The sequence below is a fragment of the Osmia lignaria genome, unplaced genomic scaffold (genome assembly GCF_051020975.1).
Source record: "Osmia lignaria lignaria isolate PbOS001 unplaced genomic scaffold, iyOsmLign1 scaffold0006, whole genome shotgun sequence".
Taxonomy (NCBI): domain Eukaryota; kingdom Metazoa; phylum Arthropoda; class Insecta; order Hymenoptera; family Megachilidae; genus Osmia; species Osmia lignaria.
This window is the reverse complement of record NW_027478163.1, coordinates 16,122,573-16,194,661: the sequence shown is the minus strand read 5'-3', so window position 1 is coordinate 16,194,661 and position 72,089 is coordinate 16,122,573.

The following is a 72,089-nucleotide window of genomic DNA, read 5'->3' as shown; positions in this document are numbered from 1 at the left end:
GTAGTTTTCGAGATATATCGAGATATTTAAAAGTTCCGAAGCCGCACCAACATAATAGAGATACAGAAACACCGTGGCCCCTTTCTTTGAGATAACTCTGCACTAGTGCGAGGCGCAAATGCCACTTCCAGCTTAGCTGTGCAGAAGAAGAACAACAAGAAGAAGAAATATCTCGAAATATGTCCGTCAGGCCCCTTCCCTTGAGATAAATCTGCAAATATCTCGGAAACGAAGTGAGCTATGGCAAAATGTTAGGAGACCTTTTTTGTAGAGAATTAAGTTTCCTACTTTTTATGTTCTATGATATTTTTTGATCAGATGCGTAGTTCTCGAGATATATCAAGATATTTAAAAGTTCCGAAGCCGCACCAACATAATAGAGATACAGAAACACCGTGGCCCCTTTCTTTGAGATAACTCTGCACTATTGCGAGCTGCAAATGCCACTTCCAGCTTAGCTGTGCAGAGGAAGAACAACAAGAAGAAGAAATATCTCGAAATATGTCCGTCAGGCCAGTTCCTTTGAGCTGAATCTGCAAATATCTCGGAAACGAAGCGAGCTATGGCAAAATCTTAAGAGACGTTTTTTGTAGAGAATTATGTTTCCTACAATTTATGTTCTATGATATTTTTTGATCAGAAGCGTAGTTTTCGAGATATATCGAGATATTTAAAAGTTCCGAAGCCGCACCAACATAATAGGGATACAGAAACACCGTGGCCCCTTTCTTTGAGATAACTCTGCACTAGTGCGAGCCGCAAATGCCACTTCCAGCTTAGCTGTGCAGAAGAAGAACAACAAGAAGAAGAAATATCTCGAAATATGTCCGTTAGGCCCCTTCCCTTGAGATAAATCTGCAAATATCTCGGAAACGAAGCGAGCTATGGCAAAATGTTAAGAGACCTTTTTTGTAGAGAATTAAGTTTCCTACTTTTTATGTTCTATGATATTTTTTGATCAGATGCGTAGTTCTCGAGATATATCAAGATATTTAAAAGTTCCGAAGCCGCACCAACATAATAGAGATACAGAAACACCGTGGCCCCTTTCTTTGAGATAACTCTGCACTATTGCGAGCTGCAAATGCCACTTCCAGCTTAGCTGTGCAGAGGAAGAACAACAAGAAGAAGAAATATCTCGAAATATGTCCGTCAGGCCAGTTCCTTTGAGCTGAATCTGCAAATATCTCGGAAACGAAGCGAGCTATGGCAAAATGTTAAGAGACGTTTTTTGTAGAGAGTTATGTTTCCTACAAGTTATGTTCTATGATATTTTTTGATCAGAAGCGTAGTTTTCGAGATATATCGAGATATTTAAAAGTTCCGAAGCCGCACCAACATAATAGGGATACAGAAACACCGTGGCCCCTTTCTTTGAGATAACTCTGCACTAGTGCGAGCCGCAAATGCCACTTCCAGCTTAGCTGTGCAGAAGAAGAACAACAAGAAGATGAAATATCTCGAAATATGTCCGTCAGGCCCCTTCCCTTGAGATAAATCTGCAAATATCTCGGAAACGAAGCGAGCTATGGCAAAATGTTAAGAGACCTTTTTTGTAGAGAATTAAGTTTCCTACTTTTTATGTTCTATGATATTTTTTGATCAGATGCGTAGTTCTCGAGATATATCAAGATATTTAAAAGTTCCGAAGCCGCACCAACATAATAGAGATACAGAAACACCGTGGCCCCTTTCTTTGAGATAACTCTGCACTATTGCGAGCCGCAAATGCCACTTCCAGCTTAGCTGTGCAGAAGAAGAACAACAAGAAGAAGAAATATCTCGAAATATGTCCGTCAGGCCCCTTCCCTTGAGATAAATCTGCAAATATCTCGGAAACGAAGCGAGCTATGGCAAAATGTTAAGAGACCTTTTTTGTAGAGAATTATGTTTCCTACAATTTATGTTCTATGATATTTTTTGATCAGAAGCGTAGTTTTCGAGATATATCGAGATATTTAAAAGTTCCAAAGCCGCACCAACATAATAGAGATACAGAAACACCGTGGCCCCTTTCTTTGGGATAACTCTGCACTATTGCGAGCTGTAAATGCCACTTCCAGCTTAGCTGTGCAGAAGAAGAACAACAAGAAGAAGACATATCTCGAAATATGTCCGTCAGGCCCCTTCCCTTGAGATATATCTGCAAATATCTCGGAAACGAAGCGAGCTATGGCAAAATGTTAAGAGACCTTTTTTGTAGAGAATTATGTTTCCTACAATTTATGTTCTATGATATTTTTTGATCAGAAGCGTAGTTTTCGAGATATATCGAGATATTTAAAAGTTCCAAAGCCGCACCAACATAATAGAGATACAGAAACACCGTGGCCCCTTTCTTTGAGATAACTCTGCACTATTGCGAGCTGTAAATGCCACTTCCAGCTTAGCTGTGCAGAAGAAGAACAACAAGAAGAAGAAATATCTCGAAATACGTCCGTCAGGCCCCTTCCCTTGAGATATATCTGCAAATATCTCGGAAACGAAGCGAGCTATGGCAAAATGTTAAGAGACCTTTTTTGTAGAGAATTATGTTTCCTACAATTTATGTTCTATGATATTTTTTGATCAGAAGCGTAGTTTTCGAGATATATCGAGATATTTAAAAGTTCCGAAGCCGCACCAACATAATAGAGATACAGCAACACCGTGGCCCCTTTCGTTGAGATAACTCTGCACTAGTGCGAGCCGCAAATGCCACTTCCAGCTTAGCTGTGCAGAAGAAGAACAACAAGAAGAAGAAATATCTCGAAATATGTCCGTCAGGCCCCTTCCCTTGAGATAAATCTGCAAATATCTCGGAAACGAAGCGAGCTATGGCAAAATGTTAAGAGACGTGTTTTGTAGAGAATTGTGTTTCCTACAATTTATGTTCTATGATATTTTTTGATCAGAAGCGTAGTTTTCGAGATATATCGAGATATTTAAAAGTTCCGAAGCCGCACCAACATAATAGGGATACAGAAACACCGTGGCCCCTTTCTTTGAGATAACTCTGCACTAGTGCGAGCCGCAAATGCCACTTCCAGCTTAGCTGTGCAGAAGAAGAACAACAAGAAGAAGAAATATCTCGAAATATGTCCGTCAGGCCCCTTCCCTTGAGATATATCTGCAAATATCTCGGAAACGAAGCGAGCTATGGCAAAATGTTAAGAGACCTTTTTTGTAGAGAATTAAGTTTCCTACTTTTTATGTTCTATGATATTTTTTGATCAGATGCGTAGTTCTCGAGATATATCAAAATATTTAAAAGTTCCGAAGCCGCACCAACATAATAGAGATACAGAAACACCGTGGCCCCTTTCTTTGAGATAACTCTGCACTATTGCGAGCTGTAAATGCCACTTCCAGCTTAGCTGTGCAGAAGAAGAACAACAAGAAGAAGAAATAACTCGAAATATGTCCGTCAGGCCCCTTCCCTTGAGATATATCTGCAAATATCTCGGAAACGAAGCGAGCTATGGCAAAATGTTAAGAGACCTTTTTTGTAGAGAATTATGTTTCGTACAATTTATGTTCTATGATATTTTTTGGTGAGAAGCGTAGTTTTCGAGATATATCGAGATATTTAAAAGTTCCAAAGCCGCACCAACATAATAGAGATACAGAAACACCGTGGCCCCTTTCTTTGAGATAACTCTGCACTAGTGCGAGCCGCAAATGCCACTTCCAGCTTAGCTGTGCAGAAGAACAACAAGAAGAAGAAATATCTCGAAATATGTCCGTCAGGCCCCTTCCCTTGAGATAAATCTGCAAATATCTCGGAAACGAAGCGAGCTATGGCAAAATGTTGAGAGACCTTTTTTGTAGAGAATTAAGTTTCCTACGTTTTATGTTCTATGATATTTTTTGATCAGATGCGTAGTTCTCGAGATATATCAAGATATTTAAAAGTTCCGAAGCCGCACCAACATAATAGAGATACAGAAACACCGTGGCCCCTTTCTTTGAGATAACTCTGCACTATTGCGAGCTGTAAATGCCACTTCCAGCTTAGCTGTGCAGAAGAAGAACAACAAGAAGAAGAAATATCTCGAAATATGTCCGTCAGGCCCCTTCCCTTGAGATAAATCTGCAAATATCTCGGAAACGAAGAGAGCTATGGCAAAATGTTAAGAGACCTTTTTTGTAGAGAATTAAGTTTCCTACTTTTTATGTTCTATGATATTTTTTGATCTGATGCGTAGTTCTCGAGATATATCAAGATATTTAAAAGTTCCGAAGCCGCACCAACATAATAGAGATACAGAAACACCGTGGCCACTTTCTTTGAGATAACTCTGCACTATTGCGAGCTGTAAATGCCACTTCCAGCTTAGCTGTGCAGAAGAAGAACAACAAGAAGAAGACATATCTCGAAATATGTCCGTCAGGCCCCTTCCCTTGAGATAAATCTGCATTATATCTCGGAAACGAAGCGAGCTATGGCAAAATGTTGAGAGACCTTTTTTGTAGAGAATTAAGTTTCCTACGTTTTATGTTCTATTTTTTGATCAGATGCGTAGTTCTCGAGATATATCAAGATATTTAAAAGTTCCGAAGCCGCACCAACATAATAGAGATACAGAAACACCGTGGCCCCTTCCTTTGAGATAACTCTGCACTATTGCGAGCTGTAAATGCCACTTCCAGCTTAGCTGTGCAGAAGAAGAACAACAAGAAGAAGAAATATCTCGAAATATGTCCGTCAGGCCCCTTCCCTTGAGATATATCTGCAAATATCTCGGAAACGAAGCGAGCTATGGCAAAATGTTAAGAGACCTTTTTTGTAGAGAATTATGTTTCGTACAATTTATGTTCTATGATATTTTTTGGTGAGAAGCGTAGTTTTCGAGATATATCGAGATATTTAAAAGTTCCAAAGCCGCACCAACATAATAGAGATACAGAAACACCGTGGCCCCTTTCTTTGAGATAACTCTGCACTAGTGCGAGCCGCAAATGCCACTTCCAGCTTAGCTGTGCAGAAGAACAACAAGAAGAAGAAATATCTCGAAATATGTCCGTCAGGCCCCTTCCCTTGAGATAAATCTGCAAATATCTCGGAAACGAAGCGAGCTATGGCAAAATGTTGAGAGACCTTTTTTGTAGAGAATTAAGTTTCCTACGTTTTATGTTCTATGATATTTTTTGATCAGATGCGTAGTTCTCGAGATATATCAAGATATTTAAAAGTTCCGAAGCCGCACCAACATAATAGAGATACAGAAACACCGTGGCCCCTTTCTTTGAGATAACTCTGCACTATTGCGAGCTGTAAATGCCACTTCCAGCTTAGCTGTGCAGAAGAAGAACAACAAGAAGAAGAAATATCTCGAAATATGTCCGTCAGGCCCCTTCCCTTGAGATAAATCTGCAAATATCTCGGAAACGAAGAGAGCTATGGCAAAATGTTAAGAGACCTTTTTTGTAGAGAATTAAGTTTCCTACTTTTTATGTTCTATGATATTTTTTGATCTGATGCGTAGTTCTCGAGATATATCAAGATATTTAAAAGTTCCGAAGCCGCACCAACATAATAGAGATACAGAAACACCGTGGCCACTTTCTTTGAGATAACTCTGCACTATTGCGAGCTGTAAATGCCACTTCCAGCTTAGCTGTGCAGAAGAAGAACAACAAGAAGAAGACATATCTCGAAATATGTCCGTCAGGCCCCTTCCCTTGAGATAAATCTGCATTATATCTCGGAAACGAAGCGAGCTATGGCAAAATGTTGAGAGACCTTTTTTGTAGAGAATTAAGTTTCCTACGTTTTATGTTCTATTTTTTGATCAGATGCGTAGTTCTCGAGATATATCAAGATATTTAAAAGTTCCGAAGCCGCACCAACATAATAGAGATACAGAAACACCGTGGCCCCTTCCTTTGAGATAACTCTGCACTATTCCGAGCTGCAAATGCCACTTCCAGCTTAGCTGTGCAGAAGAAGAACATCAAGAAGAAGAAATATCTCGAAATATGTCCGCCAGGCCCCTTCCCTTGAGATAAATCTGCAAATATCTCGGAAACGAAGCGAGCTATGGCAAAATGTTAAGAGACCTTTTTTGTAGAGAATTATGTTTCCTACAATTTATGTTCTATGATATTTTTTGATCAGAAGCGTAGTTTTCGAGATATATCGAGATATTTAAAAGTTCCGAAGCCGCACCAACATAATAGAGATACAGAAACACCGTGGCCCCTCTCTTTGAGATAACTCTGCACTACTGCGAGCTGGAAATGCCACTTCCAGTTTAGCTGTGCAGAAGAAGAACAACAAGAAGAAGAAATATCTCGAAATATGTCCGTTAGGCCCCTTCCCTTGAGATAAATCTGCAAATATCTCGGAAACGAAGCGAGCTATGGCAAAATGTTAAGAGACCTCTTTTGTAGAGAATTAAGCTTCCTACTTTTTATGTTCTACGATATTTTTTGATCAGATGCGTAGTTCTCGAGATATATCAAGATATTTAAAAGTTCCGAAGCCGCACCAACATAATAGAGATACAGAAACACCGTGGCCCCTTTCTTTGAGATAACTCTGCACTATTGCGCGCTGTAAATGCCACTTCCAGCTTAGCTGTGCAGAAGAAGAACAACAAGAAGAAGAAATATCTCGAAATATGTCCGTCAGGCCCCTTCCCTTGAGATATATCTGCAAATATCTCGGAAACGAAGCGAGCTATGACAAAATATTAAGAGACCTTTTTTGTAGAGAATTATGTTTCCTACAATTTATGTTCTATGATATTTTTTGATCAGAAGCGTAGTTTTCGAGATATATCGAGATATTTAAAAGTTCCGAAGCCGCACCAACATAATAGAGATACAGAAACACCGTGGCCCCTTTCTTTGAGATAACTCTGCACTAGTGCGAGCCGCAAATGCCACTTCCAGCTTAGCTGTGCAGAAGAAGAACAACAAGAAGAAGAAATATCTCGAAATATGTCCGTCAGGCCCCTTCCCTTGAGATAAATCTGCAAATATCTCGGAAACGAAGCGAGCTATGGCAAAATGTTAAGAGACCTTTTTTGTAGAGAATTAAGTTTCCTACTTTTTATGTTCTATGATATTTTTTGATCTGATGCGTAGTTCTCGAGATATATCAAGATATTTAAAAGTTCCGAAGCCGCACCAACATAATAGGGATACAGAAACACCGTGGCCCCGTTCTTTGAGATAACTCTGCACTATTGCGAGCTGCAAATGCCACTTTCAGCTTAGCTGTGCAGAAGAAGAACAACAAGAAGAAGAAATATCTCGAAATATGTCCGTCAGGCCCCTTCCCTTGAGATAAATCTGCAAATATCTCGGAAACGAAGAGAGCTATGGCAAAATGCTAAGAGACCTTTTTTGTAGAGAATTAGGTTTCCTACTTTTTATGTTCTATGATATTTTTTGATCAGATGCGTAGTTCTCGAGATATATCAAGATATTTAAAAGTTCCGAAGCCGCACCAACATAATAGAGATACAGAAACACCGTGGCCCCTTTCTTTGAGATAACTCTGCACTATTGCGAGCTGTAAATGCCACTTCCAGTTAAGCTGTGCAGAAGAAGAACAACAAGAAGAAGAAATATCTCGAAATATGTCCGTCAGGCCCCTTCCCTTGAGATATATCTGCAAATATCTCGGAAACGAAGCGAGCTATGGCAAAATGTTAAGAGACCTTTTTTGTAGAGAATTAAGTTTCCTACTTTGTATGTTCTATGATATTTTTTGATCAGACGCGTAGTTCTCGAGATATATCAAGATATTTAAAAGTTCCGAAGCCGCGCCAACATAATAGAGATACAGAAACACCGTGGCCCCTTTCTTTGAGATATCTCTGCACTATTGCGAGCTGCAAATGCCACTTCCAGCTTAGCTGCGCAGAAGAAGAACAACAAGAAGAAGAAATATCTCGAAATATGTCCGTCAGGCCCCTTCCCTTGAGATGTATCTGCAAATATCTCGGAAACGAAGCGAGCTATGGCAAAATGTTAAGAGACCTTTTTTGTAGAGAATTATGTTTCCTACAATTTATGTTCTATGATATTTTTTGATCAGATGCGTAGTTCTCGAGATATACCAAGATATTTAAAAGTTCCGAAGCCGCACCAACATAATAGAGATACAGAAACACCGTGGCCCCTTTCTTTGAGATAACTCTGCACTATTGCGAGCTGCAAATGCCACTTCCAGCTTAGCTGTGCAGAGGAAGAACAACAAGAAGAAGGAATATCTCGAAATATGTCCGTCAGGCCAGTTCCTTTGAGCTGAATCTGCAAATATCTCGGAAACGAAGCGAGCTATGGCAAAATGTTAAGAGACGTTTTTTGTAGAGAATTATGTTTCCTACAATTTAGGTTCTATGATATTTTTTGATCAGAAGCGTAGTTTTCGAGATATATCGAGATATTTAAAAGTTCCGAAACCGCACCAATATAATAGAGATACAGAAACACCGTGGCCCCTTTCTTTGAGATAACTCTGCACTAGTGCGAGCCGCAAATGCCACTTCCAGCTTAGCTGTGCAGAACAAGAACAACAAGAAGAAGAAATATCTCGAAATATGTCCGTCAGGCCTCTTCCCTTGAGATAAATCTGCAAATATCTCGGAAACGAAGCGAGCTATGGCAAAATGTTAAGAGACCTTTTTTGTAGAGAATTAAGTTTCCTACTTTTTATGTTCTATGATATTTTTTGATCAGATGCGTAGTTCTCGAGTTATATCAAGATATTTAAAAGTTCCGAAGCCGCACCAACATAATAGAGATACAGAAACACCGTGGCCCCTTTCTTTGAGATAACTCTGCACTATTGCAAGCTGCAAATGCCACTTCCAGCTTAGCTGTGCAGAAGAAGAACAACAAGAAGAAGAAATATCTCGAAATATGTCCGTCAGACCCCTTCCCTGGAGATAAATCTGCAAATATCTCGGAAACGAAGCGAGCTATGGCAAAATGTTAAGAGACCGTTTTTGTAGAGAATTAAGTTTCCTACTTTTTATGTTCTATGATATTTTTTGATCAGATGCGTAGTTCTCGAGATATATCAAGATATTTAAAAGTTCCGAAGCCGCACCAACATAATAGAGATACAGAAACACCGTGGCCCCTTTCTTTGAGATAACTCTGCACTAGTGCGAGCCGCAAATGCCACTTCCAGCTTAGCTGTGCAGAAGAAGAACAACAAGAAGAAGAAATATCTCGAAATATGTCCGTCAGGCCCCTTCCCTTGAGATAAATCTGCAAATATCTCGGAAACGAAGCGAGCTATGGCAAAATGTTAAGAGACCTTTTTTGTAGAGAATTAAGTTACCTACTTTTTATGTTCTATGATATTTTTTGATCAGATGCGTAGTTCTCGAGATATATCAAGATATTTAAAAGTTCCGAAGCCGCACCAACATAATAGAGATACAGAAACACCGTGGCCCCTTTCTTTGAGATAACTCTGCACTACTGCGAGCTGCAAATGCCACTTCCAGCTTAGCTGTGCAGAAGAAGAACAACAAGAAGAAGAAATATCTCGAAATATGTCCGTCAGGCCGCTTCCCTGGAGATAAATCTGCAAATATCTCGGAAACGAAGAGAGCTATGGCAAAATGTTAAGAGACCTTTTTTGTAGAGAATTAAGTTTCCTACTTTTTATGTTCTGGGGTATTTTTTGATCAGATGCGTAGTTCTCGAGATATATCAAGATATTTAAAAGTTCCGAAGCCGCACCAACATAATAGAGATACAGAAACACCGTGGCCCCTTTCTTTGAGATTACTCTGCACTATTGCGAGCTGCAAATGCCACTTCCAGCTTAGCTGTGCAGAAGAAGAACAACAAGAAGAAGAAATATCTCGAAATATGTCCGTCAGGCCCGTTCCTTTGAGCTGAATCTGCAAATATCTCGGAAACGAAGCGAGCTATGGCAAAATGTTAAGAGACGTTTTTTGTAGAGAATTATGTTTCCTACAATTTATGTTCTATGACATTTTTTGATCAGATGCGTAGTTCTCGAGATATATCAAGATATTTAAAAGTTCCGAAGCCGCACCAACATAATAGAGATACAGAAACACCGTGGCCCCTTTCTTTGAGATAACTCTGCACTAGTGCGAGCCGCAAATGCCACTTCCAGCTTAGCTGTGCAGAAGAAGAACAACAAGAAGAAGAAATATCTCGAAATATGTCCGTCAGGCCCCTTCCCTTGAGATAAATCTGCAAATATCTCGGAAACGAAGCGAGCTATGGCAAAATGTTAAGAGACCTTTTTTGTAGAGAATTATGTTTCCTACAATTTATGTTCTATGATATTTTTTGATCAGAAGCGTAGTTTTCGAGATATATCGAGATATTTAAAAGTTCCGAAGCCGCACCAACATAATAGAGATTCAGAAACACCGTGGCCCCTTTCTTTGAGATAACTCTGCACTAGTGCGAGCCGCAAATGCCACTTCCAGCTTAGCTGTGCAGAAGAAGAGCAACAAGAAGAAGAAATATCTCGAAATATGTCCGTCAGGCCCCTTCTCTTGAGATAAATCTGCAAATATCTCGGAAACGAAGCGAGCTATGGCAAAATGTTAAGAGACCTTTTTTGTAGAGAATTAAGTTTCCTACTTTTTATGTTCTACGATATTTTTTGATCAGATGCGTAGTTCTCGAGATATATCAAGATATTTAAAAGTTCCGAAGCCGCACCAACATAATAGAGATACAGAAACACCGTGGCCCCTTTCTTTGAGATAACTCTGCACTATTGCGAGCTGCAAATGCCACTTCCAGCTTAGCTGTGCAGAAGAAGAACAACAAGAAGAAGAAATATCTCGAAATATGTCCGTCAGGCCCCTTCCCTGGAGATAAATCTGCAAATATCTCGGAAACGAAGCGAGCTATGGCAAAATGTTAAGAGACCTTTTTTGTAGAGAATTAAGTTTCCTACTTTTTATGTTCTATGATATTTTTTGATCACATGCGTAGTTCTCGAGATATATCAAGATATTTAAAAGTTCCGAAGCCGCACCAACATAATAGAGATACAGAAACACCGTGGCCCCTTTCTTTGAGATAACTCTGCACTATTGCGAGCTGCAAATGCCACTTCCAGCTTAGCTGTGCAGAAGAAGAACAACAAGAAGAAGAAATATCTCGAAATATGTCCGTCAGGCCCCTTCCCTGGAGATAAATCTGCAAATATCTCGGAAACGAAGCGAGCTATGGCAAAATGTTAAGAGACCTTTTTTGTAGAGAATTAAGTTTCCTACTTTTTATGTTCTATGATATTTTTTGATCAGATGCGTAGTTCTCGAGATATATCAAGATATTTAAAAGTTCCGAAGCCGCACCAACATAATAGAGATACAGAAACACCGTGGCCCCTTTCTTTGAGATAACTCTGCACTATTGCGAGCTGCAAATGCCACTTCCAGCTTAGCTGTGCAGAAGAAGAACGACAAGAAGAAGAAATATCTCGAAATATGTCCGTCAGGCCCCTTCCCTGGAGATAAATCTGCAAATATCTCGGAAACGAAGCGAGCTATGGCAAAATGTTAAGAGACCTTTTTTGTAGAGAATTAAGTTTCCTACTTTTTATGTTCTATGATATTTTTTGATCAGATGCGTAGTTCTCGAGATATATCAAGATATTTAAAAGTTCCGAAGCCGCACCAACATAATAGAGATACAGAAACACCGTGGCCCCTTTCTTTGAGATAACTCTGCACTATTGCGAGCTGCAAATGCCACTTCCAGCTTAGCTGTGCAGAAGAAGAACAACAAGAAGAAGAAATATCTCGAAATATGTCCGTCAGGCCCCTTCCCTGGAGATAAATCTGCAAATATCTCGGAAACGAAGCGAGCTATGGCAAGATCTTAAGAGACCTTTTTTGTAGAGAATTAAGTTTCCTACTTTTTATGTTCTATGATATTTTTTGATCAGATGCGTAGTTCTCGAGATATATCAAGATATTTAAAAGTTCCGAAGCCGCAGCAACATAATAGAGATACAGAAACACCGTGGCCCCTTTCTTTGAGATAACTCTGCACTATTGCGAGCTGCAAATGCCACTTCCAGCTTAGCTGTGCAGAAGAAGAACAACAAGAAGAAGAAATATCTCGAAATATGTCCGTCAGGCCCCTTCCCTGGAGATAAATCTGCAAATATCTCGGAAACGAAGCGAGCTATGGCAAAATGTTAAGAGACCTTTTTTGTAGAGAATTAAGTTTCCTACTTTCTATGTTCTGGGGTATTTTTTGATCAGATGCGTAGTTCTCGAGATATATCAAGATATTTAAAAGTTCCGAAGCCGCACCAACATAATAGAGATACAGAAACACCGTGGCCCCTTTCTTTGAGATAACTCTGCACTAGTGCGAGCCGCATATGCCACTTCCAGCTTAGCTGTGCAGAAGAAGAACAACAAGAAGAAGAAATATCTCGAAATATGTCCGTCAGGCCCCATCCCTTGAGATAAATCTGCAAATATCTCGGAAACGAAGCGAGCTATGGCAAAATGTTAAGAGACCTTTTTTGTAGAGAATTAAGTTACCTACTTTTTATGTTCTATGATATTTTTTGATCAGATGCGTAGTTCTCGAGATATATCAAGATATTTAAAAGTTCCGAAGCCGCACCAACATAATAGAGATACAGAAACACCGTGGCCCCTTTCTTTGAGATAACTCTGCACTACTGCGAGCTGCAAATGCCACTTCCAGCTTAGCTGTGCAGAAGAAGAACAACAAGAAGAAGAAATATCTCGAAATATGTCCGTCAGGCCGCTTCCCTGGAGATAAATCTGCAAATATCTCGGAAACGAAGAGAGCTATGGCAAAATGTTAAGAGACCTTTTTTGTAGAGAATTAAGTTTCCTACTTTTTATGTTCTGGGGTATTTTTTGATCAGATGCGTAGTTCTCGAGATATATCAAGATATTTAAAAGTTCCGAAGCCGCACCAACATAATAGAGATACAGAAACACCGTGGCCCCTTTCTTTGAGATTACTCTGCACTATTGCGAGCTGCAAATGCCACTTCCAGCTTAGCTGTGCAGAAGAAGAACAACAAGAAGAAGAAATATCTCGAAATATGTCCGTCAGGCCCGTTCCTTTGAGCTGAATCTGCAAATATCTCGGAAACGAAGCGAGCTATGGCAAAATGTTAAGAGACGTTTTTTGTAGAGAATTATGTTTCCTACAATTTATGTTCTATGATATTTTTTGATCAGAAGCGTAGTTTTCGAGATATATCGAGATATTTAAAAGTTCCGAAGCCGCACCAACATAATAGAGATTCAGAAACACCGTGGCCCCTTTCTTTGAGATAACTCTGCACTAGTGCGAGCCGCAAATGCCACTTCCAGCTTAGCTGTGCAGAAGAAGAACAACAAGAAGAAGAAATATCTCGAAATATGTCCGTCAGGCCCCTTCCCTTGAGATAAATCTGCAAATATCTCGGAAACGAAGCGAGCTATGGCAAAATGTTAAGAGACCTTTTTTGTAGAGAATTAAGTTTCCTACTTTTTATGTTCTACGATATTTTTTGATCAGATGCGTAGTTCTCGAGATATATCAAGATATCTAAAAGTTCCGAAGCCGCACCAACATAATAGAGATACAGAAACACCGTGGCCCCTTTCTTTGAGATAACTCTGCACTATTGCGAGCTGCAAATGCCACTTCCAGCTTAGCTGTGCAGAAGAAGAACAACAAGAAGAAGAAATATCTCGAAATATGTCCGTCAGGCCCCTTCCCTGGAGATAAATCTGCAAATATCTCGGAAACGAAGCGAGCTATGGCAAAATGTTAAGAGACCTTTTTTGTAGAGAATTAAGTTTCCTACTTTTTATGTTCTATGATATTTTTTGATCAGATGCGTAGTTCTCGAGATATATCAAGATATTTAAAAGTTCCGAAGCCGCACCAACATAATAGAGATACAGAAACACCGTGGCCCCTTTCTTTGAGATAACTCTGCACTATTGCGAGCTGCAAATGCGACTTCCAGCTTAGCTGTGCAGAAGAAGAACAACAAGAAGAAGAAATATCTCGAAATATGTCCGTCAGGCCCCTTCCCTGGAGATAAATCTGCAAATATCTCGGAAACGAAGCGAGCTATGGCAAAATGTTAAGAGACCTTTTTTGTAGAGAATTAAGTTTCCTACTTTTTATGTTCTATGATATTTTTTGATCAGATGCGTAGTTCTCGAGATATATCAAGATATTTAAAAGTTCCGAAGCCGCACCAACATAATAGAGATACAGAAACACCGTGGCCCCTTTCTTTGAGATAACTCTGCACTATTGCGAGCTGCAAATGCCACTTCCAGCTTAGCTGTGCAGAAGAAGAACGACAAGAAGAAGAAATATCTCGAAATATGTCCGTCAGGCCCCTTCCCTAGAGATAAATCTGCAAATATCTCGGAAACGAAGCGAGCTATGGCAAAATGTTAAGAGACCTTTTTTGTAGAGAATTAAGTTTCCTACCTTTTATGTTCTATGATATTTTTTGATCAGATGCGTAGTTCTCGAGATATATCAAGATATTTAAAAGTTCCGAAGCCGCACCAACATAATAGAGATACAGAAACACCGTGGCCCCTTTCTTTGAGATAACTCTGCACTATTGCGAGCTGCAAATGCCACTTCCAGCTTAGCTGTGCAGAAGAAGAACAACAAGAAGAAGAAATATCTCGAAATATGTCCGTCAGGCCCCTTCCCTGGAGATAAATCTGCAAATATCTCGGAAACGAAGCGAGCTATGGCAAGATGTTAAGAGACCTTTTTTGTAGAGAATTAAGTTTCCTACTTTTTATGTTCTATGATATTTTTTGATCAGATGCGTAGTTCTCGAGATATATCAAGATATTTAAAAGTTCCGAAGCCGCACCAACATAATAGAGATACAGAAACACCGTGGCCCCTTTCTTTGAGATAACTCTGCACTATTGCGAGCTGCAAATGCCACTTCCAGCTTAGCTGTGCAGAAGAAGAACAACAAGAAGAAGAAATATCTCGAAATATGTCCGTCAGGCCCCTTCCCTGGAGATAAATCTGCAAATATCTCGGAAACGAAGCGAGCTATGGCAAAATGTTAAGAGACCTTTTGTGTAGAGAATTAAGTTTCCTACTTTTTATGTTCTATGATATTTTTTGATCAGATGCGTAGTTCTCGAGATATATCAAGATATTTAAAAGTTCCGAAGCCGCAGCAACATAATAGAGATACAGAAACACCGTGGCCCCTTTCTTTGAGATAACTCTGCACTATTGCGAGCTGCAAATGCCACTTCCAGCTTAGCTGTGCAGAAGAAGAACAACAAGAAGAAGAAATATCTCGAAATATGTCCGTCAGGCCCCTTCCCTGGAGATAAATCTGCAAATATCTCGGAAACGAAGCGAGCTATGGCAAAATGTTAAGAGACCTTTTTTGTAGAGAATTAAGTTTCCTACTTTTTATGTTCTATGATATTTTTTGATCAGATGCGTAGTTCTCGAGATATATCAAGATATTTAAAAGTTCCGAAGCCGCACCAACATAATAGAGATACAGAAACACCGTGGCCCCTTTCTTTGAGATAACTCTGCACTACTGCGAGCTGCAAATGCCACTTCCAGCTTAGCTGTGCAGAAGAAGAACAACAAGAAGAAGAAATATCTCGAAATATGTCCGTCAGGCCGCTTCCCTGGAGATAAATCTGCAAATATCTCGGAAACGAAGAGAGCTATGGCAAAATGTTAAGAGACCTTTTTTGTAGAGAATTAAGTTTCCTACTTTTTATGTTCTATGGTATTTTTTGATCAGATGCGTAGTTCTCGAGATATATCAAGATATTTAAAAGTTCCGAAGCCGCACCAACATAATAGAGATACAGAAACACCGTGGCCCCTTTCTTTGAGATTACTCTGCATTATTGCGAGCTGCAAATGCCACTTCCAGCTTAGCTGTGCAGAAGAAGAACAACAAGAAGAAGAAATATCTCGACATATGTCCGTCAGGCCCGTTCCTTTGAGCTGAATCTGCAAATATCTCGGAAACGAAGCGAGCTATGGCAAAATGTTAAGAGACGTTTTTTGTAGAGAATTATGTTTCCTACAATTTATGTTCTATGATACTTTTTGATCAGAAGCGTAGTTTTCGAGATATATCGCGATATTTAAAAGTTCCGAAGCCGCACCAACATAATAGAGATTCAGAAACACCGTGGCCCCTTTCTTTGAGATAACTCTGCACTAGTGCGAGCCGCAAATGCCACTTCCAGCTTAGCTGTGCAGAAGAAGAACAACAAGAAGAAGAAATATCTCGAAATATGTCCGTCAGGCCCCTTCCCTTGAGATAAATCTGCAAATATCTCGGAAACGAAGCGAGCTATGGCAAGATGTTAAGAGACCTTTTTTGTAGAGAATTAAGTTTCCTACTTTTTATGTTCTATGATATTTTTTGATCAGATGCGTAGTTCTCGAGATATATCAAGATATTTAAAAGTTCCGAAGCCGCAGCAACATAATAGAGATACAGAAACACCGTGGCCCCTTTCTTTGAGATAACTCTGCACTATTGCGAGCTGCAAATGCCACTTCCAGCTTAGCTGTGCAGAAGAAGAACAACAAGAAGAAGAAATATCTCGAAATATGTCCGTCAGGCCCCTTCCCTGGAGATAAATCTGCAAATATCTCGGAAACGAAGCGAGCTATGGCAAAATGTTAAGAGACCTTTTTTGTAGAGAATTAAGTTTCCTACTTTTTATGTTCTATGATATTTTTTGATCAGATGCGTAGTTCTCGAGATATATCAAGATATTTAAAAGTTCCGAAGCCGCACCAACATAATAGAGATACAGAAACACCGTGGCCCCTTTCTTTGAGATAACTCTGCACTATTGCGAGCTGCAAATGCCACTTCCAGCTTAGCTGTGCAGAAGAAGAACAACAAGAAGAAGAAATATCTCGAAATATGTCCGTCAGGCCCCTTCCCTGGAGATAAATCTGCAAATATCTCGGAAACGAAGCGAGCTATGGCAAAATGTTAAGAGACCTTTTTTGTAGAGAATTAAGTTTGCTACTTTTTATGTTCTATGATATTTTTTGATCAGATGCGTAGTTTTCGAGATATATCAAGATATTTAAAAGTTCCGAAGCCGCAGCAACATAATAGAGATACAGAAACACCGTGGCCCATTTCTTTGAGGTAACTCTGCACTATTGCGAGCTGCAAATGCCACTTCCAGCTTAGCTGTGCAGAAGAAGAACAACAAGAAGAAGAAATATCTCGAAATATGTCCGTCAGGCCCCTTCCCTGGAGATAAATCTGCAAATATCTCGGAAACGAAGCGAGCTATGGCAAAATGTTAAGAGACCTTTTTTGTAGAGAATTAAGTTTCCTACTTTTTATGTTCTATGATATTTTTTGATCAGATGCGTAGTTCTCGAGATATATCAAGATATTTAAAAGTTCCGAAGCCGCACCAACATAATAGAGATACAGAAACACCGTGGCCCCTTTCTTTGAGATAACTCTGCACTACTGCGAGCTGCAAATGCCACTTCCAGCTTAGCTGTGCAGAAGAAGAACAACAAGAAGAAGAAATATCTCGAAATATGTCCGTCAGGCCGCTTCCCTGGAGATAAATCTGCAAATATCTCGGAAACGAAGAGAGCTATGGCAAAATGTTAAGAGACCTTTTTTGTAGAGAATTAAGTTTCCTACTTTTTATGTTCTATGGTATTTTTTGATCAGATGCGTAGTTCTCGAGATATATCAAGATATTTAAAAGTTCCGAAGCCGCACCAACATAATAGAGATACAGAAACACCGTGGCCCCTTTCTTTGAGATTACTCTGCATTATTGCGAGCTGCAAATGCCACTTCCAGCTTAGCTGTGCAGAAGAAGAACAACAAGAAGAAGAAATATCTCGACATATGTCCGTCAGGCCCGTTCCTTTGAGCTGAATCTGCAAATATCTCGGAAACGAAGCGAGCTATGGCAAAATGTTAAGAGACGTTTTTTGTAGAGAATTATGTTTCCTACAATTTATGTTCTATGATACTTTTTGATCAGAAGCGTAGTTTTCGAGATATATCGCGATATTTAAAAGTTCCGAAGCCGCACCAACATAATAGAGATTCAGAAACACCGTGGCCCCTTTCTTTGAGATAACTCTGCACTAGTGCGAGCCGCAAATGCCACTTCCAGCTTAGCTGTGCAGAAGAAGAACAACAAGAAGAAGAAATATCTCGAAATATGTCCGTCAGGCCCCTTCCCTTGAGATAAATCTGCAAATATCTCGGAAACGAAGCGAGCTATGGCAAAATGTTAAGAGACCTTTTTTGTAGAGAATTAAGTTTCCTACTTTTTATGTTCTATGATATTTTTTGATCAGATGCGTAGTTCTCGAGATATATCAAGATATTTGAAAGTTCCGAAGCCGCACCAACATAATAGAGATACAGAAACACCGTGGCCACTTTCTTTGAGATAACTCTGCACTATTGCGAGCTGCAAATGCCACTTCCAGCTTAGCTGTGCAGAAGAAGAACAACAAGAAGAAGAAATATCTCGAAATATGTCCGTCAGGCCCCTTCCCTGGAGATAAATCTGCAAATATCTCGGAAACGAAGCGAGCTATGGCAAAATGTTAAGAGACCTTTTTTGTAGAGAATTAAGTTTCCTACTTTTTATGTTCTATGATATTTTTTGATCAGATGCGTAGTTCTCGAGATATATCAAGATATTTAAAAGTTCCGAAGCCGCACCAACATAATAGAGATACAGAAACACCGTGGCCCCTTTCATTGAGATAACTCTGCACTACTGCGAGCTGCAAATGCCACTTCCAGCTTAGCTGTGCAGAAGAAGAACAACAAGAAGAAGAAATATCTCGAAATATGTCCGTCAGGCCGCTTCCCTGGAGATAAATCTGCAAATATCTCGGAAACGAAGAGAGCTATGGCAAAATGTTAAGAGACCTTTTTTGTAGAGAATTAAGTTTCCTACTTTTTATGTTCTGAGGTATTTTTTGATCAGATGCGTAGTTCTCGAGATATATCAAGATATTTAAAAGTTCCGAAGCCGCACCAACATAATAGAGATACAGAAACACCGTGGCCCCTTTCTTTGAGATAACTCTGCACTATTGCGAGCTGCAAATGCCACTTCCAGCTTAGCTGTGCAGAAGAAGAACAACAAGAAGAAGAAATATCTCGAAATATGTCCGTCAGGCCCCTTCCCTGGAGATAAATCTGCAAATATCTCGGAAACGAAGCGAGCTATGGCAAAATGTTAAGAGACGTTTTTTGTAGAGAATTCAGTTTCCCACTTTTTATGTTCTATGATATTTTTTGATCAGATGCGTAGTTCTCGAGATATATCAAGATATTTAAAAGTTCCGAAGCCGCACCAACATAATAGAGATACAGAAACACCGTGGCCCCTTTCTTTGAGATAACTCTGCACTACTGCGAGCTGCAAATGCCACTTCCAGCTTAGCTGTGCAGAAGAAGAACAACAAGAAGAAGAAATATCTCGAAATATGTCCGTCAGGCCCCTTCCCTTGAGATATATCTGCAAATATCTCGGAAACGAAGCGAGCTATGGCAAAATGTTAAGAGACCTTTTTTGTAGAGAATTATGTTTCCTACAATTTATGTTCTATGATATTTTTTGATCAGATGCGTAGTTCTCGAGATATATCAAGATATTTAAAAGTTCCGAAGCCGCACCAACATAATAGAGATACAGAAACACCGTGGCCCCTTTCTTTGAGATTACTCTGCACTATTGCGAGCTGCAAATGCCACTTCCAGCTTAGCTGTGCAGAAGAAGAACAACAAGAAGAAGAAATATCTCGAAATATGTCCGTCGGGCCCGTTCCTTTGAGCTGAATCTGCAAATATCTCGGAAACGAAGCGAGCTATGGCAAAATGTTAAGAGACGTTTTTTGTAGAGAATTATGTTTCCTACAATTTATGTTCTATGATATTTTTTGATCAGAAGCGTAGTTTTCGAGATATATCGAGATATTTAAAAGTTCCGAAGCCGCACCAACATAATAGAGATACAGAAACACCGTGGCCCCTTTCTTTGAGCTAACTCTGCACTATTGCGAGCTGTAAATGCCACTTCCAGCTTAGCTGTGCAGAAGAAGAACAACAAGAAGAAGAAATATCTCGAAATATGTCCGTCAGGCCCCTTCCCTTGAGATATATCTGCAAATATCTCGGAAACGAAGCGAGCTATGGCAAAATGTTAAGAGACGTTTTTTGTAGAGAATTATGTTTCCTACAATTTATGTTCTCTGATATTTTTTGATCAGAAGCGTAGTTTTCGAGATATATCGAGATATTTAAAAGTTCCGAAGCCGCACCAACATAATAGAGATACAGAAACACCGTGGCCCCTTTCTTTGAGATAACTCTGCACTAGTGCGAGCCGCAAATGCCACTTCCAGCTTAGCTGTGCAGAAGAAGAACAACAAGAAGAAGAAATATCTCGAAATATGTCCGTCAGGCCCCTTCCCTTGAGATAAATCTGCAAATATCTCGGAAACGAAGCGAGCTATGGCAAAATTTTAAGAGACCTTTTTTGTAGAGAATTAAGTTTCCTACTTTTTATGTTCTATGATATTTTTTGATCAGAAGCGTAGTTCTCGAGATATATCAAGATATTTAAAAGTTCCGAAGCCGCACCAACATAATAAAGATACAGAAACACCGTGGCCCCTTTCTTCGAGATAACTCTGCACTAGTGCGAGCCGCAAATGCCACTTCCAGCTTAGCTGTGCAGAAGAAGAACAACAAGAAGAAGAAATATCTCGAAATATGTCCGTCAGGCCCCTTCCCTTGAGATAAATCTGCAAATATCTCGGAAACGAAGCGAGCTATGGCAAAATGTTAAGAGACCTTTTTTGTAGAGAATTAAGTTTCCTACTTTTTATGTTCTATGGTATTTTTTGATCAGATGCGTAGTTCTCGAGATATATCAAGATATTTAAAAGTTCCGAAGCCGCACCAACATAATAGAGATACAGAAACACCGTGGCCCCTTTCTTTGAGATTACTCTGCACTATTGCGAGCTGCAAATGCCACTTCCAGCTTAGCTGTGCAGAAGAAGAACAACAAGAAGAAGAAATATCTCGAAATATGTCCGTCGGGCCCGTTCCTTTGAGCTGAATCTGCAAATATCTCGGAAACGAAGCGAGCTATGGCAAAATGTTAAGAGACGTTTTTTGTAGAGAATTATGTTTCCTACAATTTATGTTCTATGATATTTTTTGATCAGAAGCGTAGTTTTCGAGATATATCGAGATATTTAAAAGTTCCGAAGCCGCACCAACATAATAGAGATACAGAAACACCGTGGCCCCTTTCTTTGAGATAACTCTGCACTATTGCGAGCTGTAAATGCCACTTCCAGCTTAGCTGTGCAGAAGAAGAACAACAAGAAGAAGAAATATCTCGAAATATGTCCGTCAGGCCCCTTCCCTTGAGATATATCTGCAAATATCTCGGAAACGAAGCGAGCTATGGCAAAATGTTAAGAGACGTTTTTTGTAGAGAATTATGTTTCCTACAATTTATGTTCTCTGATATTTTTTGATCAGAAGCGTAGTTTTCGAGATATATCGAGATATTTAAAAGTTCCGAAGCCGCACCAACATAATAGAGATACAGAAACACCGTGGCCCCTTTCTTTGAGATAACTCTGCACTAGTGCGAGCCGCAAATGCCACTTCCAGCTTAGCTGTGCAGAAGAAGAACAACAAGAAGAAGAAATATCTCGAAATATGTCCGTCAGGCCCCTTCCCTTGAGATAAATCTGCAAATATCTCGGAAACGAAGCGAGCTATGGCAAAATGTTAAGAGACGTTTTTTGTAGAGAATTATGTTTCCTACTTTTTATGTTCTATGATATTTTTTGATCAGAAGCGTAGTTCTCGAGATATATCAAGATATTTAAAAGTTCCGAAGCCGCACCAACATAATAGAGATACAGAAACACCGTGGCCCCTTTCTTTGAGATAACTCTGCACTACTGCGAGCTGCAAATGCCACTTCCAGCTTAGCTGTGCAGAAGAAGAACAACAAGAAGAAGAAATATCTCGAAATATGTCCGTCAGGCCCCTTCCCTTGAGATAAATCTGCAAATATCTCGGAAACGAAGCGAGCTATGGCAAAATGTTAAGAGACCTTTTTTGTAGAGAATTAAGTTTCCTACTTTTTATGTTCTATGATATTTTTTGATCAGAAGCGTAGTTCTCGAAATATATCAAGATATTTAAAAGTTCCGAAGCCGCACCAACATAATAGAGATACAGAAACACCGTGGCCCCTTTCTTCGAGATAACTCTGCACTAGTGCGAGCCGCAAATGCCACTTCCAGCTTAGCTGTGCAGAAGAAGAACAACAAGAAGAAGAAATATCTCGAAATATGTCCGTCAGGCCCCTTCCCTTGAGATAAATCTGCAAATATCTCGGAAACGAAGCGAGCTATGGCAAAATGTTAAGAGACCTTTTTTGTAGAGAATTAAGTTTCCTACTTTTTATGTTTTATGGTATTTTTTGATCAGATGCGTAGTTCTCGAGATATATCAAGATATTTAAAAGTTCCGAAGCCGCACCAACATAATAGAGATACAGAAACACCGTGGCCCCTTTCTTTGAGATTACTCTGCACTATTGCGAGCTGCAAATGCCACTTCCAGCTTAGCTGTGCAGAAGAAGAACAACAAGAAGAAGAAATATCTCGAAATATGTCCGTCGGGCCCGTTTCTTTGAGCTGAATCTGCAAATATCTCGGAAACGAAGCGAGCTATGGCAAAATGTTAAGAGACGTTTTTTGTAGAGAATTATGTTTCCTACAATTTATGTTCTATGATATTTTTTGATCAGAAGCGTAGTTCTCGAGATATATCAAGATATTTAAACGTTCCGAAGCCGAACCAACATAATAGAGATACAGAAACACCGTGGCCCCTTTCTTTGAGATAACTCTGCACTATTGCGAGCTGCAAATGCCACTTCCAGCTTAGCTGTGCAGAAGAAGAACAACAAGAAGAAGAAATATCTCGAAATATGTCCGTTAGGCCCCTTCCCTTGAGATAAATGTGCAAATATCTCGGAAACGAAGCGAGCTATGGCAAAATGTTGAGGGACCTTTTTGTAGAGAATGAAGTTTCCTACTATTTATGTTCTATGATATTTTTTGAGCAGATGCGTAGTTCTCGAGATATATCAAGATATTTAAAAGTTCCGAAGCCGCACCAACATAATAGAGATACAGAAACACCGTGGCCCCCTTCTTTGAGATAACTCTGCACTATTGCGAGCTGCAAATGCCACTTCCAGCTTAGCTGTGCAGAAGAAGAACAACAAGAAGAAGAAATATCTCGAAATATGTCCGTCAGGCCCCTTCCCTTGAGATATATCTGCAAATATCTCGGAAACGAAGCGAGCTATGGCAAAATGTTAAGAGACCTTTTTTGTAGAGAATTAAGTTTCCTACTTTTTATCTTCTATGATATTTTTCGATCAGATGCGTAGTTCTCGAGATATATCAAGATATTTAAAAGTTCCGAAGCCGCACCAACATAATAGAGATACAGAAACACCGTGGCCCCTTTCTTTGAGATTACTCTGCACTATTCCGAGCTGCAAATGCCACTTCCAGCTTAGCTGTGCAGAAGAAGAACAACAAGAAGAAGAAATATCTCGAAATATGTCCGTCAGGCCCGTTCCTTTGAGCTGAATCTGCAAATATCTCGGAAACGAAGCGAGCTATGGCAAAATGTTAAGAGACGTTTTTTGTAGAGAATTATGTTTCCTACAATTTATGTTCTATGATATTTTTTGATCAGATGCGTAGTTCTCGAGATATATCAAGATATTTAAAAGTTCCGAAGCCGCACCAACATAATAGAGATACAGAAACACCGTGGCCCCTTTCTTTGAGATTACTCTGCACTATTGCGAGCTGCAAATGCCACTTCCAGCTTAGCTGTGCAGAAGAAGAACAACAAGAAGAAGAAATATCTCGAAATATGTCCGTCGGGCCCGTTCCTTTGAGCTGAATCTGCAAATATCTCGGAAACGAAGCGAGCTATGGCAAAATGTTAAGAGACGTTTTTTGTAGAGAATTATGTTTCCTACAATTTATGTTCTATGATATTTTTTGATCAGATGCGTAGTTCTCGAGATATATCAAGATATTTAAAAGGTCCGAAGCCGCACCAACATAATAGAGATACAGAAACACCGTGGCCCCTTTCTTTGAGATAACTCTGCACTATTGCGAGCTGTAAATGCCACTTCCAGCTTAGCTGTGCAGAAGAAGAACAACAAGAAGAAGAAATATCTCGAAATATGTCCGTCAGGCCCCTTCCCTTGAGATATATCTGCAAATATCTCGGAAACGAAGCGAGCTATGGCAAAATGTTAAGCGACGTTTTTTGTAGAGAATTATGTTTCCTACTTTTTATGTTCTATGATATTTTTTGATCAGATGCGTAGTTCTCGAGATATATCAAGATATTTAAAAGTTCCGAAGCCGCACCAACATAATAGAGATACAGAAACACCGTGGCCCCTTTCTTTGAGATAACTCTGCACTACTGCGAGCTGCAAATGCCACTTCCAGCTTAGCTGTGCAGAAGAAGAACAACAAGAAGAAGAAATATCCCGAAATATGTCCGTCAGGCCACTTCCCTGGAGATAAATCTGCAAATATCTCGGAAACGAAGAGAGCTATGGCAAAATGTTAAGAGACCTTTTTTGTAGAGAATTAAGTTTCCTACTTTTTATGTTTTATGATATTTTTTGATCAGATGCGTAGTTCTCGAGATATATCAAGATATTTAAAAGGTCCGAAGCCGCACCAACATAATAGAGATACAGAAACACCGTGGCCCCTTTCTTTGAGATAACTCTGCACTATTGCGAGCTGTAAATGCCACTTCCAGCTTAGCTGTGCAGAAGAAGAACAACAAGAAGAAGAAATATCTCGAAATATGTCCGTCAGGCCCCTTCCCTTGAGATATATCTGCAAATATCTCGGAAACGAAGCGAGCTATGGCAAAATGTTAAGAGACGTTTTTTGTAGAGAATTATGTTTCCTACAATTTATGTTCTCTGATATTTTTTGATCAGAAGCGTAGTTTTCGAGATATATCGAGATATTTAAAAGTTCCGAAGCCGCACCAACATAATAGAGATACAGAAACACCGTGGCCCCTTTCTTTGAGATAACTCTGCACTAGTGCGAGCCGCAAATGCCACTTCCAGCTTAGCTGTGCAGAAGAAGAACAACAAGAAGAAGAAATATCTCGAAATATGTCCGTCAGGCCCCTTCCCTTGAGATAAATCTGCAAATATCTCGGAAACGAAGCGAGCTATGGCAAAATGTTAAGAGACCTTTTTTGTAGAAAATTAAGTTTCCTACTTTTTATGTTCTATGATATTTTTTGATCAGAAGCGTAGTTCTCGAGATATATCAAGATATTTAAAAGTTCCGAAGCCGCACCAACATAATAAAGATACAGAAACACCGTGGCCCCTTTCTTCGAGATAACTCTGCACTAGTGCGAGCCGCAAATGCCACTTCCAGCTTAGCTGTGCAGAAGAAGAACAACAAGAAGAAGAAATATCTCGAAATATGTCCGTCAGGCCCCTTCCCTTGAGATAAATCTGCAAATATCTCGGAAACGAAGCGAGCTATGGCAAAATGTTAAGAGACCTTTTTTGTAGAGAATTAAGTTTCCTACTTTTTATGTTCTATGGTATTTTTTGATCAGATGCGTAGTTCTCGAGATATATCAAGATATTTAAAAGTTCCGAAGCCGCACCAACATAATAGAGATACAGAAACACCGTGGCCCCTTTCTTTGAGATTACTCTGCACTATTGCGAGCTGCAAATGCCACTTCCAGCTTAGCTGTGCAGAAGAAGAACAACAAGAAGAAGAAATATCTCGAAATATGTCCGTCGGGCCCGTTCCTTTGAGCTGAATCTGCAAATATCTCGGAAACGAAGCGAGCTATGGCAAAATGTTAAGAGACGTTTTTTGTAGAGAATTATGTTTCCTACAATTTATGTTCTATGATATCTTTTGATCAGAAGCGTAGTTTTCGAGATATATCGAGATATTTAAAAGTTCCGAAGCCGCACCAACATAATAGAGATACAGAAACACCGTGGCCCCTTTCTTTGAGATAACTCTGCACTATTGCGAGCTGTAAATGCCACTTCCAGCTTAGCTGTGCAGAAGAAGAACAACAAGAAGAAGAAATATCTCGAAATATGTCCGTCAGGCCCCTTCCCTTGAGATATATCTGCAAATATCTCGGAAACGAAGCGAGCTATGGCAAAATGTTAAGAGACGTTTTTTGTAGAGAATTATGTTTCCTACAATTTATGTTCTCTGATATTTTTTAATCAGAAGCGTAGTTTTCGAGATATATCGAGATATTTAAAAGTTCCGAAGCCGCACCAACATAATAGAGATACAGAAACACCGTGGCCCCTTTCTTTGAGATAACTCTGCACTAGTGCGAGCCGCAAATGCCACTTCCAGCTTAGCTGTGCAGAAGAAGAACAACAAGAAGAAGAAATATCTCGAAATATGTCCGTCAGGCCCCTTCCCTTGAGATAAATCTGCAAATATCTCGGAAACGAAGCGAGCTATGGCAAAATGTTAAGAGACCTTTTTTGTAGAGAATTAAGTTTCCTACTTTTTATGTTCTATGGTATTTTTTGATCAGATGCGTAGTTCTCGAGATATATCAAGATATTTAAAAGTTCCGAAGCCGCACCAACATAATAGAGATACAGAAACACCGTGGCCCCTTTCTTTGAGATTACTCTGCACTATTGCGAGCTGCAAATGCCACTTCCAGCTTAGCTGTGCAGAAGAAGAACAACAAGAAGAAGAAATATCTCGAAATATGTCCGTCAGGCCCCTTCCCTTGAGATAACTCTGCAAATATCTCCGAAACGAAGCGAGCTATGGCAAAACGTTAAGAGACCTTTTTTGTAGAGAATTAAGTTTCCTACTTTTTATGTTCTATGATATTTTTTGATCAGATGCGTAGTTCTCGAGATATATCAAGATATTTAAAAGTTCCGAAGCCGCACCAACATAATAGAGATACAGAAACACCGTGGCCCCTTTCTTTGAGATAACTCTGCACTATTGCGAGCTGCAAATGCCACTTCGCGCTTAGCTGTGCAGAAGAAGAACAACAAGAAGAAGAAATATCTCGAAATATGTCCGTCAGACCCCTTCCCTTGAGATAAATCTGCAAATATCTCGGAAACGAAGCGAGCTATGGCAAAATGTTAAGAGACATTTTTTGTAGAGAATTATGTTTCCTACAATTTATGTTCTATGATATTTTTTGATCAGATGCGTAGTTCTCGAGATATATCAAGATATTTAAAAGTTCCGAAGCCGCACCAACATAATAGAGATACAGAAACACCGTGGCCCCTCTCTTTGAGATAACTCTGCACTGTTGCGAGCTGCAAATGCCACTTCCAGCTTAGCTGTGCAGAAGAAGAACAACAAGAAGAAGAAATATCTCGAAATATGTCCGTCAGGCCCCTTCCCTTGAGATAACTCTGCAAATATCTCGGAAACGAAGCGAGCTATGGCAAAACGTTAAGAGACCTTTTTTGTAGAGAATTAAGTTTCCTACTTTTTATGTTCTATGATATTTTTTGATCAGATGCGTAGTTCTCGAGATATATCAAGATATTTAAAAGTTCCGAAGCCGCACCAACATAATAGAGATACAGAAACACCGTGGCCCCTTTCTTTGAGATAACTCTGCACTATTGCGAGCTGCAAATGCCACTTCGCGCTTAGCTGTGCAGAAGAAGAACAACAAGAAGAAGAAATATCTCGAAATATGTCCGTCAGACCCCTTCCCTTGAGATAAATCTGCAAATATCTCGGAAACGAAGCGAGCTATGGCAAAATGTTAAGAGACCTTTTTTGTAGAGAATTATGTTTCCTACAATTTACTTTCTATGATATTTTTTGATCAGAAGCGTAGTTTTCGAGATATATCGAGATATTTAAAGGTTCCGAAGCCGCACCAACATAATAGAGATACAGAAACACCGTGGCCCCTTTCTTTGAGATAACTCTGCACTTTTGCGAGCAGCAAATGCCAGTTCCAGCTTAGCTGTGCAGAAGAAGCACAACAAGATCAAGAAATATCTCGGAATATGTACGTCAGGCCCCTTCCCTTGAGCTAAATCTCCAAATATCTCGCAAACAATCCGAGCTATGGCAAAATGTTAAAAGACCTTTTTTGTGGAGAATTACGTTTCCTACTTTTTAAGTTCTATGATATTTTTTGATCAGAAGCGTAGTTTTCGAGATATATCGAGATATTTAAAGGTTCCGAAGCCGCACCAACATAATAGAGATACAGAAACACCGTGGCCCCTTTCTTTGAGATAACTCTGCACTATTGCGACCTGCAAATGCCACTTCCAGCTTAGCTGTGCAGAAGAAGAACAACAAGAAGAAGAAATATCTCGAAATATGTCCGTCAGGCCCCTTCCCTTGAGATAAATCTGCAAATATCTCGGAAACGAAGCGAGCTATGGCAAAATGTTGAGAGACCTTTTTTGTAGAGAATTATGTTTCCTACAATTTATGTTCTATGATATTTTTTGATCAGAAGCGTAGTTTTCGAGATATATCGAGATATTTAAAGGTTCCGAAGCCGCACCAACATAATAGAGATACAGAAACACCGTGGCCCCTTTCTTTGAGATAACTCTGCACTATTGCGACCTGCAAATGCCACTTCCAGCTTAGCTGTGCAGAAGAAGAACAACAAGAAGAAGAAATATCTCGAAATATGTCCGTCAGGCCCCTTCCCTTGAGATAAATCTGCAAATATCTCGGAAACGAAGCGAGCTATGGCAAAATGTTAAGAGACCTTTTTTGTAGAGAATTAAGTTTCCTACTTTTTATGTTCTCTGATATTTTTTGATTAGATGCGTACTTCTCGAGATATATCAAGATATTTAAAAGTTCCGAAGCCGCACCAACATAATAGAGATACAGAAACACCGTGGCCCCTTTCTTTGAGATAACTCTGCACTATTGCGAGCTGTAAATGCCACTTCCAGCTTAGCTGTGCAGAAGAAGAACAACAAGAAGAAAAAATATCTCGAAATATGTCCGTCAGGCCCCTTCCCTTGAGATAAATCTGCAAATATCTCGGAAACGAAGCGAGCTATGGCAAAATGTTAAGCGACCTTTTTTGTAGAGAATGACGTTTCCTACTTTTTAAGTTCTATGATATATTTTGATCAGAAGCGTAGTTTTCGAGATATATCGAGATATTTAAAGGTTCCGAAGCCGCACCAACATAATAGAGATACAGAAACACCGTGGCCCCTTTCTTTGAGATAACTCTGCACTATTGCGACCTGCAAATGCCACTTCGAGCTTAGCTGTGCAGAAGAAGAACAACAAGAAGAAGAAATATCTCGAAATATGTCCGTCAGACCCCTTCCCTTGAGATAAATCTGCAAATATCTCGGAAACGAAGCGAGCTATGGCAAAATGTTAAGAGACCTTTTTTGTAGAGAATTATGTTTCCTACAATTTACTTTCTATGATATTTTTTGATCAGAAGCGTAGTTTTCGAGATATATCGAGATATTTAAAGGTTCCGAAGCCGCACCAACATAATAGAGATACAGAAACACCGTGGCCCCTTTCTTTGAGATAACTCTGCACTTTTGCGAGCAGCAAATGCCAGTTCCAGCTTAGCTGTGCAGAAGAAGCACAACAAGATCAAGAAATATCTCGGAATATGTACGTCAGGCCCCTTCCCTTGAGCTAAATCTCCAAATATCTCGCAAACAATCCGAGCTATGGCAAAATGTTAAAAGACCTTTTTTGTGGAGAATTACGTTTCCTACCTTTTATGTTCTATGATATTTTTTGATCAGATGCGTAGTTCTCGAGATATATCAAGATATTTAAAAGTTCCGAAGCCGCACCAACATAATAGAGATACAGAAACACCGTGGCCCCTTTCATTGAGATAACTCTGCACTATTGCGACCTGCAAATGCCACTTCCAGCTTAGCTGTGCAGAAGAAGAACAACAAGAAGAAGGAATATCTCGAAATATATCCGTCAGGCCCCTTCCCTTGAGATAAATCTGCAAATATCTCGGAAACGAAGCGAGCTATGGCAAAATGTTAAGAGACCTTTTTTGTAGAGAATTACGTTTCCTACTTTTTAAGTTCTATGATATTTTTTGATCAGAAGCGTAGTTTTCGAGATATATCGAGATATTTAAAGGTTCCGAAGCCGCACCAACATAATAGAGATACAGAAACACCGTGGCCCCCTTCTTTGAGATAACTCTGCACTATTGCGACCTGCAAATGCCACTTCCAGCTTAGCTGTGCAGAAGAAGAACAACAAGAAGAAGAAATATCTCGAAATATGTCCGTCAGGCCCCTTCCCTTGAGATAAATCTGCAAATATCTCGGAAACGAAGCGAGCTATGGCAAAATGTTAAGAGACCTTTTTTGTAGAGAATTATGTTTCCTACAATTTATGTTCTATGATATTTTTTGATCAGATGCGTAGTTCTCGAGATATATCAAGATATTTAAAAGTTCCGAAGCCGCACCAACATAATAGAGATACAGAAACACCGTGGCCCCTTTCTTTGAGATAACTCTGCACTAGTGCGAGCCGCAAATGCCACTTCCAGCTTAGCTGTGCAGAAGAAGAACAACAAGAAGAAGAAATATCTCGAAATATGTCCGTCAGGCCCCTTCCCTCGAGATAAATCTGCAAATATCTCGGAAACGAAGCGAGCTATGGCAAAATGTTAAGAGACTTTATTTGTAGAGAATTAAGTTTCCTACTTTTTATGTTCTATGATATTTTTTGATCAGTAGCGTAGTTTTCAAGATATATCGAGATATTTAAAACTTCCGAAGCCGCACCAACATAATAGAGATACAGAAGCACCGTGGCCCCTTTCTTTGAGATAACTCTGCACTATTGCGAGCTGCAAATGCCACTTCCAGCTTAGCTGTGCAGAAGAAGAACAACAAGAAGAAGAAATATCTCGAAATATGTCCGTCAGACCCCTTCCCTTGAGATAAATCTGCAAATATCTCGGAAACGAAGCGAGCTATGGCAAAATGTTAAGAGACCTTTTTTGTAGAGAATTATGTTTCCTACAATCTACTTTCTATGATATTTTTTGATCAGAAGCGTAGTTTTCGAGATATATCGAGATATTTAAAGGTTCCGAAGCCGCACCAACATAATAGAGATACAGAAACACCGTGGCCCCTTTCTTTGAGATAACTCTGCACTTTTGCGAGCAGCAAATGCCAGTTCCAGCTTAGCTGTGCAGAAGAAGCACAACAAGATCAAGAAATATCTCGGAATATGTACGTCAGGCCCCTTCCCTTGAGCTAAATCTCCAAATATCTCGCAAACAATCCGAGCTATGGCAAAATGTTAAAAGACCTTTTTTGTGGAGAATTACGTTTCCTACCTTTTATGTTCTATGATATTTTTTGATCAGATGCGTAGTTCTCGAGATATATCAAGATATTTAAAAGTTCCGAAGCCGCACCAACATAATAGAGATACAGAAACACCGTGGCCCCTTTCATTGAGATAACTCTGCACTATTGCGAGCTGCAAATGCCACTTCCAGCTTAGCTGTGCAGAAGAAGAACAACAAGAAGAAGGAATATCTCGAAATATATCCGTCAGGCCCCTTCCCTTGAGATAAATCTGCAAATATCTCGGAAACGAAGCGAGCTATGGCAAAATGTTAAGAGACCTTTTTTGTAGAGAATTACGTTTCCTACTTTTTAAGTTCTATGATATTTTTTGATCAGAAGCGTAGTTTTCGAGATATATCGAGATATTTAAAGGTTCCGAAGCCGCACCAACATAATAGAGATACAGAAACACCGTGGCCCCTTTCTTTGAGATAACTCTGCCATATTGCGACCTGCAAATGCCACTTCCAGCTTAGCTGTGCAGAAGTAGAACAACAAGAAGAAGAAATATCTCGAAATATGTCCGTCAGGCCCCTTCCCTTGAGATAAATCTGCAAATATCTCGGAAACGAAGCGAGCTATGGCAAAATGTTAAGAGACCTTTTTTGTGGAGAATTACGTTTCCTACCTTTTATGTTCTATGATATTTTTTGATCAGATGCGTAGTTCTCGAGATATATCAAGATATTTAAAAGTTCCGAAGCCGCACCAACATAATAGAGATACAGAAACACCGTGGCCCCTTTCATTGAGATAACTCTGCACTATTGCGAGCTGCAAATGCCACTTCCAGCTTAGCTGTGCAGAAGAAGAACAACAAGAAGAAGGAATATCTCGAAATATATCCGTCAGGCCCCTTCCCTTGAGATAAATCTGCAAATATCTCGGAAACGAAGCGAGCTATGGCAAAACGTTAAGAGACCTTTTTTGTAGAGAATTAAGTTTCCTACTTTTTATGTTGTATGATATTTTTTGATCAGATGCGTAGTTCTCGAGATATATCAAGATATTTAAAAGTTCCGAAGCCGCACCAACATAATAGAGATACAGAAACACCGTGGCCCCTTTCTTTGAGATAACTCTGCACTAGTGCGAGCCGCAAATGCCACTTCCAGCTTAGCTGTGCAGAAGAAGAACAACAAGAAGAAGAAATATCTCGAAATATGTCCGTCAGGCCCCTTCCCTCGAGATAAATCTGCAAATATCTCGGAAACGAAGCGAGCTATGGCAAAATGTTAAGAGACTTTATTTGTAGAGAATTAAGTTTCCTACTTTTTATGTTCTATGATATTTTTTGATCAGTAGCGTAGTTTTCAAGATATATCGAGATATTTAAAACTTCCGAAGCCGCACCAACATAATAGAGATACAGAAGCACCGTGGCCCCTTTCTTTGAGATAACTCTGCACTATTGCGAGCTGTAAATGCCACTTCCAGCTTAGCTGTGCAGAAGAAGAACAACAAGAAGAAGAAATATCTCGAAATATGTCCGTCAGGCCCCTTCCCTTGAGATAAATCTGCAAATATCTCGGAAACGAAGCGAGCTATGGCAAAATGTTAAGAGACGTTTTTTGTAGAGAATTAAGTTTCCTACTTTTTATGTTCTATGATATTTTTTGATCAGATGCGTAGTTCTCGAGATATATCAAGATATTTGAAAGTTCCGAAGCCGCACCAACATAATAGAGATACAGAAACACCGTGGCCCCTTTCTTTGAGATAACTCTGCACTATTGCGAGCTGCAAATGCCACTTCCAGCTTAGCTGTGCAGAAGAAGAACAACAAGAAGAAGAAATATCTCGAAATATGTCCGTCAGGCCCCTTCCCTTGAGATAAATCTGCAAATATCTCGGAAACGAAGCGAGCTATGGCAAAATGTTAAGAGACCTTTTTTGTAGAGAATTAAGTTTCCTACTTTTTATGTTCTATGATATTTTTTGATTAGATGCGTACTTCTCGAGATATATCAAGATATTTAAAAGTTCCGAAGCCGCACCAACATAATAGAGATACAGAAACACCGTGGCCCCTTTCTTTGAGATAACTCTGCACTATTGCGAGCTGTAAATGCCACTTCCAGCTTAGCTGTGCAGAAGAAGAACAACAAGAAGAAGAAATATCTCGAAATATGTCCGTCAGGCCCCTTCCCTTGAGATAAATCTGCAAATATCTCGGAAACGAAGCGAGCTATGGCAAAATGTTAAGCGACCTTTTTTGTAGAGAATTAAGTTTCCTACTTTTTATCTTATATGATATTTTTTGATCAGATGCGTAGTTCTCGAGATATATCAAGATATTTAAAAGTTCCGAAGCCGCACCAACATAATAGAGATACAGAAACACCGTGGCCCCTTTCTTTGAGATAACTCTGCACTATTGCGAGCTGTAAATGCCACTTCCAGCTTAGCTGTGCAGAAGAAGAACAACAAGAAGAAGAAATATCTCGAAATATGTCCGTCAGGCCCCTTCCCTTGAGATAAATCTGCAAATATCTCGGAAACGAAGCGAGCTATGGCAAAATGTTAAGCGACCTTTTTTGTAGAGAATTAAGTTTCCTACTTTTTATCTTATATGATATTTTTTGATCAGATGCGTAGTTCTCGAGATATATCAAGATATTTAAAAGTTCCGAAGCCGCACCAACATAATAGAGATACAGAAACACCGTGGCCCCTTTCTTTGAGATAACTCTGCACTATTGCGAGCTGCAAATGCCACTTCCAGCTTAGCTGTGCAGAAGAAGAACAACAAGAAGAAAAAATATCTCGAAATATGTCCGTCAGGCCCCTTCCCTTGAGATAAATCTGCAAATATCTCGGAAACGAAGCGAGCTATGGCAAAATGTTAAGCGACCTTTTTTGTAGAGAATGACGTTTCCTACTTTTTAAGTTCTATGATATATTTTGATCAGAAGCGTAGTTTTCGAGATATATCGAGATATTTAAAGGTTCCGAAGCCGCACCAACATAATAGAGATACAGAAACACCGTGGCCCCTTTCTTTGAGATAACTCTGCACTATTGCGACCTGCAAATGCCACTTCGAGCTTAGCTGTGCAGAAGAAGAACAACAAGAAGAAGAAATATCTCGAAATATGTCCGTCAGACCCCTTCCCTTGAGATAAATCTGCAAATATCGCGGAAACGAAGCGAGCTATGGCAAAATGTTAAGAGACCTTTTTTGTAGAGAATTATGTTTCCTACAATTTACTTTCTATGATATTTTTTGATCAGAAGCGTAGTTTTCGAGATATATCGAGATATTTAAAGGTTCCGAAGCCGCACCAACATAATAGAGATACAGAAACACCGTGGCCCCTTTCTTTGAGATAACTCTGCACTTTTGCGAGCAGCAAATGCCAGTTCCAGCTTAGCTGTGCAGAAGAAGCACAACAAGATCAAGAAATATCTCGGAATATGTACGTCAGGCCCCTTCCCTTGAGCTAAATCTCCAAATATCTCGCAAACAATCCGAGCTATGGCAAAATGTTAAAAGACCTTTTTTGTGGAGAATTACGTTTCCTACCTTTTATGTTCTATGATATTTTTTGATCAGATGCGTAGTTCTCGAGATATATCAAGATATTTAAAAGTTCCGAAGCCGCACCAACATAATAGAGATACAGAAACACCGTGGCCCCTTTCATTGAGATAACTCTGCACTATTGCGACCTGCAAATGCCACTTCCAGCTTAGCTGTGCAGAAGAAGAACAACAAGAAGAAGGAATATCTCGAAATATATCCGTCAGGCCCCTTCCCTTGAGATAAATCTGCAAATATCTCGGAAACGAAGCGAGCTATGGCAAAATGTTAAGAGACCTTTTTTGTAGAGAATTACGTTTCCTACTTTTTAAGTTCTATGATATTTTTTGATCAGAAGCGTAGTTTTCGAGATATATCGAGATATTTAAAGGTTCCGAAGCCGCACCAACATAATAGAGATACAGAAACACCGTGGCCCCCTTCTTTGAGATAACTCTGCACTATTGCGACCTGCAAATGCCACTTCCAGCTTAGCTGTGCAGAAGAAGAACAACAAGAAGAAGAAATATCTCGAAATATGTCCGTCAGGCCCCTTCCCTTGAGATAAATCTGCAAATATCTCGGAAACGAAGCGAGCTATGGCAAAATGTGAAGAGACCTTTTTTGTAGAGAATTATGTTTCCTACAATTTATGTTCTATGATATTTTTTGATCAGATGCGTAGTTCTCGAGATATATCATAATATTTAAAAGTTCCGAAGCCGCACCAACATAATAGAGATACAGAAACACCGTGGCCCCTTTCTTTGAGATAACTCTGCACTATTGCGAGCTGGAAATGCCACTTCCAGTTTAGCTGTGCAGAAGAAGAACAACAAGAAGAAGAAATATCTCGAAATATGTCCGCCAGGCCCCTTCCCTTGAGATAAATCTGCAAATATCTCGGAAACGAAGCGAGCTATGGCAAAACGTTAAGAGACCTTTTTTGTAGAGAATTAAGTTTCCTACTTTTTATGTTGTATGATATTTTTTGATCAGATGCGTAGTTCTCGGGATATATCAAGATATTTAAAAGTTCCGAAGCCGCACCAACATAATAGAGATACAGAAACACCGTGGCCCCTTTCTTTGAGATAACTCTGCACTAGTGCGAGCCGCAAATGCTACTTCCAGCTTAGCTGTGCAGAAGAAGAACAACAAGAAGAAGAAATATCTCGAAATATGTCCGTCAGGCCCCTTCCCTCGAGATAAATCTGCAAATATCTCGGAAACGAAGCGAGCTATGGCAAAATGTTAAGAGACTTTATTTGTAGAGAATTAAGTTTCCTACTTTTTATGTTCTATGATATTTTTTGATCAGTAGCGTAGTTTTCAAGATATATCGAGATATTTAAAACTTCCGAAGCCGCACCAACATAATAGAGATACAGAAGCACCGTGGCCCCTTTCTTTGAGATAACTCTGCACTATTGCGAGCTGCAAATGCCACTTCCAGCTTAGCTGTGCAGAAGAAGAACAACAAGAAGAAGAAATATCTCGAAATATGTCCGTCAGACCCCTTCCCTTGAGATAAATCTGCAAATATCTCGGAAACGAAGCGAGCTATGGCAAAATGTTAAGAGACCTTTTTTGTAGAGAATTATGTTTCCTACAATCTACTTTCTATGATATTTTTTGATCAGAAGCGTAGTTTTCGAGATATATCGAGATATTTAAAGGTTCCGAAGCCGCACCAACATAATAGAGATACAGAAACACCGTGGCCCCTTTCTTTGAGATAACTCTGCACTTTTGCGAGCAGCAAATGCCAGTTCCAGCTTAGCTGTGCAGAAGAAGCACAACAAGATCAAGAAATATCTCGGAATATGTACGTCAGGCCCCTTCCCTTGAGCTAAATCTCCAAATATCTCGCAAACAATCCGAGCTATGGCAAAATGTTAAGAGACCTTTTTTGTAGAGAATTACGTTTCCTACCTTTTATGTTCTATGATATTTTTTGATCAGATGCGTAGTTCTCGAGATATATCAAGATATTTAAAAGTTCCGAAGCCGCACCAACATAATAGAGATACAGAAACACCGTGGCCCCTTTCATTGAGATAACTCTGCACTATTGCGACCTGCAAATGCCACTTCCAGCTTAGCTGTGCAGAAGTAGAACAACAAGAAGAAGAAATATCTCGAAATATGTCCGTCAGGCCCCTTCCCTTGAGATAAATCTGCAAATATCTCGGAAACGAAGCGAGCTATGGCAAAACGTTAAGAGACCTTTTTTGTAGAGAATTAAGTTTCCTACTTTTTATGTTGTATGATATTTTTTGATCAGATGCGTAGTTCTCGAGATATATCAAGATATTTAAAAGTTCCGAAGCCGCACCAACATAATAGAGATACAGAAACACCGTGGCCCCTTTCTTTGAGATAACTCTGCACTAGTGCGAGCCGCAAATGCCACTTCCAGCTTAGCTGTGCAGAAGAAGAACAACAAGAAGAAGAAATATCTCGAAATATGTCCGTCAGGCCCCTTCCCTCGAGATAAATCTGCAAATATCTCGGAAACGAAGCGAGCTATGGCAAAATGTTAAGAGACTTTATTTGTAGAGAATTAAGTTTCCTACTTTTTATGTTCTATGATATTTTTTGATCAGTAGCGTAGTTTTCAAGATATATCGAGATATTTAAAACTTCCGAAGCCGCACCAACATAATAGAGATACAGAAGCACCGTGGCCCCTTTCTTTGAGATAACTCTGCACTATTGCGAGCTGTAAATGCCACTTCCAGCTTAGCTGTGCAGAAGAAGAACAACAAGAAGAAGAAATATCTCGAAATATGTCCGTCAGGCCCCTTCCCTTGAGATAAATCTGCAAATATCTCGGAAACGAAGCGAGCTATGGCAAAATGTTAAGAGACGTTTTTTGTAGAGAATTAAGTTTCCTACTTTTTATGTTCTATGATATTTTTTGATCAGATGCGTAGTTCTCGAGATATATCAAGATATTTGAAAGTTCCGAAGCCGCACCAACATAATAGAGATACAGAAACACCGTGGCCCCTTTCTTTGAGATAACTCTGCACTATTGCGAGCTGCAAATGCCACTTCCAGCTTAGCTGTGCAGAAGAAGAGCAACAAGAAGAAGAAATATCTCGAAATATGTCCGTCAGGCCCCTTCCCTTGAGATAAATCTGCAAATATCTCGGAAACGAAGCGAGCTATGGCAAAATGTTAAGAGACCTTTTTTGTAGAGAATTAAGTTTCCTACTTTTTATGTTCTATGATATTTTTTGATTAGATGCGTACTTCTCGAGATATATCAAGATATTTAAAAGTTCCGAAGCCGCACCAACATAATAGAGATACAGAAACACCGTGGCCCCTTTCTTTGAGATAACTCTGCACTATTGCGAGCTGTAAATGCCACTTCCAGCTTAGCTGTGCAGAAGAAGAACAACAAGAAGAAGAAATATCTCGAAATATGTCCGTCAGGCCCCTTCCCTTGAGATAAATCTGCAAATATCTCGGAAACGAAGCGAGCTATGGCAAAATGTTAAGCGACCTTTTTTGTAGAGAATTAAGTTTCCTACTTTTTATGTTCTATGATATTTTTTGATTAGATGCGTACTTCTCGAGATATATCAAGATATTTAAAAGTTCCGAAGCCGCACCAACATAATAGAGATACAGAAACACCGTGGCCCCTTTCTTTGAGATAACTCTGCACTATTGCGAGCTGTAAATGCCACTTCCAGCTTAGCTGTGCAGAAGAAGAACAACAAGAAGAAGAAATATCTCGAAATATGTCCGTCAGGCCCCTTCCCTTGAGATAAATCTGCAAATATCTCGGAAACGAAGCGAGCTATGGCAAAATGTTAAGCGACCTTTTTTGTAGAGAATTAAGTTTCCTACTTTTTATCTTATATGATATTTTTTTATCAGATGCGTAGTTCTCGAGATATATCAAGATATTTAAAAGTTCCGAAGCCGCACCAACATAATAGAGATACAGAAACACCGTGGCCCCTTTCTTTGAGATAACTCTGCACTATTGCGAGCTGCAAATGCCACTTCCAGCTTAGCTGTGCAGAAGAAGAACAACAAGAAGAAGAAATATCTCGAAATATGTCCGTCAGGCCCCTTCCCTTGAGATAAATCTGCAAATATCTCGGAAACGAAGCGAGCTATGGCAAAATGTTAAGAGACGTTTTTTGTAGAGAATTATGTTTCCTACAATTTATGTTCTATGATATTTTTTGATCAGAAGCGTAGTTTTCGAGATATATCGAGATATTTAAAAGTTCCGAAGCCGCACCAACATAATAGAGATACAGAAACACCGTGGCCCCTTTCTTTGAGATAACTCTGCACTAGTGCGAGCCGCAAATGCCACTTCCAGCTTAGCTGTGCAGAAGAAGAACAACAAGAAGAAGAAATATCTCGAAATATGTCCGTCAGGCCCCTTCCCTTGAGATAAATCTGCAAATATCTCGGAAACGAAGCGAGCTATGGCAAAATGTTAAGCGACCTTTTTTGTAGAGAATTAAGTTTCCTACTTTTTATGTTCTATGATATTTTTTGATCAGATGCGTAGTTCTCGAGATATATCAAGATATTTAAAAGTTCCGAAGCCGCACCAACATAATAGAGATACAGAAACACCGTGGCCCCTTTCTTTGAGATAACTCTGCACTATTGCGAGCTGCAAATGCCACTTCCAGCTTAGCTGTGCAGAAGAAGAACAACAAGAAGAAGAAATATCTCGAAATATGTCCGTCAGGCCCCTTCCCTTGAGATAAATCTGCATATATCTCGGAAACGAAGCGAGCTATGGCAAAATGTTAAGATACCTTTTTTGTAGAGAATTAAGTTTCCTACTTTTTATGTTCTATGATATTTTTTGATCAGATGCGTAGTTCTCGAGATATATCAAGATATTTGAAAGTTCCGAAGCCGCACCAACATAATAGAGATACAGAAACACCGTGGCCCCTTTCTTTGAGATAACTCTGCACTATTGCGAGCTGCAAATGCCACTTCCAGCTTAGCTGTGCAGAAGAAGAACAACAAGAAGAAGAAATATCTCGAAATATGTCCGTCAGGCCCCTTCCCTTGAGATAAATCTGCAAATATCTCGGAAACGAAGCGAGGTATGGCAAAATGTTAAGCCACCTTTTTTGTAGAGAATTAAGTTTCCTACTTTTTATCTTCTATGATATTTTTTGATCAGATGCGTAGTTCTCGAGATATATCAAGATATTTAAAAGTTCCGAAGCCGCACCAACATAATAGAGATACAGAAACACCGTGGCCCCTTTCTTTGAGATAACTCTGCACTATTGCGAGCTGCAAATGCCACTTCCAGCTTAGCTGTGCAGAAGTAGAACAACAAGAAGAAGAAATATCTCGAAATATGTCCGTCAGGCCCCTTCCCTTGAGATAAATCTGCAAATATCTCGGAAACGAAGCGAGCTACGGCAAAATGTTAAGAGACCTTTTTTGTAGAGAATTATGTTTCCTACAATTTATGTTCTATGATATTTTTTGATCAGATGCGTAGTTCTCGAGATATATCATAATATTTAAAAGTTCCGAAGCCGCACCAACATAATAGAGATACAGAAACACCGTGGCCCCTTTCTTTGAGATAACTCTGCACTATTGCGAGCTGGAAATGCCACTTCCAGTTTAGCTGTGCAGAAGGAGAACAACAAGAAGAAGAAATATCTCGAAATATGTCCGTCAGGCCCCTTCCCTTGAGATAAATCTGCAAATATCTCGGAAACGAAGCGAGGTATGGCAAAATGTTAAGCGACCTTTTTTGTAGAGAATTAAGTTTCCTACTTTTTATCTTCTATGATATTTTTTGATCAGATGCGTAGTTCTCGAGATATATCAAGATATTTAAAAGTTCCGAAGCCGCACCAACATAATAGAGATACAGAAACACCGTGGCCCCTTTCTTTGAGATAACTCTGCACTATTGCGAGCTGCAAATGCCACTTCCAGCTTAGCTGTGCAGAAGTAGAACAACAAGAAGAAGAAATATCTCGAAATATGTCCGTCAGGCCCCTTCCCTTGAGATAAATCTGCAAATATCTCGGAAACGAAGCGAGCTACGGCAAAATGTTAAGAGACCTTTTTTGTAGAGAATTATGTTTCCTACAATTTATGTTCTATGATATTTTTTGATCAGATGCGTAGTTCTCGAGATATATCATAATATTTAAAAGTTCCGAAGCCGCACCAACATAATAGAGATACAGAAACACCGTGGCCCCTTTCTTTGAGATAACTCTGCACTATTGCGAGCTGGAAATGCCACTTCCAGTTTAGCTGTGCAGAAGGAGAACAACAAGAAGAAGAAATATCTCGAAATATGTCCGCCAGGCCCCTTCCCTTGAGATAAATCTGCAAATATCTCGGAAACGAAGCGAGCTATGGCAAAACGTTAAGAGACCTTTTTTGTAGAGAATTAAGTTTCCTACTTTTTATGTTGTATGATATTTTTTGATCAGATGCGTAGTTCTCGAGATATATCAAGATATTTAAAAGTTCCGAAGCCGCACCAACATAATAGAGATACAGAAACACCGTGGCCCCTTTCTTTGAGATAATTCTGCACTAGTGCGAGCCGCAAATGCCACTTCCAGCTTAGCTGTGCAGAAGAAGAACAACAAGAAGAAGAAATATCTCGAAATATGTCCGTCAGGCCCCTTCCCTCGAGATAAATCTGCAAATATCTCGGAAACGAAGCGAGCTATGGCAAAATGTTAAGAGACTTTATTTGTAGAGAATTAAGTTTCCTACTTTTTATGTTCTATGATATTTTTTGATCAGTAGCGTAGTTTTCAAGATATATCGAGATACTTAAAACTTCCGAAGCCGCACCAACATAATAGAGATACAGAAGCACCGTGGCCCCTTTCTTTGAGATAACTCTGCACTATTGCGAGCTGCAAATGCCACTTCCAGCTTAGCTGTGCAGAAGAAGAACAACAAGAAGAAGAAATATCTCGAAATATGTCCGTCAGGCCCCTTCCCTTGAGATAAATCTGCATATATCTCGGAAACGAAGCGAGCTATGGCAAAATGTTAAGAGACCTTTTTTGTAGAGAATTAAGTTTCCTACTTTTTATGTTCTATGATATTTTTTGATCAGATGCGTAGTTCTCGAGATATATCAAGATATTTGAAAGTTCCGAAGCCGCACCAACATAATAGAGATACAGAAACACCGTGGCCCCTTTCTTTGAGATAACTCTGCACTATTGCGAGCTGCAAATGCCACTTCCAGCTTAGCTGTGCAGGAGAAGAACAACAAGAAGAAGAAATATCTCGAAATATGTCCGTCAGGCCCCTTCCCTTGAGATAAATCTGCAAATTTCTCGGAAACGAAGCGAGCTATGGCAAAATGTTAAGAGACGTTTTTTGTAGAGAATTAAGTTTCCTACTTTTTATGTTCTATGATATTTTTTGATCAGATGCGTAGTTCTCGAGATATATCAAGATATTTGAAAGTTCCGAAGCCGCACCAACATAATAGAGATACAGAAACACCGTGGCCCCTTTCTTTGAGATAACTCTGCACTAGTGCGAGCCGCAAATGCCACTTCCAGCTTAGCTGTGCAGAAGAAGAACAACAAGAAGAAGAAATATCTCGAAATATGTCCGTCAGGCCCCTTCCCTTGAGATAAATCTGCAAATATCTCGGAAACGAAGCGAGCTATGGCAAAATGTTAAGCGACCTTTTATGTAGAGAATTAAGTTTCCTACTTTTTATGTTCTATGATATTTTTTGATCAGATGCGTAGTTCTCGAGATATATCAAGATATTTAAAAGTTCCGAAGCCGCACCAACATAATAGAGATACAGAAACACCGTGGCCCCTTTCTTTGAGATAACTCTGCACTATTGCGAGCTGCAAATGCCACTTCTAGCTTAGCTGTGCAGAAGAAGAACAACAAGAAGAAGAAATATCTCGAAATATGTCCGTCAGGCCCCTTCCCTTGAGATAAATCTGCATATATCTCGGAAACGAAGCGAGCTATGGCAAAATGTTAAGATACCTTTTTTGTAGAGAATTAAGTTTCCTACTTTTTATGTTCTATGATATTTTTTGATCAGATGCGTAGTTCTCGAGATATATCAAGATATTTGAAAGTTCCGAAGCCGCACCAACATAATAGAGATACAGAAACACCGTGGCCCCTTTCTTTGAGATAACTCTGCACTATTGCGAGCTGCAAATGCCACTTCCAGCTTAGCTGTGCAGAAGTAGAACAACAAGAAGAAGAAATATCTCGAAATATGTCCGTCAGGCCCCTTCCCTTGAGATAAATCTGCAAATATCTCGGAAACGAAGCGAGCTATGGCAAAATGTTAAGAGACGTTTTTTGTAGAGAATTATGTTTCGTGCAATTTATGTTCTATGATATTTTTTGATCAGAAGCGTAGTTTTCGAGATATATCGTGATATTTAAAAGTTCCGAAGCCGCACCAACATAATAGAGATACAGAAACACCGTGGCCCCTTTCTTTGAGATAACTCTGCACTAGTGCGAGCCGCAAATGCCACTTCCAGCTTAGCTGTGCAGAAGAAGAACAACAAGAAGAAGAAATATCTCGAAATATGTCCGTCAGGCCCCTTCCCTTGAGATAAATCTGCAAATATCTCGGAAACGAAGCGAGCTATGGCAAAATGTTAAGAGACCTTTTTTGTAGAGAATTAAGTTTCCTACTTTTGATGTTCTATGATATTTTTTGATTAGATGCGTACTTCTCGAGATATATCAAGATATTTAAAAGTTCCGAAGCCGCACCAACATAATAGAGATACAGAAACACCGTGGCCCCTTTCTTTGAGATAACTCTGCACTATTGCGAGCTGCAAATGCCACTTCCAGCTTAGCTGTGCAGAAGAAGAACAACAAGAAGAAGAAATATCTCGAAATATGTCCGTCAGGCCTCTTCCCTTGAGATAAATCTGCAAATATCTCGGAAACGAAGCGAGCTATGGCAAAATGTTAAGAGACGTTTTTTGTAGAGAATTAAGTTTCCTACTTTTTACGTTCTATGATATTTTTTGATCAGATGCGTAGTTCTCGGGATATATCAAGATATTTGAAAGTTCCGAAGCCGCACCAACATAATAGAGATACAGAAACACCGTGGCCCCTTTCTTTGAGATAACTCTGCACTATTGCGAGCTGTAAATGCCACTTCCAGCTTAGCTGTGCAGAAGAAGAACAACAAGAAGAAGAAATATCTCGAAATATGTCCGTCAGGCCCCTTCCCTTGAGATAAATCTGCAAATATCTCGGAAACGAAGCGAGCTATGGCAAAATGTTAAGCGACCTTTTTTGTAGAGAATTAAGTTTCCTACTTTTTATCTTCTATGATATTTTTTGATCAGATGCGTAGTTCTCGAGATATATCAAGATATTTAAAAGTTCCGAAGCCGCACCAACATAATAGAGATACAGAAACACCGTGGCCCCTTTCTTTGAGATAACTCTGCACTATTGCGAGCTGCAAATGCCACTTCCAGCTTAGCTGTGCAGAAGAAGAACAACAAGAAGAAGAAATATCTCGAAATATGTCCGTCAGGCCTCTTCCCTTGAGATAAATCTGCAAATATCTCGCAAACGAAGCGAGCTATGGCAAAATGTTAAGAGACGTTTTTTGTAGAGAATTAAGTTTCCTACTTTTTATGTTCTATGATATTTTTTGATCAGATGCGTAGTTCTCGAGATATATCAAGATATTTGAAAGTTCCGAAGCCGCACCAACATAATAGAGATACAGAAACACCGTGGCCCCTTTCTTTGAGATAACTCTGCACTATTGCGAGCTGCAAATGCCACTTCCAGCTTAGCTGTGCAGAAGAAGAACAACAAGAAGAAGAAATATCTCGAAATATGTCCGTCAGGCCCCTTCCCTTGAGATAAATCTGCAAATATCTCGGAAACGAAGCGAGCTATGGCAAAATGTTTAGAGACCTTTTTTGTAGAGAATTAAGTTTCCTACTTTTGATGTTCTATGATATTTTTTGATTAGATGCGTACTTCTCGAGATATATCAAGATATTTAAAAGTTCCGAAGCCGCACCAACATAATAGAGATACAGAAACACCGTGGCCCCTTTCTTTGAGATAACTCTGCACTATTGCGAGCTGTAAATGCCACTTCCAGCTTAGCTGTGCAGAAGAAGAACAACAAGAAGAAGAAATATCTCGAAATATGTCCGTCAGGCCCCTTCCCTTGAGATAAATCTGCAAATATCTCGGAAACGAAGCGAGCTATGGCAAAATGTTAAGCGACCTTTTTTGTAGAGAATTAAGTTTCCTACTTTTTATCTTCTATGATATTTTTTGATCAGATGCGTAGTTCTCGAGATATATCAAGATATTTAAAAGTTCCGAAGCCGCACCAACATAATAGAGATACAGAAACACCGTGGCCCCTTTCTTTGGGATAACTCTGCACTATTGCGAGCTGCAAATGCCACTTCCAGCTTAGCTGTGCAGAAGAAGAACAACAAGAAGAAGAAATATCTCGAAATATGTCCGTCAGACCCCTTCCCTTGAGATAAATCTGCAAATATCTCGGAAACGAAGCGAGCTATGGCAAAATGTTAAGAGACCTTTTTTGTAGAGAATTAAGTTTCCTACTTTCTATGTTCTATGATATTTTTTGATCAGATGCGTAGTTCTCGAGATATATCAAGATATTTAAAAGTTCCGAAGCCGCACCAACATAATAGAGATACAGAAACACCGTGGCCCCTTTCTTTGAGATAACTCTGCACTATTGCGAGCTGCAAATGCCACTTCCAGCTTAGCTGTGCAGAAGAAGAACAACAAGAAGAAGAAATATCTCGAAATATGTCCGTCAGGCCCCTTCCCTTGAGATATATCTGCAAATATCTCGGAAACGAAACAAGCTATGGCAAAATGTTAAGAGACGTTTTTTGTAGAGAATTATGTTTCCTACAATTTATATTCTATGATATTTTTTGATCAGAAGCGTAGTTTTCGAGATATATCGTGATATTTAAAAGTTCCGAAGCCGCACCAACATAATACAGATACAGAAACACCGTGGCCCCTTTCTTTGAGATAACTCTGCACTAGTGCGAGCCGCAAATGCCACTTCCAGCTTAGCTGTGCAGAAGAAGAACAACAAGAAGAAGAAATATCTCGAAATATGTTCGCAGGCCCCTTCCCTTGAGATAAATCTGCAAATATCTCGGAAACGAAGCGAGCTATGGCAAAATGTTAAGAGACCTTTTTTGTAGAGAATTAAGTTTCCTACTTTCTATGTTCTATGATATTTTTTGATCAGATGCGTAGTTCTCGAGATATATCAAGATATTTAAAAGTTCCGAAGCCGCACCAACATAATAGAGATACAGAAACACCGTGGCCCCTTTCTTTGAGATAACTCTGCACTATTGCGAGCTGCAAATGCCACTTCCAGCTTAGCTGTGCAGAAGAAGAACAACAAGAAGAAGAAATATCTCGAAATATGTCCGTCAGGCCCCTTCCCTTGAGATATATCTGCAAATATCTCGGAAACGAAGCGAGCTATGGCAAAACGTTGAGAGACCTTTTTTGTAGAGAATTATGTTTCCTACAAGTTATGTTCTATGATATTTTTTGATCAGAAGCGTAGTTTTCGAGATATATCGAGATATTTAAAAGTTCCGAAGTCGCACCAACATAATAGAGATACAGAAACACCGTGGCCCCATTCTTCGAGATAACTCTGCACTATTGCGAGCTGCAAATGCCAGTTCCAGCTTAGCTGTGCAGAAGAAGAACAACAAGAAGAAGAAATATCTCGAAATATGTCCGTCAGGCCCCTTCCCTTGAGATAAATCTGCAAATATCTCGGAAACGAAGCGAGCTATGGCAAAATGTTAAGCGACCTTTTTTGTAGAGAATTAAGTTTCCTACTTTTTATCTTCTATGATATTTTTTGATCAGATGCGTAGTTCTCGAGATATATCAAGATATTTAAAAGTTCCGAAGCCGCACCAACATAATAGAGATACAGAAACACCGTGGCCCCTTTCTTTGAGATAACTCTGCACTATTGCGAGCTGCAAATGCCACTTCCAGCTTAGCTGTGCAGAAGAAGAACAACAAGAAGAAGAAATATCTCGAAATATGTCCGTCAGGCCCCTTCCCTTGAGATAAATCTGCAAATATCTCGGAAACGAAGCGAGCTATGGCAAAATGTTAAGAGACGTTTTTTGTAGAGAATTAAGTTTCCTACTTTTTATGTTCTACGATATTTTTTGATCAGATGCGTAGTTCTCGAGATATATCAAGATATTTGAAAGTTCCGAAGCCGCACCAACATAATAGAGATACAGAAACACCGTGGCCCCTTTCTTTGAGATAACTCTGCGCTATTGCGAGCTGGAAACGCCACTTCCAGTTTAGCTGTGCAGAAGAAGAACAACAAGAAGAAGAAATATCTCGAAATATGTCCGTCAGGCCCCTTTCCTTGAGATAAATCTGCAAATATCTCGGAAACGAAGCGAGCTATGGCAAAATGTTAAGAGACCTTTATTGTAGAGAATTAAGTTTCCTACTTTTTATGTTGTATGATATTTTTTGATCAGATGCGTAGTTCTCGAGATATATCAAGATATTTAAAAGTTCCGAAGCCGCACCAACATAATAGAGATACAGAAACACCGTGGCCCCTTTCTTTGGGATAACTCTGCACTATTGCGAGCTGCAAATGCCACTTCCAGCTTAGCTGTGCAGAAGAAGAACAACAAGAAGAAGAAATATCTCGAAATATGTCCGTCAGGCCCCTTCCCTTGAGATATATCTGCAAATATCTCGGAAACGAAGCGAGCTATGGCAAAATGTTAAGAGACCTTTTTTGTAGAGAATTAAGTTTCCTACTTTTTATGTTCTATGATATTTTTTGATTCGATGCGTACTTCTCGAGATATATCAAGATATTTAAAAGTTCCGAAGCCGCACCAACATAATAGAGATACAGAAACACCGTGGCCCCTTTCTTTGAGATAACTCTGCACTAGTGCGAGCCGCAAATGCCACTTCCAGCTTAGCTGTGCAGAAGAAGAACAACAAGAAGAAGAAATATCTCGAAATATGTCCGTCAGGCCCCTTCCCTTGAGATAAATCTGCAAATATCTCGGAAACGAAGCGAGCTATGGCAAAATGTTAAGCGACCTTTTTTGTAGAGAATTAAGTTTCCTACTTTTTATGTTCTATGATATTTTTTGATCAGATGCGTAGTTCTCGAGATATATCAAGATATTTAAAAGTTCCGAAGCCGCACCAACATAATAGAGATACAGAAACACCGTGGCCCCTTTCTTTGAGATAACTCTGCACTATTGCGAGCTGCAAATGCCACTTCCAGCTTAGCTGTGCAGAAGAAGAACAACAAGAAGAAGAAATATCTCGAAATATGTCCGCCAGGCCCCTTCCCTTGAGATAAATCTGCAAATATCTCGGAAACGAAGCGAGCTATGGCAAAACGTTAAGAGACCTTTTTTGTAGAGAATTAAGTTCCCTACTTTTTATGTTGTATGATATTTTTTGATCAGATGCGTAGTTCTCGAGATATATCAAGATATTTAAAAGTTCCGAAGCCGCACCAACATAATAGAGATACAGAAACACCGTGGCCCCTTTCTTTGAGATAACTCTGCACTAGTGCGAGCCGCAAATGCCACTTCCAGCTTAGCTGTGCAGAAGAAGAACAACAAGAAGAAGAAATATCTCGAAATATGTCCGTCAGGCCCCTTCCCTCGAGATAAATCTGCAAATATCTCGGAAACGAAGCGAGCTATGGCAAAATGTTAAGCGACCTTTTTTGTAGAGAATTAAGTTTCCTACTTTTTATGTTCTATGATATTTTTTGATCAGATGCGTAGTTCTCGAGATATATCAAGATATTTAAAAGTTCCGAAGCCGCACCAACATAATAGAGATACAGAAACACCGTGGCCCCTTTCTTTGAGATAACTCTGCACTATTGCGAGCTGCAAATGCCACTTCCAGCTTAGCTGTGCAGAAGAAGAACAACAAGAAGAAGAAATATCTCGAAATATGTCCGTCAGGCCCCTTCCCTTGAGATAAATCTGCATATATCTCGGAAACGAAGCGAGCTATGGCAAAATGTTAAGATACCTTTTTTGTAGAGAATTAAGTTTCCTACTTTTTATGTTCTATGATATTTTTTGATCAGATGCGTAGTTCTCGAGATATATCATAATATTTAAAAGTTCCGAAGCCGCACCAACATAATAGAGATACAGAAACACCGTGGCCCCTTTCTTTGAGATAACTCTGCACTATTGCGAGCTGGAAATGCCACTTCCAGTTTAGCTGTGCAGAAGAAGAACAACAAGAAGAAGAAATATCTCGAAATATGTCCGCCAGGCCCCTTCCCTTGAGATAAATCTGCAAATATCTCGGAAACGAAGCGAGCTATGGCAAAACGTTAAGAGACCTTTTTTGTAGAGAATTAAGTTTCCTACTTTTTATGTTGTATGATATTTTTTGATCAGATGCGTAGTTCTCGAGATATATCAAGATATTTAAAAGTTCCGAAGCCGCACCAACATAATAGAGATACAGAAACACCGTGGCCCCTTTCTTTGAGATAACTCTGCACTAGTGCGAGCCGCAAATGCCACTTCCAGCTTAGCTGTGCAGAAGAAGAACAACAAGAAGAAGAAATATCTCGAAATATGTCCGTCAGGCCCCTTTCCTTGAGATAAATCTGCAAATATCTCGGAAACGAAGCGAGCTATGGCAAAATGTTAAGAGACCTTTATTGTAGAGAATTAAGTTTCCTACTTTTTATGTTGTATGATATTTTTTGATCAGATGCGTAGTTCTCGAGATATATCAAGATATTTAAAAGTTCCGAAGCCGCACCAACATAATAGAGATACAGAAACACCGTGGCCCCTTTCTTTGGGATAACTCTGCACTATTGCGAGCTGCAAATGCCACTTCCAGCTTAGCTGTGCAGAAGAAGAACAACAAGAAGAAGAAATATCTCGAAATATGTCCGTCAGGCCCCTTCCCTTGAGATATATCTGCAAATATCTCGGAAACGAAGCGAGCTATGGCAAAATGTTAAGAGACCTTTTTTGTAGAGAATTAAGTTTCCTACTTTTTATGCTCTATGATATTTTTTGATTCGATGCGTACTTCTCGAGATATATCAAGATATTTAAAAGTTCCGAAGCCGCACCAACATAATAGAGATACAGAAACACCGTGGCCCCTTTCTTTGAGATAACTCTGCACTAGTGCGAGCCGCAAATGCCACTTCCAGCTTAGCTGTGCAGAAGAAGAACAACAAGAAGAAGAAATATCTCGAAATATGTCCGTCAGGCCCCTTCCCTTGAGATAAATCTGCAAATATCTCGGAAACGAAGCGAGCTATGGCAAAATGTTAAGCGACCTTTTTTGTAGAGAATTAAGTTTCCTACTTTTTATGTTCTATGATATTTTTTGATCAGATGCGTAGTTCTCGAGATATATCAAGATATTTAAAAGTTCCGAAGCCGCACCAACATAATAGAGATACAGAAACACCGTGGCCCCTTTCTTTGAGATAACTCTGCACTGTTGCGAGCTGCAAATGCCACTTCCAGCTTAGCTGTGCAGAAGAAGAACAACAAGAAGAAGAAATATCTCGAAATATGTCCGCCAGGCCCCTTCCCTTGAGATAAATCTGCAAATATCTCGGAAACGAAGCGAGCTATGGCAAAACGTTAAGAGACCTTTTTTGTAGAGAATTAAGTTTCCTACTTTTTATGTTGTATGATATTTTTTGATCAGATGCGTAGTTCTCGAGATATATCAAGATATTTAAAAGTTCCGAAGCCGCACCAACATAATAGAGATACAGAAACACCGTGGCCCCTTTCTTTGAGATAACTCTGCACTAGTGCGAGCCGCAAATGCCACTTCCAGCTTAGCTGTGCAGAAGAAGAACAACAAGAAGAAGAAATATCTCGAAATATGTCCGTCAGGCCCCTTCCCTCGAGATAAATCTGCAAATATCTCGGAAACGAAGCGAGCTATGGCAAAATGTTAAGCGACCTTTTTTGTAGAGAATTAAGTTTCCTACTTTTTATGTTCTATGATATTTTTTGATCAGATGCGTAGTTCTCGAGATATATCAAGATATTTAAAAGTTCCGAAGCCGCACCAACATAATAGAGATACAGAAACACCGTGGCCCCTTTCTTTGAGATAACTCTGCACTATTGCGAGCTGCAAATGCCACTTCCAGCTTAGCTGTGCAGAAGAAGAACAACAAGAAGAAGAAATATCTCGAAATATGTCCGTCAGGCCCCTTCCCTTGAGATATATCTGCAAATATCTCGGAAACGAAACAAGCTATGGCAAAATGTTAAGAGACGTTTTTTGTAGAGAATTATGTTTCCTACAATTTATATTCTATGATATTTTTTGATCAGAAGCGTAGTTTTCGAGATATATCGTGATATTTAAAAGTTCCGAAGCCGCACCAACATAATACAGATACAGAAACACCGTGGCCCCTTTCTTTGAGATAACTCTGCACTAGTGCGAGCCGCAAATGCCACTTCCAGCTTAGCTGTGCAGAAGAAGAACAACAAGAAGAAGAAATATCTCGAAATATGTTCGCAGGCCCCTTCCCTTGAGATAAATCTGCAAATATCTCGGAAACGAAGCGAGCTATGGCAAAATGTTAAGAGACCTTTTTTGTAGAGAATTAAGTTTCCTACTTTCTATGTTCTATGATATTTTTTGATCAGATGCGTAGTTCTCGAGATATATCAAGATATTTAAAAGTTCCGAAGCCGCACTAACATAATAGAGATACAGAAACACCGTGGCCCCTTTCTTTGAGATAACTCTGCACTATTGCGAGCTGCAAATGCCACTTCCAGCTTAGCTGTGCAGAAGAAGAACAACAAGAAGAAGAAATATCTCGAAATATGTCCGTCAGGCCCCTTCCCTTGAGATATATCTGCAAATATCTCGGAAACGAAGCGAGCTATGGCAAAACGTTGAGAGACCTTTTTTGTAGAGAATTATGTTTCCTACAAGTTATGTTCTATGATATTTTTTGATCAGAAGCGTAGTTTTCGAGATATATCGAGATATTTAAAAGTTCCGAAGTCGCACCAACATAATAGAGATACAGAAACACCGTGGCCCCATTCTTCGAGATAACTCTGCACTATTGCGAGCTGCAAATGCCACTTCCAGCTTAGCTGTGCAGAAGAAGAACAACAAGAAGAAGAAATATCTCGAAATATGTCCGTCAGGCCCCTTCCCTTGAGATAAATCTGCAAATATCTCGGAAACGAAGCGAGCTATGGCAAAATGTTAAGCGACCTTTTTTGTAGAGAATTAAGTTTCCTACTTTTTATCTTCTATGATATTTTTTGATCAGATGCGTAGTTCTCGAGATATATCAAGATATTTAAAAGTTCCGAAGCCGCACCAACATAATAGAGATACAGAAACACCGTGGCCCCTTTCTTTGAGATAACTCTGCACTATTGCGAGCTGCAAATGCCACTTCCAGCTTAGCTGTGCAGAAGAAGAACAACAAGAAGAAGAAATATCTCGAAATATGTCCGTCAGGCCCCTTCCCTTGAGATAAATCTGCAAATATCTCGGAAACGAAGCGAGCTATGGCAAAATGTTAAGAGACGTTTTTTGTAGAGAATTAAGTTTCCTACTTTTTATGTTCTACGATATTTTTTGATCAGATGCGTAGTTCTCGAGATATATCAAGATATTTGAAAGTTCCGAAGCCGCACCAACATAATAGAGATACAGAAACACCGTGGCCCCTTTCTTTGAGATAACTCTGCGCTATTGCGAGCTGGAAACGCCACTTCCAGTTTAGCTGTGCAGAAGAAGAACAACAAGAAGAAGAAATATCTCGAAATATGTCCGTCAGGCCCCTTTCCTTGAGATAAATCTGCAAATATCTCGGAAACGAAGCGAGCTATGGCAAAATGTTAAGAGACCTTTATTGTAGAGAATTAAGTTTCCTACTTTTTATGTTGTATGATATTTTTTGATCAGATGCGTAGTTCTCGAGATATATCAAGATATTTAAAAGTTCCGAAGCCGCACCAACATAATAGAGATACAGAAACACCGTGGCCCCTTTCTTTGAGATAACTCTGCACTATTGCGAGCTGCAAATGCCACTTCCAGCTTAGCTGTGCAGAAGAAGAACAACAAGAAGAAGAAATATCTCGAAATATGTCCGCCAGGCCCCTTCCCTTGAGATAAATCTGCAAATATCTCGGAAACGAAGCGAGCTATGGCAAAACGTTAAGAGACCTTTTTTGTAGAGAATTAAGTTCCCTACTTTTTATGTTGTATGATATTTTTTGATCAGATGCGTAGTTCTCGAGATATATCAAGATATTTAAAAGTTCCGAAGCCGCACCAACATAATAGAGATACAGAAACACCGTGGCCCCTTTCTTTGAGATAACTCTGCACTAGTGCGAGCCGCAAATGCCACTTCCAGCTTAGCTGTGCAGAAGAAGAACAACAAGAAGAAGAAATATCTCGAAATATGTCCGTCAGGCCCCTTCCCTCGAGATAAATCTGCAAATATCTCGGAAACGAAGCGAGCTATGGCAAAATGTTAAGCGACCTTTTTTGTAGAGAATTAAGTTTCCTACTTTTTATGTTCTATGATATTTTTTGATCAGATGCGTAGTTCTCGAGATATATCAAGATATTTAAAAGTTCCGAAGCCGCACCAACATAATAGAGATACAGAAACACCGTGGCCCCTTTCTTTGAGATAACTCTGCACTATTGCGAGCTGCAAATGCCACTTCCAGCTTAGCTGTGCAGAAGAAGAACAACAAGAAGAAGAAATATCTCGAAATATGTCCGTCAGGCCCCTTCCCTTGAGATAAATCTGCATATATCTCGGAAACGAAGCGAGCTATGGCAAAATGTTAAGATACCTTTTTTGTAGAGAATTAAGTTTCCTACTTTTTATGTTCTATGGTATTTTTTGATCAGATGCGTAGTTCTCGAGATATATCATAATATTTAAAAGTTCCGAAGCCGCACCAACATAATAGAGATACAGAAACACCGTGGCCCCTTTCTTTGAGATAACTCTGCACTATTGCGAGCTGGAAATGCCACTTCCAGTTTAGCTGTGCAGAAGAAGAACAACAAGAAGAAGAAATATCTCGAAATATGTCCGCCAGGCCCCTTCCCTTGAGATAAATCTGCAAATATCTCGGAAACGAAGCGAGCTATGGCAAAACGTTAAGAGACCTTTTTTGTAGAGAATTAAGTTTCCTACTTTTTATGTTGTATGATATTTTTTGATCAGATGCGTAGTTCTCGAGATATATCAAGATATTTAAAAGTTCCGAAGCCGCACCAACATAATAGAGATACAGAAACACCGTGGCCCCTTTCTTTGAGATAACTCTGCACTAGTGCGAGCCGCAAATGCCACTTCCAGCTTAGCTGTGCAGAAGAAGAACAACAAGAAGAAGAAATATCTCGAAATATGTCCGTCAGGCCCCTTTCCTTGAGATAAATCTGCAAATATCTCGGAAACGAAGCGAGCTATGGCAAAATGTTAAGAGACCTTTATTGTAGAGAATTAAGTTTCCTACTTTTTATGTTGTATGATATTTTTTGATCAGATGCGTAGTTCTCGAGATATATCAAGATATTTAAAAGTTCCGAAGCCGCACCAACATAATAGAGATACAGAAACACCGTGGCCCCTTTCTTTGGGATAACTCTGCACTATTGCGAGCTGCAAATGCCACTTCCAGCTTAGCTGTGCAGAAGAAGAACAACAAGAAGAAGAAATATCTCGAAATATGTCCGTCAGGCCCCTTCCCTTGAGATATATCTGCAAATATCTCGGAAACGAAGCGAGCTATGGCAAAATGTTAAGAGACCTTTTTTGTAGAGAATTAAGTTTCCTACTTTTTATGCTCTATGATATTTTTTGATTCGATGCGTACTTCTCGAGATATATCAAGATATTTAAAAGTTCCGAAGCCGCACCAACATAATAGAGATACAGAAACACCGTGGCCCCTTTCTTTGAGATAACTCTGCACTAGTGCGAGCCGCAAATGCCACTTCCAGCTTAGCTGTGCAGAAGAAGAACAACAAGAAGAAGAAATATCTCGAAATATGTCCGTCAGGCCCCTTCCCTTGAGATAAATCTGCAAATATCTCGGAAACGAAGCGAGCTATGGCAAAATGTTAAGCGACCTTTTTTGTAGAGAATTAAGTTTCCTACTTTTTATGTTCTATGATATTTTTTGATCAGATGCGTAGTTCTCGAGATATATCAAGATATTTAAAAGTTCCGAAGCCGCACCAACATAATAGAGATACAGAAACACCGTGGCCCCTTTCTTTGAGATAACTCTGCACTGTTGCGAGCTGCAAATGCCACTTCCAGCTTAGCTGTGCAGAAGAAGAACAACAAGAAGAAGAAATATCTCGAAATATGTCCGCCAGGCCCCTTCCCTTGAGATAAATCTGCAAATATCTCGGAAACGAAGCGAGCTATGGCAAAACGTTAAGAGACCTTTTTTGTAGAGAATTAAGTTTCCTACTTTTTATGTTGTATGATATTTTTTGATCAGATGCGTAGTTCTCGAGATATATCAAGATATTTAAAAGTTCCGAAGCCGCACCAACATAATAGAGATACAGAAACACCGTGGCCCCTTTCTTTGAGATAACTCTGCACTAGTGCGAGCCGCAAATGCCACTTCCAGCTTAGCTGTGCAGAAGAAGAACAACAAGAAGAAGAAATATCTCGAAATATGTCCGTCAGGCCCCTTCCCTCGAGATAAATCTGCAAATATCTCGGAAACGAAGCGAGCTATGGCAAAATGTTAAGCGACCTTTTTTGTAGAGAATTAAGTTTCCTACTTTTTATGTTCTATGATATTTTTTGATCAGATGCGTAGTTCTCGAGATATATCAAGATATTTAAAAGTTCCGAAGCCGCACCAACATAATAGAGATACAGAAACACCGTGGCCCCTTTCTTTGAGATAACTCTGCACTATTGCGAGCTGCAAATGCCACTTCCAGCTTAGCTGTGCAGAAGAAGAACAACAAGAAGAAGAAATATCTCGAAATATGTCCGTCAGGCCCCTTCCCTCGAGATAAATCTGCAAATATCTCGGAAACGAAGCGAGCTATGGCAAAATGTTAAGAGACTTTATTTGTAGAGAATTAAGTTTCCTACTTTTTATGTTCTATGATATTTTTTGATCAGTAGCGTAGTTTTCAAGATATATCGAGATATTTAAAACTTCCGAAGCCGCACCAACATAATAGAGATACAGAAGCACCGTGGCCCCTTTCTTTGAGATAACTCTGCACTATTGCGAGCTGCAAATGCCACTTCCAGCTTAGCTGTGCAGAAGAAGAACAACAAGAAGAAGAAATATCTCGAAATATGTCCGTCAGGCCCCTTCCCTTGAGATAAATCTGCATATATCTCGGAAACGAAGCGAGCTATGGCAAAATGTTAAGAGACCTTTTTTGTAGAGAATTAAGTTTCCTACTTTTTATGTTCTATGATATTTTTTGATCAGATGCGTAGTTCTCGAGATATATCAAGATATTTGAAAGTTCCGAAGCCGCACCAACATAATAGAGATACAGAAACACCGTGGCCTCTTTCTTTGAGATAACTCTGCACTATTGCGAGCTGCAAATGCCACTTCCAGCTTAGCTGTGCAGAAGAAGAACAACAAGAAGAAGAAATATCTCGAAATATGTCCGTCAGGCCCGTTCCTTTGAGCTGAATCTGCAAATATCTCGGAAACGAAGCGAGCTATGGCAAAATGTTAAGAGACGTTTTTTGTAGAGAATTATGTTTCGTACAATTTATGTTCTATGATATTTTTTGATCAGAAGCGTAGTTTTCGAGATATATCGTGATATTTAAAAGTTCCGAAGCCGCACCAACATAATAGAGATACAGAAACACCGTGGCCCCTTTCTTTGAGATAACTCTGCACTAGTGCGAGCCGCAAATGCCACTTCCAGCTTAGCTGTGCAGAAGAAGAACAACAAGAAGAAGAAATATCTCGAAATATGTCCGTCAGGCCCCTTCCCTTGAGATAAATCTGCAAATATCTCGGAAACGAAGCGAGCTATGGCAAAATGTTAAGAGACCTTTTTTGTAGAGAATTAAGTTTCCTACTTTTGATGTTCTATGATATTTTTTGATTAGATGCGTACTTCTCGAGATATATCAAGATATTTAAAAGTTCCGAAGCCGCACCAACATAATAGAGATACAGAAACACCGTGGCCCCTTTCTTTGAGATAACTCTGCACTATTGCGAGCTGTAAATGCCACTTCCAGCTTAGCTGTGCAGAAGAAGAACAACAAGAAGAAGAAATATCTCGAAATATGTCCGTCAGGCCCCTTCCCTTGAGATAAATCTGCAAATATCTCGGAAACGAAGCGAGCTATGGCAAAATGTTAAGCGACCTTTTTTGTAGAGAATTAAGTTTCCTACTTTTTATCTTCTATGATATTTTTTGATCAGATGCGTAGTTCTCGAGATATATCAAGATATTTAAAAGTTCCGAAGCCGCACCAACATAATAGAGATACAGAAACACCGTGGCCCCTTTCTTTGAGATAACTCTGCACTATTGCGAGCTGCAAATGCCACTTCCAGCTTAGCTGTGCAGAAGAAGAACAACAAGAAGAAGAAATATCTCGAAATATGTCCGTCAGGCCCCTTCCCTTGAGATAAATCTGCAAATATCTCGGAAACGAAGCGAGCTATGGCAAAATGTTAGGAGACGTTTTTTGTAGAGAATTAAGTTTCCTATTTTTTATGTTCTATGATATTTTTTGATCAGATGCGTAGTTCTCGAGATATATCAAGATATTTGAAAGTTCCGAAGCCGCACCAACATAATAGAGATACAGAAACACCGTGGCCCCTTTCTTTGAGATAACTCTGCACTATTGCGAGCTGCAAATGCCACTTCCAGCTTAGCTGTGCAGAAGAAGAACAACAAGAAGAAGAAATATCTCGAAATATGTCCGTCAGGCCCCTTCCCTTGAGATAAATCTGCAAATATCTCGGAAACGAAGCGAGCTATGGCAAAATGTTAAGAGACCTTTTTTGTAGAGAATTATGTTTCCTACAATTTATGTTCTATGATATTTTTTGATCAGAAGCGTAGTTTTCGAGATATATCGAGATATTTAAAAGTTCCGAAGCCGCACCAACATAATAGAGATACAGAAACACCGTGGCCCCTTTCTTTGAGATAACTCTGCACTAGTGCGAGCCGCAAATGCCACTTCCAGCTTAGCTGTGCAGAAGAAGAACAACAAGAAGAAGAAATATCTCGAAATATGTCCGTCAGGCCCCTTCCCTCGAGATAAATCTGCAAATATCTCGGAAACGAAGCGAGCTATGGCAAAATGTTAAGAGACTTTATTTGTAGAGAATTAAGTTTCCTACTTTTTATGTTCTATGATATTTTTTGATCAGTAGCGTAGTTTTCAAGATATATCGAGATATTTAAAACTTCCGAAGCCGCACCAACATAATAGAGATACAGAAGCACCGTGGCCCCTTTCTTTGAGATAACTCTGCACTATTGCGAGCTGCAAATGCCACTTCCAGCTTAGCTGTGCAGAAGAAGAACAACAAGAAGAAGAAATATCTCGAAATATGTCCGTCAGGCCCCTTCCCTTGAGATAAATCTGCATATATCTCGGAAACGAAGCGAGCTATGGCAAAATGTTAAGAGACCTTTTTTGTAGAGAATTAAGTTTCCTACTTTTTATGTTCTATGATATTTTTTGATCAGATGCGTAGTTCTCGAGATATATCAAGATATTTGAAAGTTCCGAAGCCGCACCAACATAATAGAGATACAGAAACACCGTGGCCTCTTTCTTTGAGATAACTCTGCACTATTGCGAGCTGCAAATGCCACTTCCAGCTTAGCTGTGCAGAAGAAGAACAACAAGAAGAAGAAATATCTCGAAATATGTCCGTCAGGCCCGTTCCTTTGAGCTGAATCTGCAAATATCTCGGAAACGAAGCGAGCTATGGCAAAATGTTAAGAGACGTTTTTTGTAGAGAATTATGTTTCGTACAATTTATGTTCTATGATATTTTTTGATCAGAAGCGTAGTTTTCGAGATATATCGTGATATTTAAAAGTTCCGAAGCCGCACCAACATAATAGAGATACAGAAACACCGTGGCCCCTTTCTTTGAGATAACTCTGCACTAGTGCGAGCCGCAAATGCCACTTCCAGCTTAGCTGTGCAGAAGAAGAACAACAAGAAGAAGAAATATCTCGAAATATGTCCGTCAGGCCCCTTCCCTTGAGATAAATCTGCAAATATCTCGGAAACGAAGCGAGCTATGGCAAAATGTTAAGAGACCTTTTTTGTAGAGAATTAAGTTTCCTACTTTTGATGTTCTATGATATTTTTTGATTAGATGCGTACTTCTCGAGATATATCAAGATATTTAAAAGTTCCGAAGCCGCACCAACATAATAGAGATACAGAAACACCGTGGCCCCTTTCTTTGAGATAACTCTGCACTATTGCGAGCTGTAAATGCCACTTCCAGCTTAGCTGTGCAGAAGAAGAACAACAAGAAGAAGAAATATCTCGAAATATGTCCGTCAGGCCCCTTCCCTTGAGATAAATCTGCAAATATCTCGGAAACGAAGCGAGCTATGGCAAAATGTTAAGCGACCTTTTTTGTAGAGAATTAAGTTTCCTACTTTTTATCTTCTATGATATTTTTTGATCAGATGCGTAGTTCTCGAGATATATCAAGATATTTAAAAGTTCCGAAGCCGCACCAACATAATAGAGATACAGAAACACCGTGGCCCCTTTCTTTGAGATAACTCTGCACTATTGCGAGCTGCAAATGCCACTTCCAGCTTAGCTGTGCAGAAGAAGAACAACAAGAAGAAGAAATATCTCGAAATATGTCCGTCAGGCCCCTTCCCTTGAGATAAATCTGCAAATATCTCGGAAACGAAGCGAGCTATGGCAAAATGTTAAGAGACGTTTTTTGTAGAGAATTAAGTTTCCTACTTTTTATGTTCTATGATATTTTTTGATCAGATGCGTAGTTCTCGAGATATATCAAGATATTTGAAAGTTCCGAAGCCGCACCAACATAATAGAGATACAGAAACACCGTGGCCCCTTTCTTTGAGATAACTCTGCACTATTGCGAGCTGCAAATGCCACTTCCAGCTTAGCTGTGCAGAAGAAGAACAACAAGAAGAAGAAATATCTCGAAATATGTCCGTCAGGCCCCTTCCCTTGAGATAAATCTGCAAATATCTCGGAAACGAAGCGAGCTATGGCAAAATGTTAAGAGACCTTTTTTGTAGAGAATTATGTTTCCTACAATTTATGTTCTATGATATTTTTTGATCAGAAGCGTAGTTTTCGAGATATATCGAGATATTTAAAAGTTCCGAAGCCGCACCAACATAATAGAGATACAGAAACACCGTGGCCCCTTTCTTTGAGATAACTCTGCACTAGTGCGAGCCGCAAATGCCACTTCCAGCTTAGCTGTGCAGAAGAAGAACAACAAGAAGAAGAAATATCTCGAAATATGTCCGTCAGGCCCCTTCCCTTGAGATAAATCTGCAAATATCTCGGAAACGAAGCGAGCTATGGCAAAATGTTAAGCGACCTTTTTTGTAGAGAATTAAGTTTCCTACTTTTTATGTTCTATGATATTTTTTGATCAGATGCGTAGTTCTCGAGATATATCAAGATATTTGAAAGTTCCGAAGCCGCACCAACATAATAGAGATACAGAAACACCGTGGCCCCTTTCTTTGAGATAACTCTGCACTATTGCGAGCTGCAAATGCCACTTCCAGCTTAGCTGTGCAGAAGAAGAACAACAAGAAGAAGAAATATCTCGAAATATGTCCGTCAGGCCCCTTCCCTTGAGATAAATCTGCAAATATCTCGGAAACGAAGCGAGCTATGGCAAAATGTTAAGAGACGTTTTTTGTAGAGAATTAAGTTTCCTACTTTTTGTGTTCTATGATATTTTTTGATCAGATGCGTAGTTCTCGAGATATATCAAGATATTCGAAAGTTCCGAAGCCGCACCAACATAATAGAGATACAGAAACACCGTGGCCCCTTTCTTTGAGATAACTCTGCACTATTGCGAGCTGCAAATGCCACTTCCAGCTTAGCTGTGCAGAAGAAGAACAACAAGAAGAAGAAATATCTCGAAATATGTCCGTCAGGCCCCTTCCCTTGAGATATATCTGCAAATATCTCGGAAACGAAGCGAGCTATGGCAAAATGTTAAGAGACTTTATTTGTAGAGAATTAAGTCTCCTACTTTTTATGTTCTATGATATTTTTTTATTAGATGCGTAGTTCCCGAGATATATCAAGATATTTAAAAGTTCCGAAGCCGCACCAACATAATAGAGATACAGAAACACCGTGGCCCCTTTCTTTGAGATAACTCTGCGCTATTGCGAGCTGGAAACGCCACTTCCAGTTTAGCTGTGCAGAAGAAGAACAACAAGAAGAAGAAATATCTCGAAATATGTCCGTCAGGCCCCTTTCCTTGAGATAAATCTGCAAATATCTCGGAAACGAAGCGAGCTATGGCAAAATGTTAAGAGACCTTTATTGTAGAGAATTAAGTTTCCTACTTTTTATGTTGTATGATATTTTTTGATCAGATGCGTAGTTCTCGAGATATATCAAGATATTTAAAAGTTCCGAAGCCGCACCAACATAATAGAGATATAGAAACACCGTGGCCCCTTTCTTTGGGATAACTCTGCGCTATTGCGAGCTGGAAACGCCACTTCCAGTTTAGCTGTGCAGAAGAAGAACAACAAGAAGAAGAAATATCTCGAAATATGTCCGTCAGGCCCCTTCCCTTGAGATATATCTGCAAATATCTCGGAAACGAAACAAGCTATGGCAAAATGTTAAGAGACGTTTTTTGTAGAGAATTATGTTTCCTACAATTTATGTTCTATGATATTTTTTGATCAGAAGCGTAGTTTTCGAGATATATCGTGATATTTACAAGTTCCGAAGCCGCACCAACATAATACAGATACAGAAACACCGTGGCCCCTTTCTTTGAGATAACTCTGCACTAGTGCGAGCCGCAAATGCCACTTCCAGCTTAGCTGTGCAGAAGAAGAACAACAAGAAGAAGAAATATCTCGAAATATGTCCGTCAGGCCCCTTCCCTTGAGATAAATCTGCAAATATCTCGGAAACGAAGCGAGCTATGGCAAAATGTTAAGAGACCTTTTTTGTAGAGAATTAAGTTTCCTACTTTCTATATTCTATGATATTTTTTGATCAGATGCGTAGTTCTCGAGATATATCAAGATATTTAAAAGTTCCGAAGCCGCACCAACATAATAGAGATACAGAAACACCGTGGCCCCTTTCTTTGAGATAACTCTGCACTATTGCGAGCTGCAAATGCCACTTCCAGCTTAGCTGTGCAGAAGAAGAACAACAAGAAGAAGAAATATCTCGAAATATGTCCGTCAGGCCCCTTCCCTTGAGATAAATCTGCAAATATCTCGGAAACGAGGCGAGCTATGGCAAAATGTTAAGAGACCTTTTTTGTAGAGAATTAAGTTTCCTACTTTTTGTGTTCTATGATATTTTTTGATCAGATGCGTAGTTCTCGAGATATATCAAGATATTCGAAAGTTCCGAAGCCGCACCAACATAATAGAGATACAGAAACACCGTGGCCCCTTTCTTTGAGATAACTCTGCACTATTGCGAGCTGCAAATGCCACTTCCAGCTTAGCTGTGCAGAAGAAGAACAACAAGAAGAAGAAATATCTCGAAATATGTCCGTCAGGCCCCTTCCCTTGAGATATATCTGCAAATATCTCGGAAACGAAGCGAGCTATGGCAAAATGTTAAGAGACTTTATTTGTAGAGAATTAAGTCTCCTACTTTTTATGTTCTATGATATTTTTTTATCAGATGCGTAGTTCCCGAGATATATCAAGATATTTAAAAGTTCCGAAGCCGCACCAACATAATAGAGATACAGAAACACCGTGGCCCCTTTCTTTGAGATAACTCTGCGCTATTGCGAGCTGGAAACGCCACTTCCAGTTTAGCTGTGCAGAAGAAGAACAACAAGAAGAAGAAATATCTCGAAATATGTCCGTCAGGCCCCTTTCCTTGAGATAAATCTGCAAATATCTCGGAAACGAAGCGAGCTATGGCAAAATGTTAAGAGACCTTTATTGTAGAGAATTAAGTTTCCTACTTTTTATGTTGTATGATATTTTTTGATCAGATGCGTAGTTCTCGAGATATATCAAGATATTTAAAAGTTCCGAAGCCGCACCAACATAATAGAGATACAGAAACACCGTGGCCCCTTTCTTTGGGATAACTCTGCGCTATTGCGAGCTGGAAACGCCACTTCCAGTTTAGCTGTGCAGAAGAAGAACAACAAGAAGAAGAAATATCTCGAAATATGTCCGTCAGGCCCCTTCCCTTGAGATATATCTGCAAATATCTCGGAAACGAAACAAGCTATGGCAAAATGTTAAGAGACGTTTTTTGTAGAGAATTATGTTTCCTACAATTTATGTTCTATGATATTTTTTGATCAGAAGCGTAGTTTTCGAGATATATCGTGATATTTACAAGTTCCGAAGCCGCACCAACATAATACAGATACAGAAACACCGTGGCCCCTTTCTTTGAGATAACTCTGCACTAGTGCGAGCCGCAAATGCCACTTCCAGCTTAGCTGTGCAGAAGAAGAACAACAAGAAGAAGAAATATCTCGAAATATGTCCGTCAGGCCCCTTCCCTTGAGATAAATCTGCAAATATCTCGGAAACGAAGCGAGCTATGGCAAAATGTTAAGAGACCTTTTTTGTAGAGAATTAAGTTTCCTACTTTCTATATTCTATGATATTTTTTGATCAGATGCGTAGTTCTCGAGATATATCAAGATATTTAAAAGTTCCGAAGCCGCACCAACATAATAGAGATACAGAAACACCGTGGCCCCTTTCTTTGAGATAACTCTGCACTATTGCGAGCTGCAAATGCCACTTCCAGCTTAGCTGTGCAGAAGAAGAACAACAAGAAGAAGAAATATCTCGAAATATGTCCGTCAGGCCCCTTCCCTTGAGATAAATCTGCAAATATCTCGGAAACGAGGCGAGCTATGGCAAAATGTTAAGAGACCTTTTTTGTAGAGAATTAAGTTTCCTACTTTTTATGTTCTATGATATTTTTTGATTAGATGCGTACTTCTCGAGATATATCAAGATATTTAAAAGTTCCGAAGCCGCACCAACATAATAGAGATACAGAAACACCGTGGCCCCTTTCTTTGAGATAACTCTGCACTATTGCGAGCTGTAAATGCCACTTCCAGCTTAGCTGTGCAGAAGAAGAACAACAAGAAGAAGAAATATCTCGAAATATGTCCGTCAGGCCCCTTTCCTTGAGATAAATCTGCAAATATCTCGGAAACGAAGCGAGCTATGGCAAAATGTTAAGAGACTTTATTTGTAGAGAATTAAGTCTCCTACTTTTTATGTTCTATGATATTTTTTTATCAGATGCGTAGTTCCCGAGATATATCAAGATATTTAAAAGTTCCGAAGCCGCACCAACATAATAGAGATACAGAAACACCGTGGCCCCTTTCTTTGAGATAACTCTGCGCTATTGCGAGCTGGAAACGCCACTTCCAGTTTAGCTGTGCAGAAGAAGAACAACAAGAAGAAGAAATATCTCGAAATATATCCGTCAGGCCCCTTCCCTTGAGATATATCTGCAAATATCTCGGAAACGAAACAAGCTATGGCAAAATGTTAAGAGACGTTTTTTGTAGAGAATTATGTTTCCTACAATTTATGTACTATGATATTTTTTGATCAGAAGCGTAGTTTTCGAGATATATCGTGATATTTAAAAGTTCCGAAGCCGCACCAACATAATAGAGATACAGAAACACCGTGGCCCCTTTCTTTGAGATAACTCTGCACTAGTGCGAGCCGCAAATGCCACTTCCAGCTTAGCTGTGCACAAGAAGAACAATAAGAAGAAGAAATATCTCGAAATATGTCCGTCAGGCCCCTTCCCTTGAGATAAATCTGCAAATATCTCGGAAACGAAGCGAGCTATGGCAAAATGTTAAGAGACCATTTTTGTAGAGAATTAAGTTTCCTACTTTTTATGTTCTATGATATTTTTTGATCAGATGCGTAGTTCTCGAGATATATCAAGATATTTAAAAGTTCCGAAGCCGCACCAACATAATAGAGATACAGAAACACCGTGGCCCCTTTCTTTCAGATAACTCTGCACTATTGCGAGCTAGAAATGCCACTTCCAGTTTAGCTGTGCAGAAGAAGAACAACAAGAAGAAGAAATATCTCGAAATATGTCCGTCAGGCCCCTTCCCTTGAGATAAATCTGCAAATATCTCGGAAACGAAGCGAGCTATGGCAAAATGTTAAGAGACCTTTTTTGTAGAGAATTAAGTTTCCTACTTTTTATGTTCTATGATATTTTTTGATCAGAAGCGTAGTTTTGCGAGATATATCGAGATATTTAAAAGTTCCGAAGCCGCACCAACATAATAGAGATACAGAAACACCGTGGCCCCTTTCTTTCAGATAACTCTGCACTATTGCGAGCTGCAAATCCCACTTCCAGCTTAGCTGTGCAGAAGAAGAACAACAAGAAGAAGAAATATCTCGAAATATGTCCGTCAGGCCCCTTCCCTTGAGATAAATCTGCAAATATCTCGGAAACGAAGCGAGCTATGGCAAAATGTTAAGCGACCTTTTTTGTAGAGAATTAAGTTTCCTACTTTTTATCTTATATGATATTTTTTGATCAGATGCGTAGTTCTCGAGATATATCAAGATATTTAAAAGTTCCGAAGCCGCACCAACATAATAGAGATACAGAAACACCGTGGCCCCTTTCTTTGAGATAACTCTGCACTATTGCGAGCTGCAAATGCCACTTCCAGCTTAGCTGTGCAGAAGAAGAACAACAAGAAGAAGAAATATCTAGAAATATGTCCGTCAGGCCCCTTTCCTTGAGATAAATCTGCAAATATCTCGGAAACGAAGCGAGCTATGGCAAAATGTTAAGAGACTTTATTTGTAGAGAATTAAGTTTCCTACTTTTTATGTTCTATGATATTTTTTTATCAGAAGCGTAGTTCCCGAGATATATCAAGATATTTAAAAGTTCCGAAGCCGCACCAACATAATAGAGATACAGAAACACCGTGGCCCCTTTCTTTGAGATAACTCTGCGCTATTGCGAGCTGGAAACGCCACTTCCAGTTTAGCTGTGCAGAAGAAGAACAACAAGAAGAAGAAATATCTCGAAATATGTCCGTCAGGCCCCTTCCCTTGAGATATATCTGCAAATATCTCGGAAACGAAACAAGCTATGGCAAAATGTTAAGAGACGTTTTTTGTAGAGAATTATGTTTCCTACAATTTATGTTCTATGATATTTTTTGATCAGAAGCGTAGTTTTCGAGATATATCGTGATATTTAAAAGTTCCGAAGCCGCACCAACATAATAGAGATACAGAAACACCGTGGCCCCTTTCTTTGAGATAACTCTGCACTAGCGCGAGCCGCAAATGCCACTTCCAGCTTAGCTGTGCAGAAGAAGAACAACAAGAAGAAGAAATATCTCGAAATATGTCCGTCAGGCCCCTTCCCTTGAGATAAATCTGCAAATATCTCGGAAACGAAGCGAGCTATGGCAAAACGTTAAGAGACCTTTTTTGTAGAGAATTAAGTTTCCTACTTTCTATGTTCTATGATATATTTTGATCAGATGCGTAGTTCTCGAGATATATCAAGATATTTAAAAGTTCCGAAGCCGCACCAACATAATAGAGATACAGAAACACCGTGGCCCCTTTCTTTCAGATAACTCTGCACTATTGCGAGCTAGAAATGCCACTTCCAGTTTAGCTGTGCAGAAGAAGAACAACAAGAAGAAGAAATATCTCGAAATATGTCCGTCAGGCCCCTTCCCTTGAGATAAATCTGCAAATATCTCGGAAACGAGGCGAGCTATGGCAAAATGTTAAGAGACCTTTTTTGTAGAGAATTAAGTTTCCTACTTTTTATGTTCTATGATATTTTTTGATTAGATGCGTACTTCTCGAGATATATCAAGATATTTAAAAGTTCCGAAGCCGCACCAACATAATAGAGATACAGAAACACCGTGGCCCCTTTCTTTGAGATAACTCTGCACTATTGCGAGCTGTAAATGCCACTTCCAGCTTAGCTGTGCAGAAGAAGAACAACAAGAAGAAGAAATATCTCGAAATATGTCCGTCAGGCCCCTTTCCTTGAGATAAATCTGCAAATATCTCGGAAACGAAGCGAGCTATGGCAAAATGTTAAGAGACTTTATTTGTAGAGAATTAAGTCTCCTACTTTTTATGTTCTATGATATTTTTTTATCAGATGCGTAGTTCCCGAGATATATCAAGATATTTAAAAGTTCCGAAGCCGCACCAACATAATAGAGATACAGAAACACCGTGGCCCCTTTCTTTGAGATAACTCTGCGCTATTGCGAGCTGGAAACGCCACTTCCAGTTTAGCTGTGCAGAAGAAGAACAACAAGAAGAAGAAATATCTCGAAATATATCCGTCAGGCCCCTTCCCTTGAGATATATCTGCAAATATCTCGGAAACGAAACAAGCTATGGCAAAATGTTAAGAGACGTTTTTTGTAGAGAATTATGTTTCCTACAATTTATGTACTATGATATTTTTTGATCAGAAGCGTAGTTTTCGAGATATATCGTGATATTTAAAAGTTCCGAAGCCGCACCAACATAATAGAGATACAGAAACACCGTGGCCCCTTTCTTTGAGATAACTCTGCACTAGTGCGAGCCGCAAATGCCACTTCCAGCTTAGCTGTGCACAAGAAGAACAATAAGAAGAAGAAATATCTCGAAATATGTCCGTCAGGCCCCTTCCCTTGAGATAAATCTGCAAATATCTCGGAAACGAAGCGAGCTATGGCAAAATGTTAAGAGACCATTTTTGTAGAGAATTAAGTTTCCTACTTTTTATGTTCTATGATATTTTTTGATCAGATGCGTAGTTCTCGAGATATATCAAGATATTTAAAAGTTCCGAAGCCGCACCAACATAATAGAGATACAGAAACACCGTGGCCCCTTTCTTTCAGATAACTCTGCACTATTGCGAGCTAGAAATGCCACTTCCAGTTTAGCTGTGCAGAAGAAGAACAACAAGAAGAAGAAATATCTCGAAATATGTCCGTCAGGCCCCTTCCCTTGAGATAAATCTGCAAATATCTCGGAAACGAAGCGAGCTATGGCAAAATGTTAAGAGACCTTTTTTGTAGAGAATTAAGTTTCCTACTTTTTATGTTCTATGATATTTTTTGATCAGAAGCGTAGTTTTCGAGATATATCGAGATATTTAAAAGTTCCGAAGCCGCACCAACATAATAGAGATACAGAAACACCGTGGCCCCTTTCTTTCAGATAACTCTGCACTATTGCGAGCTGCAAATGCCACTTCCAGCTTAGCTGTGCAGAAGAAGAACAACAAGAAGAAGAAATATCTCGAAATATGTCCGTCAGGCCCCTTCCCTTGAGATAAATCTGCAAATATCTCGGAAACGAAGCGAGCTATGGCAAAATGTTAAGCGACCTTTTTTGTAGAGAATTAAGTTTCCTACTTTTTATCTTATATGATATTTTTTGATCAGATGCGTAGTTCTCGAGATATATCAAGATATTTAAAAGTTCCGAAGCCGCACCAACATAATAGAGATACAGAAACACCGTGGCCCCTTTCTTTGAGATAACTCTGCACTATTGCGAGTTGCAAATGCCACTTCCAGCTTAGCTGTGCAGAAGAAGAACAACAAGAAGAAGAAATATCTAGAAATATGTCCGTCAGGCCCCTTTCCTTGAGATAAATCTGCAAATATCTCGGAAACGAAGCGAGCTATGGCAAAATGTTAAGAGACTTTATTTGTAGAGAATTAAGTTTCCTACTTTTTATGTTCTATGATATTTTTTTATCAGAAGCGTAGTTCCCGAGATATATCAAGATATTTAAAAGTTCCGAAGCCGCACCAACATAATAGAGATACAGAAACACCGTGGCCCCTTTCTTTGAGATAACTCTGCGCTATTGCGAGCTGGAAACGCCACTTCCAGTTTAGCTGTGCAGAAGAAGAACAACAAGAAGAAGAAATATCTCGAAATATGTCCGTCAGGCCCCTTCCCTTGAGATATATCTGCAAATATCTCGGAAACGAAACAAGCTATGGCAAAATGTTAAGAGACGTTTTTTGTAGAGAATTATGTTTCCTACAATTTATGTTCTATGATATTTTTTGATCAGAAGCGTAGTTTTCGAGATATATCGTGATATTTAAAAGTTCCGAAGCCGCACCAACATAATAGAGATACAGAAACACCGTGGCCCCTTTCTTTGAGATAACTCTGCACTAGCGCGAGCCGCAAATGCCACTTCCAGCTTAGCTGTGCAGAAGAAGAACAACAAGAAGAAGAAATATCTCGAAATATGTCCGTCAGGCCCCTTCCCTTGAGATAAATCTGCAAATATCTCGGAAACGAAGCGAGCTATGGCAAAACGTTAAGAGACCTTTTTTGTAGAGAATTAAGTTTCCTACTTTCTATGTTCTATGATATATTTTGATCAGATGCGTAGTTCTCGAGATATATCAAGATATTTAAAAGTTCCGAAGCCGCACCAACATAATAGAGATACAGAAACACCGTGGCCCCTTTCTTTGAGATTACTCTGCACTATTGCGAGCTGCAAATGCCACTTCCAGCTTAGCTGTGCAGAGGAAGAACAACAAGAAGAAGAAATATCTCGAAATATGTCCGTCAGGCCCCTTCCCTTGAGATAAATCTGCAAATATCTCGGAAACGAAGCGAGCTATGGCAAAATGTTAAGAGACCTTATTTGTACAGAATTAAGTTTCCTACTTTTTATGTTCTATGATATTTTTTGATCAGATGCGTAGTTCTCGAGATATATCAAGATATTTAAAAGTTCCGAAGCCGCACCAACATAATAGAGATACAGAAACACCGTGGCCCCTTTCTTTGAGATAACTCTGCACTAGTGCGAGCCGCAAATGCCACTTCCAGCTTAGCTGTGCACAAGAAGAACAATGAGAAGAAGAAATATCTCGAAATATGTCCGTCAGGCCCCTTCCCTTGAGATAAATCTGCAAATATCTCGGAAACGAAGCGAGCTATGGCAAAATGTTAAGAGACGTTTTTTGTAGAGAATTGTGTTTCCAACAATTTATGTTCTATCATATTTTTTGATCAGAAGCGTAGTTTTCGAGACATATCGTGATATTTAAAAGTTCCGAAGCCGCACCAACATAATAGAGATACAGAAACACCGTGGCCCCTTTCTTTGAGTTCACTCTGCACTAGTGCGAGCCGCAAATGCCACTTCCAGCTTAGCTGTGCAGAAGAAGAACAACAAGAAGAAGAAATATCTCGAAATATGTCTGTCAGGCCCCTTCCCTTGAGATAAATCTGCAAATATCTCGGAAACGAAGCGAGCTATGGCAAAATGTTAAGAGACCTTTTTTGTAGAGAATTAAGTTTCCTACTTTCTATGTTCTATGATATTTTTTGATCAGATGCGTACTTCTCGAGATATATCAAGATATTTAAAAGTTCCGAAGCCGCACCAACATAATAGAGATACAGAAACACCGTGGCCCCTTTCTTTGAGATAACTCTGCACTATTGCGAGCTGCAAATGCCACTTCCAGCTTAGCTGTGCAGAAGAAGAACAACAAGAAGAAGATATATCTCGAAATATGTCCGTCAGGCCCCTTCCCTTGAGATAAATCTGCAAATATCTCGGAAACGAAGCGAGCTATGGCAAAATGTTAAGAGACCTTATTTGTAGAGAATTAAGTTTCCTACTTTTTATGTTCTATGATATTTTTTGATCAGATGCGTAGTTCTCGAGATATATCAAGATATTTAAAAGTTCCGAAGCCGCACCAACATAATAGAGATACCGAAACACCGTGGCCCCTTTCTTTGAGATAACTCTGCACTAGTGCGAGCCGCAAATGCCACTTCCAGCTTAGCTGTGCACAAGAAGAACAATAAGAAGAAGAAATATCTCGAAATATGTCCGTCAGGCCCCTTCCCTTGAGATAAATCTGCAAATATCTCGGAAACGAAGCGAGCTATGGCAAAATGTTAAGAGACCATTTTTGTAGAGAATTAAGTTTCCTACTTTTTATGTTCTATGATATTTTTTGATCAGATGCGTAGTTCTCGAGATATATCAAGATATTTAAAAGTTCCGAAGCCGCACCAACATAATAGAGATACAGAAACACCGTGGCCCCTTTCTTTCAGATAACTCTGCACTATTGCGAGCTAGAAATGCCACTTCCAGTTTAGCTGTGCAGAAGAAGAACAACAAGAAGAAGAAATATCTCGAAATATGTCCGTCAGGCCCCTTCCCTTGAGATAAATCTGCAAATATCTCGGAAACGAAGCGAGCTATGGCAAAATGTTAAGAGACCTTTTTTGTAGAGAATTAAGTTTCCTACTTTTTATGTTCTATGATATTTTTTGATCAGAAGCGTAGTTTTCGAGATATATCGAGATATTTAAAAGTTCCGAAGCCGCACCAACATAATAGAGATACAGAAACACCGTGGCCCCTTTCTTTCAGATAACTCTGCACTATTGCGAGCTGCAAATGCCACTTCCAGCTTAGCTGTGCAGAAGAAGAACAACAAGAAGAAGAAATATCTCGAAATATGTCCGTCAGGCCCCTTCCCTTGAGATAAATCTGCATATATCTCGGAAACGAAGCGAGCTATGGCAAAATGTTAAGAGACCTTTTTTGTAGAGAATTAAGTTTCCTACTTTTTATGTTC